Raw genomic sequence first — 63,398 nt, 5'->3', positions numbered from 1 at the left:
TGCCTCCCTAAGCTAACTGCCGACCCACCCCGTGAGGTTAAGTCAGGAGGGAACAGGACTAAATGCCAGAAATGTCAACGTACTGTACCAAATACTTGCTGCTCAACTTTTAAAGAGACACGAGGCGCCCGGGTGGTGAAGGGGGGGAGCGCAGACCTGGGTCGTTCCATGGCGGCTCAGCCCTTGGCTCCATCAGAAGCCAGTGAGGTGGAATTTTCCAGCAACTCCTAGCGACCGGCCAGAGCACCTGTGTGCGAGTGGCCCGGGACCTGAGGGGCAGCGTACACCTCGCTGCTTTCGGTGAAGCTTTTTGCCGGCAGGCGACAAGTCTGGTGACTTGGTCTTCATCAGAGAAAAACACATTTCAGTGCACGGAGCAAGACGGTACTAATCACCGAACAGCATTCCTGGACGTGTGGTGCACTTGCTCAACATGCACTTGCTTACCAGCCGTTAATGAGGAAGGACCGAAAAGTTTTCCGTAATCCCAAACTTGTCTGGTGACCGCTACTTCCCGGTTTCCAGCCAAGCAGCCCAGGTTCGATTCCCGGTATAAGAAGAGGAGGTGGTGCAGTGATGTGCAGGGGCAGACCCGATAGTGTTCCTCACTGGGTTTTACCAGTATACTACATCATCCGCTGGATTTTCGGTGGTCGAGATGAGTGTTTTTAGCCCGGGGATTGTTCCCTGCGGAGAAAAGGTTCCCGGAAGTGCTGCCTGCTGCTTTAAATGCAGACTTGCTTCCTATGTGGTCCATAGTTCGCTCTCCAGTTCGCATCAGTTGTCAAAGCAAAACACGCAGTGACTGAGCTTTCAAATTTATCCGGTATTAACATGTTTCTAGAGGTGGACCAATTAGGTCGATGAGTGAACAGAATGAGGGGAAACTGTCTTTGCTGCACTCTGAGGATGAAGGAAAGGCCTCCTGACAAATCAAGGAAATCCAGAATAAAGCACAATATTTAATCAGCAACAGAAGCGCTCCAGGGGTGAAGACTGCTCCCTCTGGGAGAACACGAGGATCTAGAATATACTTGATCAAGCAACAAGTCCCGGTGCGTGTTCATCAGAAGTAAGGAGGGTCAAGCAGTGGAATGAACCTTTGGACACATATAAAGACATATAACCCCGGGATCAAACGCGAGCATTGTCAGAGGCTCATATGCAAAGTGATGACACTGTGTACAAAGTGATTAAATTCACAATAAAAGGGCAGGAGACCGAGAAGGTCACGCAAACAACACAAGCGTTGCGTTGTCTGAACAACCGACATGATGAAGTGAATTCTCTGGAACATGAGCAATAATTCAAAGATTTTAATTTAAAAAAATGCTTTTTTTTCTTTCTTCTAAATATGACTAATTATGACATAGAAAAAATTTGGCCGTAACCAGACCAGAGGGAGTTTACATGGAAATACAGTGAGAGGATCAACACTGATTTAGCTAAGGCATCAAAACAGAGCAACCTCAGTAGTTTCAGTGCCTTCCTAAAGGACGAACTACGAAACAAAGACTGTGAGAATGAAATCTTTGGTCTTTCTAAGACGGATTATACTGCGTTTCTGACAAAAGCTCCAAATATATCACACGGTGACTCCTGAAGTCCATTTTCCCCGTGGAAACATTTTAGCTGTTGACAGCCACGACACTGATCCTTACCCATAGTGAAACCTGACCGAAGTGCTATCAGTGTGTTTGGGTGTGTCCACACGCCAGCTTGATTATAAAGGGAAGAAGGTGGAGTTGTCCCAGCAAGTGAAAAGTCATGATTATTCCCCCCCCAAACCCCGACACACACACACACACACACACACTCGACACACAAGTGCCAGAGGCCACACCTTTCAGCTCAAATAAGAGTGATAAGAACGTTGGAGTGTGTTTCTTTAACATCTTGCCGGCACCAACGTAGTAAATAAACCACCGAGCACGATCTCGGTGTTGATCTGCTGTACAGTTTCTATCTGAGGGATCTGGACGATAACCGTTCGGAAACCTCCCTTTGAGGCAAGGACATAGCAATGTGGTCGTCTGTTTTGATTCAGCAACAATACATGTAGCTTTCTCTGTGATTTCTAACTACATTTAAAAAAAAAAAAAAACACTCATACATCAAACTACAAAGGGAGCACGGGGGACAAAAATACATAAAGGGTTGGATCAAAGAGGCCATTTTAATATACTTTTTTAATTGTTTGATTATAGCAGGTGCCTGTAAACTACTAACTCTAGGCACCGTGGAGTATAAAACTGGTTCGAGCCACACTTGGCACACTGCAAGCACCATAAAGACCGAGCAAGTCGTAGGTTGCTAAGTTGCTGTGGGGCAAACACACGAACAAAGCTGCTCCAATTCCCGAGCTGTTTCAACCAGCTCTGTACTATTGCAAACTAGAGCCGCAACAGCTGGTCAATGAATCGATTAGTCGATCGACACAAAATGAATCGCCAACTATTTTGATGATCAACTGATCATTTCAGTCATTTTTCAAGCAAAAATGTCAAATTTCTCTGGTTCTGCTTGAATATTTCTGACTCTTAGTCGGACAAAATCAGCAAACTAAAGACCCTGCCATGGCCTCTGGGAAGTTGTAAACACAACGTACTGTTTCACTATTTTTTAACATCATAGACTAAAGAATTCAATCGAGAAAATAATTGTTAGTTGCAGCTGTAAACGCCACATTACAGCACTTCCATTTGCTTTAATGGAGGCTCTTTGGTTTTGATGCGGCACCTCGACCATTAAAGGTTGCAGAACGAAACACAGCATGTCGCCCCTCCTCCACCTAGCAACCCCTCATCTTTCAAGCCAACAAATACAGCCAGATGTTTGGATACTCGACGCAACACACACACAAAAAAACGCACGAGCGGGGTCACACAAATACACGCACGCAGCAAATACGAGACTGACTCCAAGCCGTGCGCAGGCGATAAGAGAGACAAGGAAAAAGTGTTGGGAGGGGTGGGTGCGGCCGACCTGAGAGAGAGGTAGAGACAGAGAGAGAGATATGAGAAAAGACACTGCGCTGGGGAAAGCGAAATAGAAACAGGTGTCCCAACATCACCGGTCGCCTGCGGAGATGTGTCTGCCTGTGGACGTCACCATATACTGAAACATGAAAACCGAGAGGGTGGACCTGAGATTCGGATGGCTTCGGGGGCAGCACAGGTTTTGGGTACAAGGAGCACACGGAGTCTGACACCTGAGCAGTCCCACGGAGTCGGCCAGGTAAGATGAAGAAACAAAACAACAACAACAGAAAACTGTGTGTGTGTGTGTGTGTGTGAGAGAGACTGAAACTTAACAGCAGCCACATTCCTCATATAGGATGGGATTCCCCTACATTTTTGCCAACAGGTTCCTGCTGAAATTTAACTGAGGACAAAATATGAAATGACGCGTTTGTTCAAGTCTGGGGCTCCTATTATTCTCTTCCATGGGAACATGATGGAATTATCACTGTATGACTCTAATATTTGTGGTACTATCCTATGTGGTACGTGCATCCTTGAACAACAAACGTGAGTGTGTGTTTTGTTTTTATGTGCATTTACACGTATGTCTGTGTGTTTTTAAACAGCATATTTCTGGTGTCTGGCTGTCTGGCTGTCCGGGTGTGTGTGTGTGTGTGTGTGTGTGTCTGTGTGTTGATGCGGGAGAGATACCGGTGCGTTGCCGAATGTGAGAGAACAATGCAGACAAACTGGTTCAGTGACGTCCATGCCACCTAAAAAGCGTGAAGGAAGGCGTCTGTGACTTTAGTCTCCAGAAATGCTGACTAAATACCAGCGTGACTTGTAAAGGGTGTGTGTGTATGTTTACCTGTCACACTGAGAGTGCGCTCTATAATAAGACTGCGGGCTGAGCATTACCGGGCGAATCACGAGGCCGCAAACACTCCTCGCACCCGTGCCGTAGCGCGCTGTCGTGGCCGACAAGTGTCTCGGCTCTGATGCTGATGCAGCCCTTTGAATGACAGAAGAGGACAAGGTAGGCTTGAGAACACTTTCCTACGCATTAGTCGACGGACGACCCACAGGCTGCTCGTGAATGCAGGCAAATTTCTGTGAAAGTAGTTAAGTTATGTGTTCACTTTGTTGTACTGCACTGGCACATAAGACTCATTTAAAGGTAGCTCAATGGAAGCTAAATAACCAAATAGTTCAGCGGGACAGTCTGCAGGGCCCAGGGACCATGTCGTTTTGGGAGGTTGCTGCCAGATGAGATAGCCGTGCAGTAATGATTCAATCTGAAACTCAGAAATAACAAGCCTTAAAATGTGCGTACTGGCTCATCGGAAGTCAATATTCAACAAAAATAAGTATTCATGGCGCTAACCGGTTAAATTATAAATGCTCTAAAATTAAAATTACTACCAAAAGAAGACAGCAAACTGACTTTAATGAGGAGGCTGCCTGTCTGTGGTCTATCATTTCACTTACAGCGCTTTGATGTTTACCCGGGTTGATGACATTTATACACGCAGCGCTGGCTCATGACCTGGTTTCTGTTTCTTCGTCACCTGTGACTTGGGACCCTCTCAGTGCTTGGATGACCTTAGGTGACAGGGGGCTTTAACCTGGCGGCTGTCTGTAGCATTACAGTTGGCCCGGTACCGCAACTTCACGCAATCGGTGTTTTGATTCTGCCAGCACGACGGAGGGGCCACAACCGGATGCGTTTGTTAAACAAATTAGACAGACAGGAGGACGACCGTGCGCGTGCTTCTGTTTGGCCACTACAAAGTGGTTTCCGCGGGCATCCCGGAAGTAGCAAATCCTGTCCCCTTATCCTAAACGGGCGTCCATTCCTTTGAAACTCCGGATTTGAATACGTGACCAACTAGTTGTGTAAAATACGACTATCTGAAAAGACCACGGGCGCAAGTTCAAATATATGCTGTCAAATGTGCCCTGAGGATATTTGCATACGAGCACGCAGACACAGGAGTCCTGCTGTTCAGTACCAGCTTTCAGCTCCCTTTAAACTGCATGTTTTCCATCAGTGCGTTTCGATTCCCTCTTCCCTATTGCCTGTGTCCCGCCGCCGAGTTTGCCTTGAAGTTACGGCCTCTCTTCGACCGAGTTGCCGTTCGAAAACTGCTCGGACAGTGTCGGGATTGGAGAGACTGAAATATGCACAACATCGCAGTTTGAGAGACTTTTCCAAAGCTCTACCGCATCGCCACCAATAAAAACTTTTTAAATAAGCAACCAGCCCCTGGTGAGACTGGCGGGGGGGGCAGGCTAGAACCGGCCATTCACATTATTGACAAGAAAACAAAAAAAAATGGCAGGAATATGGCACAACTTGTTTCTCTCTTCGCTTGGAATTTGCAGGGCGAATACGTCTGCAGTTACCATCAAGCTGTCCCGACCAACGCCTTACTGCTGCCGCAGGACCAGCAGAGAAGGAACTGATCCCAGACTCTCTCTGAACAACTGCAGCCTAACGCTACTAACAACCAACAACCAAGTGACCCGCTACTCCTTAAACAGAGGAGGAGGTTTATCGAAAACAACGGGATACTGAAGAGTCAATAAATAAACCAACAGTTCTGGGGAGATGTTGAGAATATTCCGGCATATCATCCGTGTGATCTGAGGAGGCTAACGGGCCGCTGAACGCCGGGTGACCCTTTCAGGGCTTTCATGGATTTTGGGTCACTGCTGAGTGAGGTAACACCGATCTCGGCTTCTCTATTATCCGTGTGACTGATAGCAGGTTAACTATACACGTAGAAAACATTCCTTTCAGTCTTGGCTATGTGAGTCCAGATTTTTTTTTAAAAGGCCACGGTTTACATTTGCTTTGTAAAGCGAGATTAAAAATTTGCCACAGTAAATATCAACACTATTTTCTAGAGGTGGATCTCTAATGGTCTGCATCTCACGGGGCGTCCGCTCTGCTGCCTGCTGAGCTCCACCGAGAGCTCGTTGAGCAGAGTTTAACTCTGAACCAGCTACTTCGTCCAGCTACTATATACAGTTACCGGAGAGGCAGATGCTGCACGACTCTGTGTAAGCTTTGGGGATTTAAGGCAGCTGCTGAGCAGAGGTAATGCTGATCTCTTCCTCCTGCCGATAGTACCGTTGACCTATCAGTGTTCCTCTCTTCCTCTCCAGCATGTCATCCAACTCCACGGCCGATAATCTGTGTGCACCGGACGACACCCTCTGCAGTAAGGATACCGCCATTGATCTCTCATCGCCATCTCCTACCTTTTCTCCCCTTTTCCTTTCCTTCTCTCACCTTCTCACTCCTCCTCTCCTCTGCAAATGAAACGTGCCCTTGTTTCAGTATTTGGCAGCTCATGTTCGATTTACCTGACAGCGGCTGTGGGGAAAATGAACGGGAAAACACTATATAATGTTCATTTTGCCACTTTTGTCTCTCTTCACAACGCACCAGTTGCTTTATCTACTGTCTCTATCGTCCACCTTCCTCCGACTTTGATCCACCTGGCCCTCACGACCAGCATCACGATTGGCCCCCTTTTCTTCACCTCTATTTTCACAACTCTCTCTCCGCCATCAAGCTCTGCTCAACTGTTGCCGGGTTTTCCCTACCTAAATCTTACATATTAGCACTTACTGGGAGAAGTTTTCATCTTTCTTCCCTTTTCAATCTCAAATCATCATCCTCACACTCTCGACACCTACTGTGATTTTCGAGCTTTTGCATTTCGACCCATCTTCTTATTCATCTCATTTTTCAGTTGTCTGCCTACTGTGCATGTTCGTTAAAGCAAATACCAGCAGCTACCTCATTTTGGCTGTAAACCTAGAACATCAGCAGACAACAGACAAATGGGCAACGCTTCAGTTGAGCTCATGCTCACATGAAATCTACAGCTATGTGATTGGTCCTGACAACCAACCAATCAGCAAGTGAAGAGTTTGTTTCAAAGTCCCAGAGGTGACGACGACTGTGAATTAAAACTCTTCAAATCTGATTTAGTGCACCGATGTTTTTTATCTGTTTAATCACAAAACTTCCGGGGGCAGAGTGCAGTCAAGTGGCATCATCCAGGCTCCAGATAAAGTCAGATGAAATACAGAGTACATACAGAGTGATAATATAACTACTGACTCACTGATGCTGCTGGGAAGTCTGCGATCTCAGTTAATTATTATATCTAGATAGGCCTTATAAAAAAACCACACCAGTGTTTTTCGTGTTTTACCTTTACCACAGGTCAGTTTTCTTCTAGCGCTACGTTACTGTTGAGTGTTTCCCTGGAGCCTACCGTAATGTTTAGGATGCCTCAGTGTGTTTTTCCCGTCCCCACTGTCCAGGCAGTAAATGGGTCCCATTGACTTCTTATTCCGTTCCGTTCGTCTGCATCATAACACACTGTTAAGATAGCTACAGATCATACTGAAATTAAAGGCAAATATTTATTGGACTACCAGCGGAACAGGATGGGAGTGCTAGACGTCTTAGTTTAAAGCAACATGAAAAGGAGTGTAAACAAGGTAAAATGCAGAAGTCGCTCGGTGCTTAAGGTTCAAGCTCAAACCAAGTCTGTAATTAGACAGACACGTATGGTTAAATGCCATTCTGCAAATCCCTCACCACGCCTAAGAATGTGCCACAACCAGAACACAATTCATACGCAGACCAGGGGCTTTTGGACTTTCATAAAACACCCGATTCGCTTCTGAATTTCAACAACGGAAGGCGTGTGACATGATGGATTCGATGTTGACACGCCATTGTCGTAGTGTTACGAGAGGGTGTGCGTCAACCCAGCGCGCCGTAATAAAAGGGTTGTCGGTGAAGGGCCAACGTGGTGGGTAGAAACAGCCGATGCGATGAAATGGAAGACATAAATACACGAAAGCACAAAAAATAAATAATAAATACAAAATTGTCCGGGGACGTTCAAGTTAAATAAATTAATAAATGGGTAAAATCTTGTGTAAGAAGGAAAACATTTCTGTATTTCCTGCTCAGCAACGCTCAAATCAATTGAGTCAGAGGTAGTGTGGAAATTCTCACAGCTATCAAAAGCAGTGACTCAACGGGGAAACCCATGTAATCAAAGGGTCAGTTCTGCCTGGATCTATTACTCTCTGAATGTCAGCGCATGACTCACTCTAGTGCGTCCAGGCCAGTCCCGCTGACTTCTTACAGCCCAAGTGTGTCATGTTGACAATGCAGCAACATAATAACATGACGACGACGGGCAATTGTGATTCATGCTGCTCGCATGCCTGGGATCCGTGCAGGCTCGTGTCGACCTGGTAAAAAGCACAGGACAGAGGACGGGGTTACAAAAAGACCCGTTTGTCCAAAACGACTACAACTCATTGAGCATTTTTTTAACTTTCTGCACTGTTTTTGCTTGAAAATGGATCATTACATCACTGACGCATCTGAGGGCACTGACAGTTGCATTCAAATACTCCTATGCTCTTGCAAAGTTACGGTGTGGCCCAGCCGTATATCACCATATCACCGCCGGTGAGAATGGAGGGTGATGTAATGTTAAGATAGAACATCCTGTCAACGCTTCAGAGGCGAAACCATTTTAACAGCCAACGTGCTCATCCTGTCAAAGCGCCCGGGGCAGGACACTGAAACCAAACCTGCACAACCTTAAGCGCAGCGTAATTAGGAAGTTGTTTGTGCGAGCATCCGTCCCAGACCCAAACGCAGACACACGGCTCACAGGAAGGCTGAGGGCCGGAGGAGCAACACTCTGCTGTCCCGTCGGGACATTCCCGCCGGGTGACGGTCGTCCTAATCGGAACAACCTGTCGCTTCACTTCACACTGTCACCCCGGTCCTATACATCATTAAAAAAAGGGATCGCTGCCTTTGGGACCTGACATTTACACAGGAACTCCTCCGTTTCTCTCTCAGTAATAAAGGAGCACGAGCAGGCCGTGATAATCGTCCCCGTGCTGCTCCTCTTCGCCACCCTCGTCACCTTGCTGACCCTGTCCCTGCTGCGGTACTGTCCCGAACGGAAGCAGGCGCGGGTCACAGCGCCTCGAAGCTACAGCAGCTCATCGCACAGATACACACAGAGACGCAGCCGCAGACATGACTTACAGGGCATCGACGGTGAGCAAGCCTGTGGACGTCTCAGGGTCATTTTTCCCACATTATTCTTGTTACATTTTTCAATGCAACTCAATTTTCCAAAGAACCACACCCACAGATTCATGGCTCTGTCTTGTGCCCCCCCTTTTTTTTTTATCTTAATAGCGCCCCCTGGGCTAAACCCACTGGAACACGAGGAGCTGCCAATGTCCGTTCAACAAGTGCAGCAGAATGTCAGGCCCGCTCCGGCCGCACTGCCACAGACGTCCACAGAGAGGCACCACGGCGCCTTCAGCCAGGTCACTGCCCTGCCGCTGTCCTTCTCCGTCAGGCCTCAGCACACAGTCAACCTCTACAGAGCCCGCATGGACAACAGGGATGTCATCCTGAGGGTGCTGAAAGGTAAAATGAGCTGTCCCCAGCCCAACTGCTTCCTGCCTGGGGAATAGCCTGTTACCTGGTTTACAGACACTGAAGTCCTGCACGTTTTATGTGCCCCCCCCTATTCATTTCAGATCTTGCACAGAATCACGGACATCAAATTGAAGAGCTTTTCAGAAACTCTCGGCGTTCAAAAACTATAAATGCTTTGATGACACGGAAGTCGTATTTTTGTGACTTGTCAAATCAAACACGTTTGGTTAAATCCTTATGAGACTAAACCATCAGTTCAGTGAAATGTCTCTGGCTAAATGAAACTTAAGAACATCCTCTGCTGTCCGACCTCTTTCCCAGAAACGGCGAACAGCAGCGAGAAGCAGCACTTTTTGGGCTTTGCCTCCTTCGTCTCTGGACTGGGGCCGCACCCCTTTCTACCTGTGCTGCTGGGTGTCGTTTCGGTGCAGCCCCCCCTGATGATGGTGGTGGAGGAGCTGCAGCACAGAGACCTGCTAGGGTTCCTCTGGAGATGCAGACGGGTACGGTAATCTATTACTCGGGTTAAGATACAGGTTTACACTGTGGTTTGACTGTGGTTACAGTAACTACTGGGTGGGGTGTCACCGGACATAAAATACCTGTCTGGTAGTCTGACTCTACCCTCTGGCTAAAAGGGGAATTACAACAACATTTACGTTTTCCCTTTTCGTCAGGATAACTCGGGTTTCGACGCTTCGTGCGACATGACAGAGAAGAGGGTCTTCTCCATGGCAGGACAAGTGGCCTCTGCTCTGGTGGGTTAAACTGCCGTCTGTCCTTCTGTCGATTCTCTCCCTCGCTGCTTCAGAAAAAAAAAAAAAGACGCTGACTCTGTCTCCTTGCTTATTTCCAACTCTCTCCGTACGCAAATTTGTTATTATTTGGTGGCGATCGAGTGTCTCGTCTTAATTTCTGTCCATCTCTCCTTCCTCTTATTGCCCTGTCTTTATCCGAACGTCTAGGACTATCTGCACAGCCGAGGCTGCATCCACAGCAACGTAGGGGCTCGCAGCGTTCTGGTCGGCGGGGACCTGACGGCGAAGCTGTGGGGGTTGGGCCCGGCCTACTGCCGGAGAACGTGGGCCGGTTCACCGGCGGAAGTGGAGGACACGGAGCTGAGGAAGTGGCAGGCACCCGAGGTGCTGGCCGGGAGAGCCGTCAGTCGGAGCAGTGACGTGTGAGTGTCCCGAGGCCTCCGCGAGGAACGCGAAACAATGCGAGGAAGATGGCTGAGTGTGAAGCGGGTCACTGAAATGTCCCGGCCAGAGTCATCTGGTAGGGAGCTGGATGCTCCAGCTTGATTTGTAGCCCCGCTGGTGCTCTGGATGCTGGATAACTGACCTATTTATTTGCACTGAAAGGCAGGTTTCACAACCACCGTGTTCAACATAACGATAATCACGTCGACAGTTTACGGCCCGCGTCATGAGATCGGCGGGAATTCCTCGTGTGTTCGAAAAAGGATAACGCACACACATCTTAATTCTTTGAAGGGCAGAAGGTCAAAAAATCAAAGCAGGCTGGGTAGTGAAGGCTTAGGTGGCTTTTAACCTGCCACTTCACATAGCGAATACATCTCTATACTGAATTTGTACCCACGTATCTACTTTAATGTGAGACCAAACTTCCTATCCTCTCTATTGACATAGTGCCCTTTTTTTTTTGACAGATGGTCCTTTGGTATCCTGCTCTATGAAATGGTGACATTGGGTGAGTGTTTGTTTGTTTGTTTAAATGCTAGACATACCTCTGAGAGACACTGTTTATTTAACGGGTCACAGAATCGGGCTAACATAACATTTAAGTGTTGGAATTTTAATTACGTTTACCAGCAGAGAATAAATAGCAGCTCCCTTTGAAAGACAGTAAACGCTACAGTAAGAGCCACTGTGGTGGGTTCTAAAAATTCATTGCTATTTATAAGGACAAGATAGATATTATATAACAGATTTTTAATAAACAGTGATGATATTTTCCAAACGCCTGTGACTTCAGCGTAACGTATCAGACTCCCACGTTTTGCAGGCGACCCACCGTTCGCTCAGCTCATGGCGACCGAACTTCTGCAGTATCTGCAAAGAGGGAAGCATCTCGGGCGACCGGCCGCCTGCTCCAACTCACTGTAAGACGAAGGGCAGAAAACAGGTCTTATGAGGCTGTGCGGTGCCAGCCTGGCGTCACGGTCACAGCTCAGGGGGCGGTTTTAAGGTGGATTTCCCACCAGTGAGCGCCAACACTCCGGGGGATTCCTCTTGGCAATTAAAACCAATTCTGTATCTGAATCCGTTTTACAACTATCAAAAACTGTCAGGCACCAGGAGCTGGCACTCAGCTCTTCCAGATTTCTTGGTTCTATTGGTTCACGTTACATTTAAGATTTTCTCTGATCTTTTTCATAGCACACAGAATGCAATTTAGTGCCTGTTTCGGGATCGAGCGGGCCAACGTATGAAAGCATGGTGGAGAGTCAGGAGGGGCAATTTGGCCTAGAAGTCCCACTCTCAGTCTTTTTAGTGCCTAACGTCTCCCAACAGCCCAAAATCTGATACACAAAGATTTTAAGACCAACATTACTGGATATGAAAATTAAGAATTGACTTTTTAATACCTTCTTAAGGACTTTTCTTCTGAAGAAACTGAAATCGATGCTTTTTAAAACCTTTCAAGACCTGCAGATACACTGCATTGGCTGTTGACATGTCCACAATATCCTTCTTCCTCCTAAAAGGCTCTGGGAGTCATACTTATTACCTTAAAAAAAAAAAAGTGGCCATTCTAGGACATAACATAATAATAATAATGTAGAGGATATTTTCTGCCTCGACGGCATCTTCAGTATTAACTAGCAAAGTTAGCTAGAATGACAAAAATGTTGATTTCACTGCTCTTTCCCATCCAGAGCACACTGGACTAGGTCTAAGATCAAAAACCACTTTACCTAGACCTTTCAAATCTGGACTAGATCAACCCAGAGAAGCTACAGACTGTTTAAAGAACACTTTCAGATTTGTGAAACCTTCTTTACAACAAGTCTAAGTATAATGGTTTTTGATCAATACCCGGTCTGACGTGGTCTGGATGGGACAAACGTGAGAGCAGTTTTCACAGACACAGTCCTGGTTGAATCTACTGGCACACCCTGAAATTTAAGGTCAGAATTTAGCATTTCTTCAGTGATAAATGCAAATGAACCATTTCTGTACAATCAGAAACATGTAATAAAATGTCGAAAGTTACTGAGCGACGACAACAAATGCTTTCACACGGTGAAATAAAAAAAATACCAACATAAAATGTACGTTCGACACAAGTATTGGCCCCGTTGATGAATTTAAATTCGTTCCTCAAACCAAACAGAAACAAATAAAACTCACCTGTGCTGAATTTTCAGCGTTCACATGACCCGAATTAGACAATGAATGAAGGTTTTACTGCGTAAAAAAGGGACCGACTGTTTCCTGTTTCTTTTTTACAATGGCGAGGACAAGAGAGCTGTCTGAGAGCATCAGAACTGCTATTATTAAAAACCGTAACAATTCCAAAGGCTATCGAGGCGATCGCCAAAGATCCCGAAGTCCCCGTTTCAACAGTTCGCAACGTTGTCCAGAGGTTTCACGGTCATAAGACTTGTCAAGACGCTGCCGGGACGTGGTGCTGAGGAGAAACTCGATGAGAGAGGTCCGCTGAGGTTAAAAAAAAAACACTAAAGGGCTTGAGGCTGATCTGGATCAGTCCAGAGCGGTGGTCTCAGCCTGTACTATACGCTGCACATCAAACCAAGCAGGGATCCATGGGAGAAGGCCCAGGAGAACACCGCTATGGAAAGAAAGGCACAAAAAGGCAAAACTAGCGTTGGCAGAAACTTTCTTTGACAAGCCGCGGTCTTTCTGGGATCACGTTTTTATAGGCGACGACATGAAGCCCGTGAGGAAACGAGCAGCCTACCTACAGTCAAACATGGCGGAGGTTCTGTCAGGCTGTGGGGCTGCTTTGCTGCCTCTGGTGCTGGAGCCACCGGACGGGTCAAAGGAACGGCGATATCAGAAGATCACCGCGGCGTCAGAGCGCACATCCAGCAGCACAACGGCATGGCTGAGGAGGAGAAGATGGACTGTTTCAAATCCCAATCCCAGAACCTCCGGAGAAAGCGGTTCTAGGCCGTTGCAGGAAGGACTCCTGCAAACGTAAAGAGAGCTTGAACGCACAGCAGCGGAAGAAGTGGCAGGAAGTACCAGCAGACAGGAGCAAGAAGCTCCCAGAGGGCGACAGCAAAGGTTCGGAGGCCGCCATTGTTGCCAGAGGTCCTGCGACCAAACATTCCTGAAGGTGTCCGGGTTACATTTTGTGTTTGGATCATTTCACTATAATGCAAGTTGAGTTTTTGTTTTTTTTTCTAATTTCTTTTATTCAGTAACTCTGGACGTTTTATCAAATGTTTTGATTTTACAAAATTGGTTCATTTGCATTTACTTTTGAAGAGAATTCTAAATTCTGCACTTAAAATTCAGGGGCGCCAATAATTTCAACCAGGGCTGCAGAATAAAGGTTTTACACACCTGAAACTGTCTTTAGCTCCTGTGGGTTGACCTAGTCCAGATTCCCGTATTTGACAAGTCTAAGTATAGTGGGTTTTGATCTAGACCTGGTCCAAGGTAGTCCAGATGTGTCAAAAAAGGTACAGATAGACAGGTAACCAGGTTGTGAGGTCCTGTGGGTTAATCCAGTCCACACCCGACTCCAGTCTATGTCTAACTAGACGAACCACCGCCGACAGGTTGACAGGTAGACAGGTAGACAGGTAGACTGATAGACAGGTAAACAGGTAGACAGGTAAACAGGTAAACAGATAGACAGGTAAACAGGTAAACAGGTAGACAGGTAAACAGGTAGACAGATAGACAGGTAGACAGATAGACAGGTAGACAGGTAAACAGGTAGACAGGTAGACAGGTAAACAGATAGACAGGTAAACAGGTAGACAAGTAAACAGGTAGACAGGTAAACAGATAGACAGGTAGACAGGTAGACAGGTAGACAGGTAGACAGGTAAACAGGTAGACAGGTAGACAGGTAAACAGGTAGACAGGTAGACAGGTAGACAGCAGGTAAACAGGTAGACAAGTAAACAGGTAGACAGATAGACAGGTAGACAGGTAAACAGGTAGACAAGTAAACAGGTAGACAGGTTGACAGGTAGACTAGTAAACAGGTAGACAGGTAAACAGGTAGACAGGTAGACAAGTAAACAGGTAGACAGGTAGACAGGTAGACAGATAGACAGGTAGACAGGTAAACAGGTAGACAGGTAAACAGGTAGACAGGTTGACAGGTAGACAGGTAAACAGGTAGACAGGTAGACAGGTAAACAGATAGACAGGTAGACAGGTAAACAGATAGACAGGTAGACAGGTAGACAGGTAAACAGATAGACAGGTAGACAGGTAGACAGGTAAACAGGTAAACAGATAGACAGGTAGACAGGTAAACAGGTAGACAAGTAAACAGGTAGACAGGTAGACAGGTAAACAGGTAGACAGGTAAACAGGTAGACAGGTTGAGGGGTAAACAGATAGACAGGTAGACAGGTAGACAAGTAAACAGGTAAACAGGTAGACAGGTAAATGAGCTCCCGCGCCTCGTCTCCGATAAACGCATCAGCAAAATGCCGCAATAACCGGCTGCTTCCGCCTCCAAACCAGGCGGAGACGGTAAATGCGTAAACGTATATTTGTCACCGGGCGCAGCACAGGTTTCACGACGCTTTGCCCCGGTCCCGCAGGTACGCCATCATCCGGTCCTGCTGCCACTGGAACCCCGAACACCGGCTCCCCGCGTCGCAGCTGATCGGGAGACTCCAGGCGGGGGAGAAGTCGGCCAATGGCAGGACAGCTCTCAGGGCACCTGACCCGCTCGACATCGAGAGGTACCTGAGGGAGGCGGGATACGGAGAGGCCTACAACTACGCTGTGCTCTGATTGGCCGAGGGTGTCATCAGTCAGGACCGCGCCGGTGGGAGCCGTTTCCTCACGAAACCCGGGTTTTGTTTTGCACCCGCTTGTGCCGTTTGGGACACTGTTCGAAATCACTCTATATATATATATATATATATATGTAGCACACTCACTTTATATGATGAAAGTAATATATGGACTGTAAATATGCCTTTTTCTGTAAACTGTGATTCTGCTCATGTGAAAGACCGATCTGAGAAAACCTGTCACGTCCCCCGCACTTTTTACTCCTAACGAGAGTTTATCTGCACAAAGCAAACACCAGTGGATGAGTTTTAATAATAATATGATAATAACTAGATCCGCCGACTCGATCCGGCCGGAAAGACCCAAAAGTCCGCCGGAGGTGGAGTTTGACAAACCCTGGGACTTCACTGTCGCGCTGGGGACGCCGGGTTTCGTCCACGTCCGCCCGAGATCGAGGTCCAGGCGTCCGGTCCGGAAACGAGCGGGCGTGAGCGCGGCCGGGTCAACGTGCCCGGGAGCGGACACGTTTCTGCGGCCGCCTGACAAGTCGAAAGTTCCTCTGGGGAAATGCAGCGCGTCCGCACACTCCGAGGCGAGGCAGCGCCCACCCGGAAGCCCTCGTCCTGCCGGTCTCGACTGTGCTCGACTGATGCGTGTTCCCGAGCGCATTTTCACTTACGTTGGCACCAACCGGCTGAACGGTTCACAACAGTAGCAGCAGCCCGCGGCGGCGGCCCCCGAGGCCCTGGAGCCGGCCTTGCCCCCGTCGGTCTTCCAGCCCTGGGGGCTCGGAAGACCACCAGCCTGCATTTCCTCACCTGTCAGAGCTGGGGGTGCATACTGGAAAATCAGGAAGTGAAAAAAAAAAAAAGACTCAAAGCCCACACCATCCCTTTGTAGGTTTGTTCTTCTATTTCAAAAATAAAAACACAGGCACCACAGTTTTAAAACAGTTCCTCGATTATTTATTTGCATGAAAGTATTGTCAGCCTCTCCCCACGAAACCCAGTCCCTCCGAGATTTTGCGATTTGTTTTTTTGTTTGAACTGATTATTGCGAGGAAACACATTTTGATTCCGAGGTGGCGTCTTCATAAAAAGGATTTCGTGGAAACCGCTGTCACCTTGTGAGAAAAAGTGCTACTTTTTGGGAGACGTTGCCCTGGTCTGCCTCTTAACAAACGTTACACCGGTGATTTCAGTAGGAAATTGTGGCTCACGTCACTTGTGGTGAACTACAAGTGCTTCTTCTTTTTCTTTTTCTTTTTTTTCCTTCTGGTCTCCACAGTATGCTGAGGGGACCTGCCGATTTCAAGACTCCAAAATCCCGGGGGGCAACTGTGAAATATAAACACGCGGCTGTCAGATGTTGTTTTCCTTTTTGTTGAGAGAGAAGATGCTGTAAATGCCACGGTCACTAACAATAAAGCCAAAGGCAGCCAGCTAGAAAAGGTAAATACTGTCGGTGGTTACACGCTATGTGGCGAAGCTGTGGGGAAGGCGGCGGGTTTCCTCGGTCGAGGCGGCCGCCGGTCGGTCGCGCTTTTCGGGGGAAAAGGCAACGCATGCCGTCGCTCCAAGTAGCAATTGTAAAAAAAGTAAGCACTGATATAAAACAAGGAATGATATGAAAAGCAGTTAAAAAACAGACAGTCCTCATCTACACCTACTGTAGAGACTAAGTGAGAAAGGCCACAAGGTTCACAGAGAGAGAACATGAGAAAACTCCTACAGTAAAAAGCTTAAACAAGGCAGTCCAGCGAACACATGATCATTTAAATATAAAGGCAAATTTTACACTTATTACAGTATAGTTTCGGGTTTGCTCACTCACACACACACTCAGTCAGTCAGTATAACATTTTTTTCATCCTTCAAAAACGTAGGTCCACATGTAGCTACCAGTTCCTAACGGACTTTTCTGGTTTTGTTCAACATTGTAGCTTAAAGATACTTCAGATTAACAGCTTATCGTCTCTTTCGGCTTTTCCTTCGCAACCTTACGTCTAACGCACAAAATCAAGCCCGTGGCGTTAACCCGCCACTCCTATACACACACACACACACACACACACACACACACACACACACACACACACACACACACACACACACACACACACACAGCCGCACGGATCAGGAGCAGCTGGCTGTACCGTTTGCGAATCTCGAAGTTGCCCGACAGAACAAAATAGTCACAGATTTTGCAGATTACAGTCCTTCTTTTTCGGGAGCAGAGTCAACAGTACGTCATCTGTTTAAAAAAAATAAAACTGAGAAAGGTTGGATCTCCTCAAGATACTGAGTGAAAAACTCCTTTTGCGGTAGTGTCTCTGTCTGCCGCTCGTGTGCTCTGTGCGTAACAAAAAACGGCACTTTTGCAGCATTTTTTTTTTTTTTGTCCTTGAAATATAAAATGCTCTCTGAACCTTGAGGGATTTGGGTTTCATCTGGACTCTGGTCCGGCATTTCTGCAGCCAGTGCACCCTGTACTCTCACTATACCCTGTGAGTCATAGAATAGGCCACTTCCAAAATAAAAGCGCCGCCATTTTTACAAATGACGACGCCTGTTTTTAGGGAGTGATAATGATGTTGAAAGTACGAGTTTTTCTATTACATTCATAACATTAGAGAGCAAAGTCACCGGAGTGCTTTCCTTAGAAAATACTTTTTGAAAATGAAAATCAGCCGTGATCTTGAGACACTGACTGAGATCATTAAATCCTACATGTCTTCCTTTACCGCATTTCTGCCCAAATGCGGGGCCGGCTGTGGTTTGAACCAGGCGAAGAGCGTGTTACACTGACGAAAAAAAATCCCCCGTTTGCTCCTTTCGGTATTTTGTTTGTTTAGTTGAGCTCAACTCGGAGTCTGAGATGCCTCGGTCGAGGTCCGCAGAAAGAGCAGCCCTGTCTGTGCGTAACTTGTGAAATGTGAGAGTCCTGTACAAGTGCCGCGGATTTAAGTTTATCCTCATCTGCCCACTGCGCTCAGTATAAGTGATTTCTCTGCATGGAAAAGACATTCCAGACCTTCATCTCCGCGTTTTAAAAGACAGGCTGAAATTGTGCATCTTGGTAAAAACCATTTCTGACCGCGAGTGCCGACTCTGCACAGAAACAGCCCTTCGGGAGACATGTACCTTCAACAAAAGATAGTTTGCAATCTGTAGTATTTTGTGCAACTCGCAGACGTGACAGATTCGTAAGGAACTCGCAATATTCCTGTGCAAATATGACCTTTGCAAATGTGGTCAAGAGCGGACAAACCAGCAACAGATTCAAGTGCTGCAGCCCCAGTTTGGGCTCAAGAGCCGCCGTTTTCAAAACAAACTGTACCTCGTACATTCACCTGCAGGGCCCTGACCGCTCTGGAACCAGTTCCGTATCTGAACCGGATGCAGAGCTAGAGTTTGGGGTAAATGCCCGGGGCTTGACTTTGAACACGGTGGATTTACGGAAACACTGGCATCAGTCTCTCAGATTGTTAATGTGGGCGCAGATCTTGAGGGCGGGACCTAGCTTGATGTTCATGGTGGACATGAGATGCTCCTCCTTCAGCAGCAGCAGGGCCTGTCCGTCGATCTCCTGCGACAGGAACTGGGAGGCGAGCTCCTCACAGCCTGGGGGGGAAGATCAGGGAGATGAATTTAAAAAAAAAAAAAAATTAAAAAAAGGCAGAAATCAAAACGGCGAAGGAGTTAAAAGTAGAAAACAAACAGAAGGAAAACGGTTGGATAGAAATGTGAACAAAGGAGTGAGAAAGATAAGGAAAACAGGAAAGATATTTTAGTAAAGTAATGATTATTTCCATTATCGAGTCATCGGCTTGTTATTCATACATCAAACCTGAATGCAAGCCAATACTGGAGCGCTCGTTTACAAAAAACACTCGTCTAAACATCAATCATTCGACTTGCAACATAAAATAAGCGTTAATAACAGATGCTAATGACACAGCTGGATGAATTTAAGATCTTTGATTCTAAAGTCGTGCAATGTGCACAAAACCACACTGCGAGAAGCTCAAACAGATGCAGCTAGTGTCAGTATTTTGCTGTAAAGTTCTTCCAACCTTGTAGCGAGGATATAAACTGGGACACTTCCTCCACGCTCCACTGGGCGGGGACAGCGGGCAGGCAGCTGGGCGCGGAGCTCTCCGTCGGGCGCGGGGGAGGCGGCTGGTGGCAGGAGGCGGAGGAGGCTGGCGAGAGGGACATGGGGTCGTCCTCGTCCTCCTCTCCACTGGACTCCTCGTCCGAATGGCTGGACTCCGATCGGCACTGCGGGGCGGAGAGGCGGAGGAGCCGGTGAGCAAGGCGTTCACAGCTCCTCCTTCAGGAGAAGCCTGTGGTTGTGTGTGTGTGTGATGGTGTGTGACTACTTCCGATAAATAAAGATCAAGGCTGTACCAAGTAACTGCACCAGTGTAAATGATGAAAATGAAAGGTGCCATCACTGGGGAAAAAAAAGTTTGGCAGCATCACAGAGAGAAGGTGAGAGAATGAACCGAGTTGTGTGCTTTGGTTGGAGAGGCTGCATGTCCCCTTTGTAGCCACTAGGGGGCAGAGAGCTTTAACAGGGAAGACTAGAAGTTGGGTACGGATTCAGAAGTGGCTTTGCACCTCAAAATATGCCCATCCATACTGTCTAACTCTGTGTTACTGTGTTAATTCCTGTTGTGTTTTTATCCCATTTCCAAGTATGGGCACCACCCTGTCCGTGTACTCCAAAATACTTCTGGTGCAGGGCGTTTTTTTCATGGTTTGGGCAGGGCCCCTTAGTTCAGATGAAGGGAAATGTTAATGCTACACAGCATACAATGATATTTTAGACAATAGGTCCTTCCAACCTTGTGGCAGCCGTTTAGGGAAAACCCTTTCCTGTTTCGACAGTACGCCCGTGCACAAAGCCAGCTCAATAAAGAAACGGTTCTCCCAGTCTGTGGAAGAACGAGCCCTGACCTCAACCCCATCCAAAATGGAAGAGTGCTGAAATCTGGTTAAAAGGCCTCCCAGAAAAACGGAGGCCTGTTATAGCAGCACATTAGGACCCATGATGGTGGAATGAGATGTTCAACTATCACGTGGGTTTACTGCATCGAGCACTGAAACGTTCACCAGCTTATCTGGGCTGGTTTTTCCAACCGCCAGACCTTTCGAAACTTAAGAACAACCGTTTAATTTTCCATCCTTTTTTTAGATCCATGTCGGAAACATGAGGCCCCGACTCACCTTAACAGGTATGGGTCTCCCTGCGATCTTGGCGCTGGCTATTTCCGAGCTGGTCCTGCGGGGAACCCTCCGCCTGGCGATTCCTCCCTCCTCGTCCGAGTTGGAGAGGTGACCTTGGCCCCGATCCCGATCCGGAGCGCGATCCTGACCCTGGCCCTGGCCGTGACCCTGCCGCATGCAGAAGTGCTGCCTGAAGCTGACGTTGTACCTGGGGAACCAATACATACTGTATCGTAGACAAAGAGTGACATATACGGTACTGAAGCCAAGACGAGCAACACACAGTTTTTGTCTCTTTGCACCATACGTGGTAGATAATCTATACACACGTAGTGGGCAAAGGGACAAATGCAAAGCAGAAGCAGAGAATTTAAAATCATATGCTGACAGCGTACTGTTAAAAACAATGCAGACAAAGCATTGTTTCTAGAGGCAAACATAGGACATAATAAATACAATGTACATTTTAATATGGAGCAAATTCAAAAAAAGGAAAAACATCCACAAATCTAACTGGGCTGTTTCCGCAATTTGACACGAGAACAGACGTAAGGTTACATGCCATTTTCGTAGATAGAAATGTGCATGAGGTGGCGCTCTCACAGTATTCAAACAGAAAAATCAATCATGAAGAACAGAAAACATACATGCTGACAAATATACAGCTGAAGTCACCTGAGGATTCACACCTAACTGTCACAGCTGGTCTCTTTTCGAGGGACACCGAGGTCACGTCTCCGGAAGTGTTTGGGAGGATTTGGAGGGTTTGACGAGAATCTAGGAGTCCGCGCATATTAGACCTGCCGAGGTTTTAGAAGTTGATTCTGATATTTCTAGACATCTTAAAATTTCACTCATTTTTTCTCATCCAGGATTAAATACCTGCTAGTGAAGTGAGGGGTTTGAAACAAAATTTAAAAATGTAGGGAAATAAAATTTACTAATATACAATTGAACAGTTAAACGAATAAATGAAATGGGATATCTTTTTTTTTTTTAATATTAAATTTGCACTTGATTTCCTAAAGTCTGACTTGTCTGTTTTCTCTTTCATAGACATAAAAAAAACGGCTATCATCGGCACTGCGAAACATTTTGTGTTACATCAATTGGGCATCTCTCTTCAAAGCGTGAGAGGAAAAGGTCGACGGCAGCGCTACAGTGATTTCTCAGATGGCTTCCGCTGTGTACATTATATTTCATGCACGCTGAAGTACCTCTTGGCACAAGACATGGAGCAGAACCTTTTGGTGCCTCTGAACTGGCTGGCAGGAGCAAAGTTTTTACAGTACTCACACTTGAGCACTGAGGGGAAGAACAGAACAAATGTTAAGTGTATAAACTCGACTGTTTTCACATAAATAAATGTGTTGCAGCTACTACAATGTTGCATCAGAAAACTCAGATAAACGAAGCACACTCTAAATGCACCCAAACAGTTTTTAAGTCCTGATTATACGTTTTCACACCACGCTGAGAAAAGAGGACTCTAATGGCATTTCACTGTGCTGTTCTGCTGCCTCGCAGCTATGGTGAGAGGTGGATAATTCCCAGAGCTTGGAGGTTGTGATTAAAACCTATGAACATTCCTGGGGCCCAGCTCGAACAAACAAGGGTCAAACAAGGGTCATTTTGTCGCACATTTTCAAATCCCCTTCTCCGCGTCCATGTCATGTTAATTATGTTTGGCAGGGTCAACCAGCTGATTAGTATGGACAGTTAGCTGCAGGAGCAAATTAACACCTGCCGTTTTGGGAGATTTTGGTCATACGAGGCGATAAATTTCATTTCAGTGCATTTAGAGGATTCCAAATATTTGAAGTACCGTCGTTGGGTTATCACAGTTTACGTCACTGCACTGACACCTCCCCTTACAGATAACCGCATCTCACTTCACGCTCGGAAGTCTAACTCGAGGCATACGCAGCCAATTTCAACCCTCAAACATGTCTGGAAGGCAGCAGTACTTTCGGAGCAGTCGGGCTGTTACCTGTCGCGGTGGTGACAGTCTCCGATTGGTTAGTGTCCGGGCTGTCGTTAGTTAAATCCTCACCAGCCGAGTCCTTCACCGGACCGCATACCTGTCAATAAACAGAGAAGAGGCTCAGTGACCGACGGAACGGCGTCATACGGAGTATGCGACTCCTGCGGGAGTGGGGTATCAGGGACTACAGACCCAGGTACTCACGGGGAAGGGCTCTGCCCCTTCCTGGATGACGAAGCCCTCTATGAGGTGCGTCAGGACATGAGGCTTAACCACGGCTTGAGGTGGGGGGGCTCTCTCCCCCTGACCGCATACCCCACGGGACACCGACAAGACTGGGGAGGGAGAGGGCGGAGCCGGAGGAGAAGCACCAGAGCCTGGCGGGGAGGTGAGGAGAACAGCGAGGAACACTTGGGTTATACTGGGCTTATGTTTTCTCCGTTGGGCAGTTAAATGACAGTTCTTTGAATGATCCCTTGATTTGATTTAAAGCTAAAAATAAAACCCTGCAGTGAACCTGCAAAGGACAAATCATGTTGCATTTGTTACCACAATATTTATCTACTATGTGTCTTGTGTTGCTGTTACCTGCTTCCGTGGGATTGGTCGGAGGCACGGAGGTGTGCTCTCTGACAGGCTGGATCCGTGGAGGGGAGGGGCCGTCCTCATCGTTGGCTGAATTTGAGTCGGATTTCCTTTTCAGTGAGCCAGTCATCTGCTTTCCCTTAAAAAATGTATTATAAATGATGATGCCAAGTGAGAGGAGGTCAAACAGTGGAAGTGTGTCATACTAATGAACGGTTTATTCCAGGTTGTGGTGATTTCAAAAAATAAGACCAGAGAAAATAACGGCTTTAGGAAGAAACTGTATCTTGACAAACAACAGCTGATCCCTTGGCTCGGCGCCTCTGTGCGGCATCTCCGCTGGTTGCCGAGCAACCTCACGGTGATGACAAGACTCCTTGGGAAGTCACTGCTCGCACTTTCAGACAGAGCCAGGCTACTTAAGGTAATCGCCTCGAGGCTCTACCTCCATACTTAAAAGGCGCCCTGTGGAGTTTAGGAGCGAAGAAACAAAAGTTTGTCACCGAAGCAAACCACGGATGTGGAATTAATCTCCTTCCTCATAAAACATTTTATTATTTAAAACCTGAATTGTTTACTTCCATGTTTTTTTGTTGTTTTTTTTGGGGGGGGAGGGTTGAAATCTTCTTCGCTGCTTTTGTTGTTGCATTTTTTTTTTTTTTACTGCGTTACCAGCACCTGACGATCAGCCGAACGGCCCGAATCCCGCGGCAGGACTGTGCATCACATCAACTTGCGTGCCCATACGTGCGCGTGTACGATGCCGTGAGCGTGCGTGATACGAGCCGAACAGGAACCCACACCCACTAAACGCACTGCTCCACAGTGCTACTAACGGTCAGAAACTGGGTACATTTACGGCACATGGAGGCTGAGTGTTACCAATCAATGTCATCGAAAAAGCTAATAAGGTTATTTCCCAAAACGTCATACTATTCTTTAGATACCAACCTATAAGAAAAACTGCTGATATATTAAATTGCTGTGAAATTAAACTGCATCTTATTTGCTGTGAACACGCTGTACCAGTAACGGATCCGTGTTTGAGGACGTCTGAGTTGTACATTTGTTACACAAGTAAACACACAGATTCGAACAGATAAATAAACAGAAAATTCACATCAGTGTAACAGGGAGTGTATGACTGATAAACAGTCATCAGCTGACCTGTGGTGGCTGACTTCCTGAAGAGTCTCCATTGGTGGTCACACCGGCTCTTGCTCCTCTCGCCAGTAGCCAGGGAGGGAGGAGGAGGAACGTGACAGCGAGGAGGGAGGAGAGGAAACGGTGGGGGACTGGGAGGAGGGAGGGGGGGGGGAGGGGGGGTCGTTTCTGGTCTGTCCTGATGCTTGATTGGCCTTTGGATGAGAGAGAGACCCCAAGGGGGGGGGAGCCCCCTGGGGGGGGGGTGTGCCTGGCCCCCCCCCCCCCCCCCCCCCCCCCCCCCCTCGCCTGGAAGCGGAGGCCCAGATGGTGGTGTGCAGGGGCTGCTGGGTGAGGGCGGCGGCGGCGGCTCCCTGGCTGCAGCTGCCCCGGGCCAGAGCCAGAGCCTGGGCGTTTCCCAGCGTGCTCTGCCTAGCCCCCACGATCTGGACCGGGATGTGCGGCGGCTGGGGAGGCTGGGGAGGCTGGGCAGAGCTGCTGGCTGGCGGTGGCGCAGGCAGGATGGGAGGGGGGTTTCTAGAAGGCAGCTGGAGGGGCAGACGTAGCCCCTGCAGAGTCTTAGGCTGGATGGGGATGGGTCCGTTGCCGTGGCCCGATTTCTCGCTGCTGAGCGAGGTCTTCTGCAGAGGCTGCACCACCAGAGTCTGAGCGTTGACCGCCGGCTTGATGGTCGCCGTGCCAACTGGGTAACCGTGGGGCTGAGACGCCGCATTGGACGTTAGGACCAGGGTGTGTGCTGCCGTGGGCGCCGTGGTTCCTGCGGTGAGGGTGCGGGTCCCGTGAAGCAGCAGCTGGGAGAGAGGGATGGAGGACGCGGAGGAAGAGGAGGAGGAGGAGGCACCAGAGGAAGAGGAGGGATGGGCTTTGAGGTTGGTGGGCTGAGGGTAGGTGGGGATTTTGATGTGCGGGGGCTGGGGCTGCGGCTGGCTTGGCTTCGTGGGAGACTGAGCGCTTGACTGGTGGGAGGGCTGGACCAGGGAGTAGGCAGCTGGAAACGAAAAGACAGACCAGAGAAAAACATGCTGATGGAGGAGCAGAAACAAGACAACACTGACATATTAGCACCTCTGAGCAAACATTTGCCCGTTTACACTTCCAGCTAGCACAGCTAGCGTGCAGCGACATTGGCATTCATCTTTAGTCCCGTTTCTGGCCGCCTGATGAGTGTAAGTCCTATAATCACAATCCTTTAAGTTCTGTTTTACTCTCCGCCAACTCCTGAGGGCAAATGTCTGGCTTTTTAGCTGCTCAATGGGCCGTTGTGTTCAGCCGCTGGTCACACACTTTTCCTGTGTACGGTCTGTCACTGAACAACTGGGGCGTCTGAAAATTACACCAATGGGAGCAGTGAGACTTAATCAAAGGGGGAGGTTTCAGGCCAGAAAACCACGACGTGAGTCCGAAAAGGTGCAGAGACACTGTAGGACTGAGGCGAGCTGCAAAATTCAGTGATAATTATCTCTGGGTTTAACAATACAAGTGACCCCTTCGATACTACAAACACAAACCTAATGCTGATGAGAAAGCACTGACTACTACTCTGTCAGGCCGTTAAATCACTTGGTGACCCTCCAACTTTTCGTCTCTCTCCACCATGTGTTCAAATTCCTATTTTGTCCATTACTTTGATTCAAGTATCTGCAAAACCAGCGACATTCCCATCAGCCTCACCCGTACATTGTGTTTTATACTAATTAGCAAACGGTAAAACGTTAGACTAAGATGGTAAGCATCAAACATTGCCCGCTACAGTATCACATTAGCATTGTCTTTGTGAGCTGATGTTAGCATTTAGCTCAACGCACAGCACCCCTGTGCCTCAGTACAGCCACACAGAGCGGCTGGCTTGGCTTTGGACACTTCATCCATCCGTGCGTCACTATTCACAGATCGTAACCAAGCCAGCTCGGACTGTCACGATCGGGGAGCAACAGGACACAGATGCCAGCGGCTGTGGCGCCAAGCAGGATGCCTTCACTACCTGAGTCACTCCTCTCTGGGGCTTCGGTCTTAACACCCACACCTTTGGGACTGGACAAACCCCGCATGGCTAGATTCTGCACCTAGAGAAAGGGACGAAGGGGAAAAAAAATCTGTGTGAGAACAGCGATCTCCTGTAGGGTTGCCAGGTGAGGGATCAGTGTAGTGCAAAGTAAACCGAAAGGACAAAAAGTTAGTACTCCCCTCACACCCTCAACGCATTAACTCCACAAACCTGGTCATTGTCTGACTGGCTGCCGGAAGAGGAAGTTGGAGTCACCTCTTGCTGCTGTTGCTGAGCCTGCGGCTGCTGGGTGACGGTTGCCACGGCAGCGGTTGCCGTGCTGCCGGGCATAAAGATGAGCTGTGAGGAGATGGGGGCCCTCAGGGAGCGGTTGACCTGAAGGGGTTGACGGGACAGTCGTCGAAACACAGACACTAAACCAATTCGGGTGTCAAGTATAAACCGGCTCATCGGCATGAACACGACTGAGGAAATGATCTGACTTGATCCCACCCGGCTTTAAGGAGCTACTGTGACATTGCTACTTGTTCCCAAAATGGCTGAAATTGTATGAAAACAATACTTTCTTGCTCCAGTGTATTTAAAGTGCTTCGTGACATTCTCAGGGTTATCAAGTGCGGTGAAGGCGGAACCCACCCGCAGGTACATTTGTCCCTGTCCTCCCGCCGTCCCGCTCAGAAGTACCGACTGACTGATTGTGGATGTCGCCGAGGCGCCCATAGGACGGCTGCTGGTTGCGGACCCTGCTCCAGACGTTACACTGGCCTGAAAAAAAATGTACTGTTTGAGTTTAATGTGTATAATCTATGTAATTTTTTTTTTTTTGACGATTTACTTAAAAAAGTAGCTGAGTTAGGAGAAAACGTGACAGTGGCAGGGGCTTCGCTGGATTGTAACAGAGAGGGTATATTGTTCTTGTCGCAGGAAGCGTCTTGGATACATAAATCAAACACTGCTGCCCCGTGGACTGAGTGCAGAGGCTTGAAGGGTTAAGTTTAACTTTGATCATTTTTGATTGGATACGTTACGTTGGAAATTATACTGGAATATGTTTTATTGCTTGCCCTTTTGATTGGTTTGATTTGTTCTGATTGAACCGAAATATTGACACAGATGATGGCCTGACTGCTGAGTGATGACCTGTCGTATACATTTTTAAGTGGTTTTCAACCCATTTTTCCTCTTTGAAGCCATAACATGAAACATGAGGCTGTCTGAATGGAGACGGAGTCAATCATCCTCCGTCAAAGGAGTGCAGCAATTTTTGGTTTAGCCAAAGATAAACAAACAAACAAAAAAAAGAACAGAAAATGGTACAAACAGCTGTGGTGCTGGTGGTCTGAGACGAGCTGCTGCTGGAAGGGCTTGACTGACGACTGGCTGCCAGCGTAGCCTGGGAGGAAGAGGGAGAGGAGGAGGAAGAGGAGGTGAAGTGAAGCGAAGGGAAGGGAAGTAAGAAGAGAAGGGAAAAGTTTGAGGTTTCAATCAACGCCAAACAAAATCAAAAGTGACTCTTTTCACAGGCTGCCATGTGTTTACAGCCTGACGTTGCTCTTTGTTTTGGTCACTAACGCACCATTTTGCAAATTTCAGCCAACCAACCACAGCCGTCCACTGTACCTACTACGCCCGTTGGTTTTCTTTTCTCTAGTGGTTTCTAGCGTTTGTTCTCTTATGCAGGTTCGCTGGTTATTTTGAGTCCTTTTCTCTGGTCGTCCTATTTTTTCTGTCACTGTGAAATTACTTGTGACTTGCTTGCGGTAACGGGTACATGAATAAACCAATTTGTAAACAATCTGTGACATAAATTTAGGGACAGTAAAAATACTGAACGACATAACACACATACACGTTTACCTGTTGCACGGCAGCCAGGTTCTGCAGCTGGGCGTTGTTGATCTGCTGTTGCAGCATCAGCTGCTGGAAGTACTGAGCTGCGTTAGGCTGCCTCTGTAACGCCTGGAGGGCCTGGAGGGAGGGGGAGAGGAGAAAAATGAAAGATGAAGGGGCAGTAAACCAACTGGAGAAGGAGGTTAGAGGAAAGCAAAAGAAAGGAGGACATGAATAAGAGAGAGAGAGGAAGTAAGGAGAATGTGCCGAGGGATTGCGATGGATAAGTCGAGAGAGGGAGAGGGAGGAGACGACGGCAAACGATCGGAAGATGTGGAGAGAAAAAGGGGGGATGAAAGAAGTGGGACTGGCGAGACTTGGGAGGACAAATAAAGTATAGTACCATGGAAACTGAGAGAAAAGAGGAGAGGACCGAGAGAAACGAGGGCAGAGAAAGCCGAGAGGGAGGGATGCTGTAGCAGAGTGTTAAGCCTCCTGCCAGCTGCCTGATGTATGAGCTGAGGCTCGTATAGTAATAAGTTGCGAGATGAAAGCGAGCGTGGCGGGCTGGATTAGTGTGTGCAGGGTGACAAAGACAGATGGCTGCGCAGGGTGACAGAAGCCTGAGAACATTACACAGAGCCTCAATCAACCCAGCAAGACTCAGTCTCTTTCTTCACCTCCCTCATTCAGTCACCCACCATCGCGTTCCGTCCGTCAGCTTACACAGAAATCATGAATTATAGAAGGCAAGTAAGCACATCCCTCCTTTCCCTCGCCTATACACAAAACAAGCTGCGTTCACTCTTAAAAAAAAAACAAAAAAACATCCAAATTCAGTTCTCTGTCGAGCGAAGCTCCTGTTTTCCAACAAGGTCATGGGGAAATGAGAAAATGGCAGCATTCAATGAAACACACACCAGTTTTCTCCGGGAAATGACCTGAAACCGTGTTATCCGGAAATAGCAGCGGCCATATTGGAACAAAACTGGATAAAAATGACGAGTGAATCCGGGTTTTGTGGTATTTGCAGGTGTAGTGTTTTCATCGATCCCCAATAAGACACCCAGAGCTGAATAGTCTCACTGCACTCAGAGAAAACAGGAGCAACGAGACTCACGACAACGTCTGCAGGGTCTTGCCTGTTTGTTGGTAAAGCACGCGGCTGACAAAACTACATTAGGTCTGCTTATCTAATTAGCAACACAGATAAACGAGACTTAACGAGCAAAAGCTAATAAACACCATATAAAAACGCAGTAAAATGTATTGCGGCTTGTTAATGACAAGGCCGGATTAACCCGCCAGGCTTGAGGAAATGAACTGCAGGTCCCGCTCATCTTAAATGTCACCGTGCTGACGAGTGAAATCAGTTGCATCACGAAACACCACATGAAACAAATGTCAGCGTCACTGGCAACAGGGCAGATTGGATGAGTCAGTGAAAAAACAAACAAAAACAAAAAATAAATAAATGAACAAAGTTGGTTTTATTATTTTATGCGCTGCACCCTTGTAAACTGATAATACCTTCCTGGATTTAATACATTTATCGTAATTATTGTTTTAGCCGATGAAGTCTATGGAGAGAAGCCTGTAGGAGAAATTACTTGCGTTCCTAATTAGGCCTGCAACTAACAATTGTTTTTGTTATGGATCAATCTGCCGATTATCTTCTTGAATAATCAATTTATAAATCAGAAAATAGTGATAGATTTCGTGAAGCTCAAGGTGATGTCTTCAAATGTGCTGTTTTGTCCGACCGCCAGTCGAAAACCCAAAGATATTCAGTTTAGCGCCGTAGAAGATGAAAGAAAGCATCACATATTCACAAGGGAGTCGGTGAATTTTTGGCATTTTTTGCTTCAATAAAAAAATAAATAAAAATAATGACAAAAATTATTAACTGATTATCAAAATTAATTATCTGTCCATCAGCTGATCGATTAAATCGCTCTGTTCATAATAAATAATCAGGGAGAAGCTCTGATTTAGCCGGAAATCAAAGGATCACAATTCGGCACAAATGTTTTAGAAGCAAATATCACTTTTTTCTCTTTTTTTTTTAAAAACACACCTTTTTGACTGTTGTCAAGAGGAAAAAACAGCATCAATCTGCCTGTAAACTGCCCACACACACACACACACACACACACACACACACACACACACACACACACACACACACACACACACACACACACACACACACACACACAAAAACCCTACCTGCACCGCCTGTCTTTCATACAGAGACATGGAGTTCATGGGAGAGGGGCGGGAGTTTGTCCCGGACGCAGCGCTCCCATTGGTCGAGGCCCCCTGCTGGTTCTGCTCTCCGTCCGTCTCCATGGCTGCTGAGAGGACAGAGGAGACGTCCATCAGTCAAACGGCGACGGGAAGGCGCTCTCTCTGAGGGAGAACCGGCCGATGGGAAACCGGCCGCCACTCTCCCTCAGCGGCGCCGTTGCTCACACGGCTGAGCAATCTCATCAAGATGAGATTGGATATTCCACCGACTGGTTTGCTCACGGTCACACTGGTGTGAACAATCGCAGACTGACGTCGATAACCGATGTTTTTTCTTCAGCTTCACAATCACCCTGTTTTCCTGTAGAAACAGCCCATAAGACACAGTGACGAAAACTCTCCGCTAAGACACAGACCAGTGAGCGTGTACCAGCCTGGTGGCACCTTCCTTCCTTCGGGTTCAGCCGCTGCACGTCTTCATGGGACAGAAAAGGTTTCTGACACAAACACACTGGGGATGAAAAGTATAACTGAACTACTCATTATTAACGGATTATTATTATGTGCAAAGGAAATTCAAACTGCTTCTCTAAGAAGCATTTCTGAACAGTTCTCTGTCAAGACTTGCGTGTGAGCGCGACGAGTTGTTTCGTAAATAGTGCGCGGAAAAGCCGGGCTTTTCCGTAAGCGCCATCGCTCGTTTGTGGAAATTAGTGACACCTGTGTGTGGAAATTCACACGGAACACAAAGGACGCGTCACTAAATCCAGGTGTATGCAGAGTCGGCGCTCTGCAAATACACCCAAGACAACTTCCCAAAAAGCTTGATGAGATAAATGGTGCGAATTTACGATGCAAGTTGGATCTAGCGCTTGATGTTTTTGAATGTTTGGTTGTATTTGTGGAGCAGAGGATGCCGTTGTGATCAATCTGCTGCTACATGGTCGTTTACCTTTTCACAACTTATTGTTGTTGTCATGACAAATGTCGCCAGTGACGAGACTTGCGTCCCTCTACTGTGTCAAAGGTCCAGTAAATTAACTACCGGCATATGTCAGTCAACCACCAGCTGCAGGATTGCGATGATGCCCTGGGTCCACGGTTCACTTTGTGGCACAGAGCAAACCCGACTGAGACATCAGAGGGCTGATACGGCTGAATAAAAAGACAAAAAAAAAGAAAAATCTGTGCGTTCAAATAGGAGCACGCTCCAATCAACCGATCAGGGTTTAGGATTTGAGGTCCAGTGAGGCTGGGTAGTGGCTAGAAGCTCCAACATTCAGTTCAATTCGACTGCAGTTTATCTAACAAGCGCCAAATCATACCAGAGGTTATCCCGGGCCACTTTTGAAACGGAGCAGGGCTAGACCGTATTTTATTTGTTTTTGGTGGGTTTTTTTTGGTTACTTTGACGGAGACCCAACATCTGGCACTTGGAGTCGCATTACATCAGATATACAAACCGAACTCATTCAGAAATACAGCGCTCTCATGCGTCGAGGGTGGGAGTTGAACAGAAACTGGAAACGTACACCGTCGTAGAGCCCAACGGATACTGGGCCTCTGAAGCTGATACTAATAGTTTCAAAAGATTCTCTAATAACATATCAGCTGATATTAGTTTGTTTTGTTTTCTAAATAAACAAACATTTTTCTGATAGGTATCTGTTACATTTGGTTACTAAAGAACTGTGACGACAGATACGTGCTAAGCAGGACATTTTACAATTGAAAAACAGACTTGTCAGGCGTCGGTACACACACACACACACACACACACACACACACACACACACACACACACACACACACACACACACAGTACCAACACTGTGTTTGTAATTTTTGTTGGTTCTTAACTGACATACACACAAATACCGATATTTCTCCTGTACGTTAATATCATATCGTATCATATAAACCAATTTTATCTGCCTTTTTTTTTTCAAAGGTTTTTTTTTTCCAAACTGCACATGAAGGCACCGCGGCAGACATTACAGCCCCTTCACCACTTTGCAGGATTGTGCAGTTACAACCAGAGCGTTTGAAAGCTATAAATAATGAATACATCTTTTTTTTTTTGAGGGGGGGGGGTCACAAGAGTGGACAACCTCAACACAAAAATTGCATGTGTGCAACTGATTCACTACTTTTTCCTTTTCCTTCTTTACTGTACATTTTTTTTATGTCTTTAATTCAATTTTTTTTTTAACCAAATCAGCCTCAAACCCCCCAGACTTGGCCCGGGTCTGGCTCAGAGGTTCCCCAGACTACATGCTTCTCCAACTCTGATCTCTTGTGTATTTTTTGGTTACAGTTTCTCCTGCAGTGAGTCTGGTCTGGCTCTATAACCTTTCCATCCCTAGAGTACACACACACACACACACACACACACACACACACACACACACACACACACACACACACACACACACACACACACACACACACACACACACACACACCCCATCCCGTCCCAGTCTGCGAACCTCAGCCTCCAAACGCTAAAAACGCACGGGGCTAATGTTAGCTAGCTGCCCTCCATGTTTCAGACCAGCTAACACCGGATCCACCGGGGGCTACCCCCTCCTAGCATCCCGCTATGTCGCCGCCGCTGTCTGGCTCGTTGACCGGGCTCTCGGTCCCGTCCTTACCGTCGCCGGTCCGGGTCTTCTGCCTCCTCCTGCACCGGGCTAGCGGCAGGGAAACGACTCCGAGCGACTCAGCGGCCTCCGGAGCTTCTCCTTAACGCGACGCTTGTTGTTGCTCTTTTCTTCTTCTTGGCAGGACGAGCGCGGCGGCGGCGGCGGCGGCGGCGGCACCAGCGGCGGCAGCAGCGGCAGCGGCGGCGGCGGCAGCGGCAGCGGCGCTTTCACTGTTTTGCATAAATTTGCAGCTGATGTGTTGTCGGAGGGCAACGCCTCCTTTTTCTTCCGCTGCTCTGCCTTTTCCGGCGCGGCGGGATGACGGAGCTGCAGGACGGGGCAGCGAGGGGGGACTCTCTGCCCCGACCCGCTCTCATCCAGGACCGGACCGAGCCGGCCTGGGATCAAACCCTTCTCCCCACACATGCGCAGGGAGAAAAGGGTCCAGTGGGAATACGCTCCGCCGCGGTCGGATGATGTTAACAGTGATAACCACAGTTTAATGGCAATTACAACCAATTACAGGAAAACAAATCAGTAAAAGTAAGAGATACCCTCAGTCTCTGCTAAATCATGGGAAATGATCCATGAGACCTAGTTTTGGTTCTAGAGCCGGTAAATTCCCTGAATACGGAGCAACACGCCCAGAACACGTGGTGATTATTAGTAATAATGTTATTGTGATGGGGATGGCGAACACGGTTTACATAGCATCGGACTTCGGGGGTTAAAAAGAGAGAAAGAAGGAAAGACACTGTCCCGGAGTGGACATTTGCATGTTCACCATGTCCCAGGCGGGGACAAGCTTTCCGTCCAGTGTCTGACCTGTGAGAAATGTCCCGAACATCAAGGTACTGATGCTGAATCTGGCACCACCCTCCATTTTCAACGATTTATCCATGTGAACCAACGCCTTTGCTAAGTGTTAGCATCTCATTCGCTAGTCGTGGATTAAAACTTCTGGGCTGCCAGGTTGTGAAAAATCCCTTTAATTGCTTGGATTCTATGGCATCTGACCACCTACCAGAATCGATTTGTTTAGAATTTATTAAGCATTTATTAATGGAATGCCAATATTCATATCAGCATTATTTGCAGCATTAAGAACAAAGTGTGTTCTTATTAATGCCTTACAATTGAGCTATAAAGTAAACGATTCACTGACAATAAAGTCATTAGTTACGACTAATAAACCCTTTATAAAGGATGCCTTATTAGAGTGTTACCTTTAATTCTAATATAACGTTATTACAGTCGGTTTCCCAGGATTCCTGCCGTGCTTTCATTTCTTTAACTCAAATGCGCCCAAAATTCAGAAAAAAGAGATCTTAGAAAGAAAGTCTTGTTACGTGATGAATATTTTATTGAACAACGTCATATCTGGGTATGTACAGTACAAACACAGGTGAGACAAAAAAACAGCTGGGGTGCGTCGCCGGTCCGGCACGTTCGCGCGACCGCGGCGGGCGGCCTGAGCGTTCACGCTCGAAGCCGTCCGCTCGGTCGTTTCCCGTCACATTACAGAAAACCGAGGTTGCAGCTGATCACCCAGAACTCGTCAGCAGCGCCTCCAGATTCCCCCAAAACGTCTTGTGAGTATCATCTGGCTTAGGCCTGTCTTTGTTTTTTGGGCGGCCACTGAAAAAGCAAAGCGTACAGACGAATGGCCGCGTGCCTCCCAGGCCCCCAGGTCACTGCGCTGCATTCACTCTCCGCCATTTCTTTTTTAGTGTCCCAATTCTAGCCGTAAAGCTTATACACTGGCGTGCGTTGCTCCGGGCCGAGAGCCTCGCGGTGCGGCGCCGTCGAAGCAACCCGTGGCGGGAGCGAAGAAGCAAAAGGAAGCTTTCGCAGGGACACGCACATGTCGACCGACGGTCTCTGCGCGCGCGAGGTGCAGAGAGGCACCAGAAGTGGACCTAGAGCACACGTTACCCCAATATACAGTCAGTACATTTATTCACACGGCCATCACACACAGGACCGGACCAAACAAGCCATACAAAAACAAAACAGGCAGAACAAGGATCACGGCAGCGGAAGCGAGCCGACGAGACATTTCCCTTCCACTGACGAGCCTGTGAACTCCGCGTGGTTCATTCATGAGCCGCTGGCTTAATTTACACTAGCTCGGACAGGTTGAAGATTTCTTCAGCGGCTGTATTCGGTCTACGAAGGTGTCGTTCTTAGTCTCTGTTAAAAGACACCGTTCTATAACTGAGTTGCAACTGAATTCTTTGTTGAGTTAAAGGTTCCCCTCTTCTACACAATGAAGGTGCAACCCCCAAAAGAAAACCAAACCAAACACACCACCTATGACCCTGGAGGTCAACATTTAAATAATACTCTCTTAGAAAATTCATATTTATACTATTTGTACATTGAGTGGAAGGTTGTGAGTTTTTACATGAGCATGTGCACGAACTAGGCGGTCTTGCTTAAGAGCAGCGTGCCCCTGGGTCCACGAATGTGTTTTAAAATCCTTTTCACATACTTCGTGATCGGCTGCAGTCAGACGGATGTCTTTTAGGGGGCAGTCACACCAGCCAGTTTGCCTGAACTCTGGATTATTTAGTTCAGTAAGACACGGTGGGAAAAATAAAAAAAGATTCCTAATCCTTTTCTCTGATTTTCATAGAGGCCAAACAACTGAGTAGTCACGGGAGTAATTTTTTGAAAATATCAAATAATGATAATAAAACAATGACATGAACCAGATCAGTTATTTTAACCAACAGGAACAGGAACCGTTCCAGACACTAAAATGCTGTTGACCTGTTTTTTATACAGTATTAGCACTTCCCCTTCAGTCACCGTATTTAGGCCGAAGATTCTACACTGACTGATGATCTACATTTTATACAACTCTTATCTGTTCCAATATGAGCAATCGCTCAAGTAAAACACCAGTCGGTTTGCCTGAACTCTGGATTATTTAATTCAGTCAGACACAGGGAAAATGTTGAATTTTTTCTTTTGACTTGTCCAAACTGCAAAAATATCTTATCTGCTAAAACGGCACGTTGCCAGACCTCTATTGAACAACAAGGTCACAGGTGAGTGGACTAGTTTAATTTGCAATCCCTGACTCACTTTCGAATGGGCAGTTTTGCCCACCGACAAATCATATTATTTTTTTTCCGCGATGATCTGAACCAGAGAAAACAGGTTGTGGGTATGACTGCACCCTAGCCTCGACCGCAGGCCTGCGCCAAAATTCATAACCTCACCTCATCGAAAGCGGGAATTTAAGCTTTCTGTCAAGGTCTTCGGCACTTTTAAACTCCATTTTCAACGCATCTCTCAATGTGTTTTTTCACGTGGAGGTGTCCGAATCGTGATAGAACCAAAATGCAAACCCCACCAGGCGAGCTGAGTGATGGAGGGCGTTCTAAATCCAGACCCAGGCTGGGTAAAGTTCAGCGTCAGCGCCATATTGAAGGAGCAGCGCGGGGCGAAGCCACAGGCAGAGGCCGGATCCGCTCCAGGAGGGGTTGGGTACAACACCGAGCGCTAGCGTGAGAGGAGTGTACCGCACGCCTCCTCCGGCGCAAACACGGTACATCACTATCGCCCACAAATACAGCAATGCACAACGAAGCCTTGGCTCCGACCGTAATCGACGAAATATTCATCTTAACAAGCCCCTTTGCTTCGCGTCAAATCAGCCTAACAGGCTTTTATTTCTCAAAACGAGCGAAAAAATTACAGCGAAGTGACGCGTTTTCGTGTTTTCGGTCGGCGTGTTAAAACGAGGCACGTGCCACTCGGGTCGAACCTTCCACTTAAGTACAAAATACTTCAATCACTTGTCAGGATAAATATTTTTCCAGTGTAGCCAAAATATAAATAATACATAAATAAATAAATAAATAAATATGCTCTTAAAGTGCAGCACGGGTGAAAATCATTTTTTTCCACTACAATAATTCACGACAGAATATAGAAAATATACCGAGTGTCATACATCTATACACCACACACACACACTGTGCAGTGTTTAATACATCGATCTGTGAGGGTACAATGCTACACAACGGCTTAACTTTCAGACAAAGTGTCACGACGTAGACAGCATCTGGACCTGACAAATAAAGCCGGAAACACGACGGGAGCGGCCTGTTCTTCAGAGCCAAACAGACACGAGACTTCCCCATTGGAAGGTACGGTTGGCTAAACCGCTCCAGCGCCAGGTGTTCGGTGGCGTTATATCTAGGAACGACTTCTAGGTTCACCGAGCTGGCGAACGGAGCGGCGGCCGACTCACTCGCTGCAGTGTCGTACTCAGTGCGTTCAGGCTTTAAGAGTCAGGCGACAGATGTGCAAAGCGTTGGGTCACAACAACATGTCAGGTCACTCTGAAACACGTGGGACAAGTTAGTACGTCGCTAAGTTTTTCCAAAGTGTTACATACTTCCATTGACAGAAATGACCTGTTTTTTTTTGTTTTGTTTTTTTAATTTGGTTCAAAAACTATTTCTCTGCACAGCTCTGGAGGCGGCAATAATCATGTTGGGTTACATGAAGTCAATCGAACCCGAGTTCTTTAAGTCACTGGGTGGAACTAAAAACCTTGTGGTGACTGTTCTCTGGTGAGCCACTGAGCGAACTACAGTTACTGAAGCAAGGTAGCTGACTTGGCCATTGGACAATGTTAAGAAATAGATGAGGAAGTTTTTTTTTCTTTCTCTCTTGACCTCCCACGATGTCGGACGAAACGTAGGCTTCCTGGCTACTTTACCTAAGAAGGTACAGGCTGATCTACGGCTAGGCCGGCTGGCTACATACCATAGCATTCATTTGGTAGAAGAATGCCGGGAATTGATCATATCAGCATCTTCTTCCCGTAGGTTTTGTCCTTTCTCACGTGGACAGAAAAGCCAGCATTCCTAAGATTCCCCTTCCGTATAGTCGCTCAACCAACCGGCGTAGTCCTCGCAGAAGTAAAATGTCCGTTAGCTCTAAGGTTCTGCTCAGATTCTGTTCATTCAAATAACCAAATTAAATGTCTGTCCTGAAGAAATGCTGCAATTTAATTTGAAAAGAAAGGTACAGTATTTCCTGGTTTCAAAGATAGTTATCATCTCGTTTTGGAATGACACTCTGCTCTGATTTCACATAATAAAATTTTTTTTTTTAAAAGAAATCATGCTACGTAGATTCCAAATGCCTTTCTCTGATTTTCATAGAGGCCAAACAACTGAGTAGTTACGGCAGTAATTTCTGAAAATATCAAATAATGGTAATAAAACAATGAAATGAACCAGATCCGTTATTTTAACCAACAGGAACAGGAACCGTTCCAGACACTTGGTCCTCCACTAAAATGCTGTTGACCTGTTTTTTATACAGTATTAGCACTTCCCCTTCAGTCATCGTATTTAGGCCTAAGATTCTACACTGACTGATGATCTACATTTTACACAACTCTTATCTGTTCTAATATGAGCAATCGCTCAGGTAAATGTTTTTCAGTTATTATTTGAAAGCCTCTTAATTTGACATAAAGCACGGCTGTGCCCAACGACCTCCATATTACTGATTGTGGCTCTGAGGCTCGCTTGGCCGCGTATCTCGCTAACAAAGTGCGTCTGAAGCGAGAGCAGCCAATGAGATTTACAGCGTCAGACCTTCTCTGTCACCTCGTCTAGATCTCTGAGCCGCCGGTCAAGTGATGTGGGTTCGACTCCACCACCGCAGGCAAAGCTCACCACCAACTTTTCGTACCTCGTTGCCGGTCAGGAAAGCATCATGATTATAAATTTACTTTACCATATATACTTTATACAAAAATCAATTTCTAAAGAATAAATACTTTTCTCTTGAACAAAAACGTATATACATTGCACGTTACCCTACTGTGATCTACTTGTGTAAAACAATTCAGCCAGCGTGCTTTTGTCCACAGACCCCGGTCGTTAGGAGGTCCTAAAATTCATGAAAGCCACTGACGTGATTTTACCAGTTCATTAAAGTTTTTTTTTTTTTTTTTAAACAATTTCTCTGGCGAAGAGGAAATTGTGTTGTTTTGGAATAAACATCGGAACCCAGCACCAACAGAAAAATCCAAGGACAAGGAGGACAACACCACAACAACGAGTGGTTATCACCAGGGGGTGATGCCAAAATCCAACAAAGTAAAGTTAGATACTCGTGGATTACAGATTTAACCACCAAATTGGCTTTCAGAGTTAATAAAACTGAGTACTTTGGCATTTCTGAAAAGCTCTCCAGTTTGTCAGCTTATAATCAACAGCTAAGGCAGAGCATGAATTGAAAAAAAGAAAAAAAAAATCCCTTCTTTGACCTGTGATTTGAGAGCATGACGGGAATGAACAGGTAGAACGTAATTAAATATTACTAGACGAAAATACAGCTACAAAGTCATATTGCACTACAATATCCACAACAACACCTGTCGAAACTTTATAAACAGGAATACGTGAATCTAGAAGGATGTGCACCATCGCTATCCGTGTCACCTCGCTCAGACTACATGGACTTGAACTCAGGAGTTAATGGACTTGTCTGGAAACACCTGTACGCCTGCACAAAGACTGCAACACACTTTGCCTCTAGTCTGTAATGATGGACGTTTCACCTGGACCTCTACCTCGCACCTGTTGGCAACAAGCTCCCGTAACACAGCCTGCGTCGACCGCGCTGGAAAAGCGCGCGGTCCCGACTAGACCCGCAGCTGTCTTGAAAAAGACCCCCCCTCTTTAATGAGTGTAGCTGAATTCCTAGGAACGTACAGTAGAATTAACCTGTGGTGTTGTACATTGACTGCTTCCCTTTCAGAGTTAATGACGGGAGGCTGTAAAAGAAGGAATTGTGGGGAATGTCACAGAAAAGTAAGAAGTCCAAGGAGTGAAAGCAGAAAGCACGACTTTTTAAAGGTCGAAGCCTATACACCGATAACGCTGTTGTTCTCAGTATGTCTATTAGAAAATTATGCACGGTAGTGTCTACTGTTCCAAGGTGTGATAATTACCTACAATTTACAGCATTTCTTGAAATCTCTGTGATTCTTCCTTCATTTATAACCTCCTCCACCCGTTAAAACCACAGCTGCTCTACACACTCTCCTGCACTGTGGAGTGTGATTTATCCTCCAGAGGCGTGGTTTCAGCCGCAGGAGGCGGGGTTGCCGCTGGCGCCTCCACCAGCGGGACCTTCTCCTTCACCGGCGAGGCGGGCAGCGTCACGGCGGCGCTGGCGCTGGCGGGAGGGTCCGCAGGAGACGAGGAGGCGGGAGGCGCGGCGCTGCCGAAGCTGCGGGCGATCTCGTCGAAGGTCTTGCCCTTTGTCTCCGGGACTTTAATGAAGGTGAAGATGAAAAAGATGATGAGGAAGGCGGTGAAGATGAGGAAGACCCACGGCCCGCACAGCTCCTGGGGAGGGAAGAGAAGGTAGTCGGAATTTTTTTAGATGACTGATTTTACATGTTCAGAGTTCTCATGTTATTAATTGTATAAAATCAGTGGTGGACAGTAACCAAATACATCTACTCAAGTCCTGCAACAATTTTATGGTACTTGCACGTTACTTGAGTGTTTCCAACAACAAAATAAGTTGCAGTCAAAGAAGACAAAGTAAAAGAAGAGAAAAAATAAGAATAGAAGTCCAACCTAAACCCAAACCGAGTGTTAACCAGTCCAAACATGGACGATTGCCCACTCCCTTACCACTAGTTTGGGGAAGCTTATTCCAACCAGGAAGTTGGCCGTCCAATTGCAGCAGCCGGCCACAGCCATGGCCGCCGGGCGGGGCCCCTGGGAGAACAGCTCGGCCACAATGAACCATGGGATTGGACCGGGGCCCATCTCAAACATAGCCACGAACAGCATGACAGCCATGATGGCCACGTAGCTCATAGTGGCAATGTCCTTCTGCTCAGGCAGAGGCAGAGACAGACAACAGTGGACAATGGACAGTGAGAGCAGGTTTTGCTAAAAACACAAATCTGACTTTCTGAGGTCATTGATAACCTTTAATCACAACATGCTGTAGTCAAATAATCTGCACGGTGAACTTGAACTAGTAGCACCCTGTGGCAAAGAGACATTACTGCAATGTGTTGCATACAGCATAGGATGTTTTTATGGATTACTTGGTTGGGCAGCAGATCAAAGTGTGTTTTGGCTGTTTTCAGGGACAAGTTCTGACAAACCCACTCCACACTAGCTACCCAGGACCAAGTTAGCGTCTTGCCGGTGAACACAGTGGAGCACGCGGCAGCTATGGAGCTGCGCATTTCCCTCAGGAGTTGGTGGAGACCAAACCGGAGCTAAACACAGCTCCAAATGAATGCAAATGTTGATTTGTGTCTCCTGGATGTGTCAATAGGCAGCCGTTTTCTGACACGTTTACCATATCATCTTTATTAAAAAAAAAATTCTACACTGCATCTTAGTGTGTTTTCAGACATTCTTCTGCAGAATTTGGGCAGACTTTATTTTTTCATTTGGTTTTAATCGTCTTCAGTGTAACATCCCACCTGATGCATTTACTGTATGTTTCTGTCGTTGCAGTTCTCCCACAGTGTCGCCACGGTCATAGATGCTTGATAAGGAAGTTTAAAGCTGAACACAGTTCTGTTGAACTACTATGTTTGTAGTGGAAGTTTATAAATTATTTCATTTGCTTAAAGTACTGTGGAAAAGTTTGAGTTGCTTTAGATGTTTAGATTCTTATCCATCAGAGAGGCGTCTGATCGGTCCCAGATTCATTCTGCAGCAGGACAACGCCACGAGGAACAAGGAGTCCTGCAACAGATGGTCTGGCCCCCACAGAGACCTGATCTCAGCATCGTGGAGTCAGCCTGGGACCACATGAAGGGACAGAAGACACTGGGACAGACTAAGTCCACAGAAGAACCGTGGCAGGTTCTCCAAGATGCTTGGAACAACCTTCCTGCCAAGTACCTGAAAAGCTGCTTGCAGGTGTACTGAGTAGAACCGGTGCTGGTTTAGAGGCAAGGGGGGGGGGCACAGCAAATACTGATCTGATTTAGGTTTTTTTTCTCTTTACTGCACTTTGTATGGAGTCAACTGATAAATAAAAACGGTTCACGGCATTATTTCTGGAAGCATCCTCACTTCATTTTTAGCGCCTAAAACTTTTGCACAGGGCTGTACATCACTGTAGCAAGGTGGCAAAGGTTAAACCACCGGACGTCAACAAAAACAAGCCTTGTGTTGGTTTTGGTTCAATCAAACTCTCTAAAGGGTCTTTTGGGAGCCCACTGAAAATGAGATGATAAAAGGGGGGTTTAGTATGAACGGCAGTGTTGGTGCTTAACTCTTAGTATTAACTGTGATCCTGCACAAATTCTCTTATTCATCAGAAACTGACCGGTATGCTAATTGTTTTATTTAGCTTTAGTTATATTCAAAACTAGCTGAAACAAAATCCTATTTCAGAATACAGGGTATTTGTATATTACGTGCATGTGCATGTGATCACGTGATTTAGACGCCTTGCTCAACGACCGGCCTCTAACGTCAAAGGCTGGCGCCGCCTGCAGGGAGGAGCTGTTTTCAGTCAGTCCCTCTTCAACCCTGTGATAGTGCTGAACTCACCAGCAGGAGGGAGATGGTCATGACCAGAGCGCTGACCGCCATTCCCCCCAACCCCAGGAGGTGCAGAGTCCTTCGCCCTGCCTTCTCCACCAGGAAGAGCTGGAGGACAGACACAGCAGAGACACGGGCAGCGTGATGTGCTGCTGAACGCTCACAAGCACACGCGGGAGCAAAAGCGAACACTGGCGGCACTCACAGAAACAACCGTGAAGATGGTGTTGACGATGCCGGCTCCGATGGTGGCGTAGATGGGCTGCTTCACACCAGCTGAGTTGAAGATCCCCGTCGAGTAGTAGAACACCTGAGGGACGCAGAGAAGACGGAAAAGAAAGAAATGAGGGACCACTTAGCAAATATCTTATTGTAAGAAGCCACACATACACATACTTCAGATGACATTTCCTTGACGAGCTCCAGCTTCCTTATGGATATTTTTTTCTATCGCTTCACAGGGAGTTGTGTAAGTGCTGTGGATTACCCAGCATTCCTTGTTGTTTTCACTAACATCGATCCTCAAGCTTTTCTTGCGGTTGCATTCATTGTAACTCAGTTAATCGGGTACAAAATGACTGTCCGGCGGATGACTGGGGAAATCTTAGGATCCTATTTCATATCGCTCGTCGGTCTGAGAGCACCTACACATACTTATACTGAACCTGAATGTATACGGTTACTGACTACATCAATTATGCAAGTTATTTACACAGGCCCCGTCTCTGGTGCCCTGGCAGGATTCCCTTTAATGCCTCGATTCATTCATGCTAATGACCCTGCCTAGTTAAAAAGTCAGACATCGTATGAGTTGTCTCCTTATTACTTCATGTCAGTTTTATCTTTACTTATACTCTGATGCAAACAACCACCTGGACTTATGTTAATGTCCTTCTTTACTGAATGAAGAAGTTCAGTCTCAACAGGAACATAAACTGTACATCGACCAGAATGATCATAATGTTGAATCTGCATCTCTCTAAAACAGTTTGAGGAGGATTTAATGCAGGACTGTTGTATTGGACTGCATTAGTTTTAGCTGGGTGTACCTAATAAACTGCCATCTAATTGTGCATGATCCAGGAATTACGGCTCCATCATTTTTACACCGATCGACCTATTACTCAGTCCCTCTATGCCCTGACTTATCTGTGTCATAGAGTTATGTATTGAGCCATGTGTCGCTGGAATAGTCCGCCACACTTTGTATCTCATGAATCTGGGAAAAAGAAAGTAGCAGGTTAATCTAGAAGTCAGTCCTGCAAAATACATGAGCAAAAAAAGGAGTCTTTACCTTTTCTTTGCAGTACGAACATTCAAATGTAATGTTTTTGTCTTTAGTGGTCATTTGCATTTCATTTTTGGATGTTACCTTCATAATATATTTGGTTTTCACACTGAGTTTTATGTTCTATGGTGATACTGTCTTAACTTACTTCTTTCACTATAATATGCAGTGAACACAATGATAGAGATATAGATATATATGTGTATATTTGAATATATATATGTATATATGTGTGTGTGTGTATATATATATATATATATATATATATATATATATAAATAGTGTCTGTATTTTTTAATGTGAACCACAAGGCAAGAACTAATGGGGATCCAAACTAACAATAAACACTAAACTCATGAATGTAAAGAAGTGTGTGTGTGTGTGTGTGTGTGTGTGTGTGTGTGTGTGTGTGTGTGTCTGCGTGCGTGCGTGGGGGCACGCTGCCCGTTGCTGACTCACGGCGTTGATCCCGGACAGCTGCTGGGAGAGCTGCAGCATGACGGCGATGAGGAGGGGCTGTCGATACGCCGCCGAGCGGAACAGCTCGGGGATGGTCACCTTCTTCTCCATGGCCATCTTAGCGCTCTCTTCCTTCATCTCCTGCAGGTCTTTACTTACGTCCTCACTGCCGCGCAGACGCACCAGCGCTGCCAACAGAACGGAAACAGAACACGTTATCGACTTCGCCACTCGTCGTTGTCTCCGTCGTTGATAGCAGGTCCAAATATTGTGTTGACCACGTGGGAGCCATCAAAGATCGAGTCCTGGGCGCTGGGATGACGCCTGCAGAATTGTCTCATTTCTCTAGGAACAGAACGTACGCCACAGTAATTTCAAACATGGCGAAATCTCATCCAGGACGGCCTTTAACTCTAGAGCCTGAACCTTGCGTTTGTTTGTTTGTTTGTTTGTGTCAGACGAGAGGTGTGAAGGAGAAGTGGGTCAGTGCCTCAGGGTCGACCCTGACAGGCTGCGTTTTGAACAGATGCCAGAACCTTCTGTCTGTTCAAGAACCCTTCTCTCCAGGCTAAAGCATCACCCTGACTCACCTGATCTCACCCCTCTGTATCTATAACTACCGCCGCTCCTTCTCGCTTTCTCGCTTCGCAATGACCTGTCTCTCTCTCTCTCTTTCTCTCACTACAGAATCTATCCTTCTCTGCCTCTCCCCCCCTTCTCCTCCCTTCTTTTTAATGCAACAGCATTTCCCAAATACGTATACCATACTTGCAGCAAGCAAGTAACCTGCGTAACTGAAGTGGTGCCAGTGGTGGCAGCAGTTGTGGAAATATCGCCAGAATTAGCAGCATTATATGAGGAACAGTGGTAGCAGTAAGAGCAGTAATAGCAGTAGGGGAGGTATCAGCAGAAGTACAATTTGCAGTAGCAGCAGTAGAAGAACTGGCTCTAGCATTGTTATTTGTAGCGGTAAAAGAAGTAGTAGTGTTGGCGGCTGCAGTATACTGGCAGCAGTAGCAGTAGAGGATGTTATAGTGTAGTAATAGCAGCAGCAGGGATTAGAGGCAGTAGTTACAATAGTAGTATAAATGCGTAAAGAGTGGTACTGTAGTAGCACTGGTAGTAAAGGTGCTAGTAGCAGCAGTGGAAGCAGTAGCTGTAGTGGTATTTGTACTTGTAAAGAGTCAGTAGTTGCGGTACTGATAGCTGCAGTAGCAGTACTACAGTAGTAGAACTGATGTTAGTGATGACAGTGAAAGCAGTGGCTGTAGCAGCCTGGGAGGTAACGACAGGAGTTGCAGTAGCAGTGTTGGTCGCTGTGGTAGAGCGGTGGCACTGGCAGCAGAGGAGTCCTATCATTGGTAGACGCAGTTCTACTGTCAGTAGAAGCAGTACTATCATTGGTAGATGCAGTTCTACCGTCAGTAGAAGCAGTACTATCATTGGTAGATGCAGTTCTACCGTCAGTAGAAGCAGTACTATCATTGGTAGATGCAGTTCTACCGTCAGTAGAAGCAGTACTATCATTGGTAGATGCAGTTCTACCGTCAGTAGAAGCAGTACTATCATTGGTAGATGCAGTTCTACCGTCAGTAGAAGCAGTAGCATTGTAGCAGTATCAGTGCGCACCTTTGCGTGCCTGCTCCTCCTGCTTGAGGTTGATGAGCAGGAAGCGGGGGCTCTCGGGACAGAAGGGCAGCAGGATGCACTGCACCACAGCGGGGACCACGGTGAGGGCCAGCAGCAGGGGCCACATCTTGTCAGAGCCCAGCAGAGCCTCCAGACCAAAGATCTAAACACCAGGGACCACAACAGCAGGGTCGGATTTACAACACCACTCACTAATTAGTTAAATACCATAATCAACTCTATCAAAACGCACCATCAGAATACTTGTAATAACGCTTTAATCGCAAAAAATCCCGTTAGCGAGCCTCATACTGACCTGAGCGATCAGGATGCCCACCACCACGCCGAGCTGGTGCAGGGTGCCAAAAGCTCCTCGGAGTGGGGTGGGTGACACCTCGCCCACATACATGGGAGTCAGGCCGGTAAAGAGACCGCAGAACAGGCCGATGACCAGACGTCCGGCGATCACCATCTCATAGGAGGAGCAGATGGTGGAGAAGCCCATGAGGAGGCCACCGATCACCGCCAGAGAGTTCACCAGGAACATGGAGCGACGCCTGAGGAGGAGGAGGGACGAAGACAGGACAGAGGGGACAGCGCAGATTTCGGTTTTGTGAACACAACAGGACCAAAAAAATCAGTAACAAGAGGAAAGGCTGGTGTGGTGACAACGGTCTGTAAAAGGTCGGTCGGCAGACTGAAGGTCGATTCTCCCCCACAGAATTTTTTGAATGACCGCTTTAGATGTTTGGTACCTAGAACCAGAACGTACCTATGAACGTACCTACCAACTATGAACAAAAAGTTTGTTAAAAATTTCTGAAAAAATCAGTTGGAAAAAAAAAACAAAAAACAATAACACTTAATTTTACAGGCACGAAATGTCCTTATAATTTTCTAGGTGGTTTCCTGGATGAAGCTATTTGATTTGGTACCAATTTAAATCAAAATATGACTTTCATTAAAAGAAAAGGTCGATTTAATCCCAAGAAATTGTAAATATCCATCTAAAAATAAACTGCTGCAGAAAAGTCACATGATTATCATGCAGTTGGCTGTGTGAATCACTGGTATACAGACGTCATTATAGTGGCACACTGGGGAGCGCTAGCTGGGAGCGATGGATTAAACAGTATCTCTAAACATACAGTTCAGCAATCGCAGTATATTTCTGTAGATTAGTGATTAGCAACAGGAACACGGGGGGGTTGGTGGTGAGAAGAGCAGCTGAGAGGTTTGTGGTTAAGGAAAATAGAAACTGACAAGTTCATCGATTAACTGAGAAATTAGCCTGAGTGTGTCAGGACCGATTGACCTGCCTGAGTGCCTGCGAAGGTCGGGTGTTTTCCAGGTGTTAGTCCAGTTTCACAGTGCAAACATATGTGTGTTTATGTGTGACTGCACGACCCTGTGTGTCAATGAAATCTATCTTTTCTTTTGTTTTCTCTTTTTACTTTTGTCTGTTGTGCAGAGTTTTGGATTTTATTAGCTGCATGTATTTAAAGGACTACTTCAACATTTTGGGGAAACATGCTCATTCACTCTCTTTCCGAGTGTCAGATGAAAACAGCAATACCAGTCTCACGTCTGTGTGTCGACTGTGGCTTGAGAACAAGGGCGAGACTCAAGGCGAAATGGAGAGAGGAAGGAACAGCTCAGGGGAACATTAGAGCCGAGCAGTGGGCTGAAGATGGACACGCTTCATCAACTCCATTAGGAGTAATGGCTTGTGACGGCGCAGCCGAACCACACAGGAAATAGACAGAGCCATTAGAGGGGGAAAAACAAACAAAAAAACTCCCAGGAAAGAAATACTCTGATGAGGTTGATATGTTTGAAAAAAAAAAAATCTCGTTTGGGAGATGGGAATTAAGACACATGGCGTAACTTCCACCTGTGTTTCACTCGGTCATGAGAGAAGCAAAAGCTTACGTGTCAACTGGTTATATCGTACAACGGGTCCAAAAAAAAAGCCACGTCCTACCTGCCAAATTGGTCCGCCATGACACCCACGCTGAAGGAGCCCACCATGCCGCCCACACTGAAGATGGCGACGGCGACGCTCCAGACGATGGTACAGACCCCCGGGCTGATGGACTCACCATAACGCTCCACCCAGGTGTTGTTGAAGAAAGATCGCAGTTTCTGAACGCAGGGACGGATGGACGGATGGATGGACGGATGGATGGATGAGGAGAAGAGCAGAAAAATCTCAGAAGCAGCAGGAACTCCAACCAAATTCAACTTTGAAGTAGAAATGGGTTGATGACGCTACTGTTTTTTTCTTGCATTTTAATAAATGCATGAAATAATATTTTTAAATAAATAAAAATACATTTATTTGCTTTCTTTCTGAGATTTAGTTGAGAAGATCGCTACCACTCGCATGTCTGCGCTAAGCACAGAGCTGGAGCCAGAAGGTGATTGACTTTAGCTTAGCTAGAGGCTAAGAAGAAGCTGGAAACAGCTGGTGTGGCTTTGTCCTTAGCGTCATCGAGGAAAAGTTACAGCACGTGACTCCCCCCACAAACAGAAATTTGAATTTTCTCGATTCTGTTTGCGAACAGGTCAAACAAACAAGGAAGGAACCGTTAATTAGTGAGCTTCAGAGGTGTAGCAGGCTAGCTGTTGTCCCAGACTTCCAGTCTTTACGCTACTATTGGCTAGCCCCATACTTTGCCAACAGATAGTGTTGATTTCCCAAAATGTATCTAGCATCTGGTATCCAGTATTCCGTCGACTGATGAACCGCATTTTTCGTAATCTTATTTTCTATGACTTTGCCAAAACAGTTTTTTAACCAAGTTAAGTTGGGTCTGAAGAGCTCCACCTGCTTTGCACCTGCACTTGTACTAAAGTCACCCGATTTAAATCTGCCCGGGGTTAAGAAATTTATGTTTAAATCGACTCGTCGACTTGGCACCACACACACGCAATGATGTTACCAACCTGCTCGGGAGCATTGATGACCCCCGTGTTGTAACCAAACTGCAGAGAGCCGATGACGGCGGTGGACAGGGAGAACAGGAGGTAACCTGTTACCTGCTTTTCCTGGAGCGGTGGGGGGAAGAAAGGACAGAGAGAAAGACGGGGTAAAGACGAAGGACGGAGACGGCAGACAGAAAAAATGGGGATGGATGCGGCAAGGTGAGGAGGGGCGGAGTACGGAGACAAGGAGAGAAAAACACAATAAATAAAAATCTGAGCTCATAATGGGATTTTAAATCACCGCCGGTGGCAGACGGATGCAATGAAACTGCGACGCCGAGGCCACACAGATCAGTGACGCAGTGACACACGTACACATAAACAATAATATCAGGTATCAAACAGTGAACTCGTGCTCCGACGACACATGAACACAGCCCACATGATTACTCATCATTTCTTTTTAATAATGAAATCACTGTTACCTGCCCCTGTTGCAGCTCTCGATAATGGCACCCATGTAAATGTTTCTATAAGTTAACAGTGAAGTACAAAAATAAATATCATGTAAAACGACTAAAAAAAACAAAAGAAAACATGGATACACAACATTTTGGAAATGGACTTTATTGGTATCACATCTTGGAGGCCTTGCACACTAAAGCACCAGCCTGGCACAGCAGAGCACCGGCTGCTTCCACGAGACTGTGGGATTTTCTTTCCTGAACATAATCAGCTAAACGTCGAGGAAATTCAATCCTGGAGCAGCCCACCCGCTCCTGCAACTGAGCCGCGCCCCATAAAGCCGTCGATTCGTCTCCGTAATGAAATCAGGGCGGGGTATTACATAGGAGCCGCCGCCGTCGTCATGACGATCAGATGCTATGTCTGTGCCCTCCTGGAGCCGTGGAGGAAGTATTGAGGAGCTCGTGGCATTTTATGAAGTCAGCCGATTACAAGTTGATCGAAGTCTAAACTTCTTTTTCTTTTTTCTTGAATTAACTTAAATGTCCAGTAAAATCTATAAATTGATCCATAGTAAGAAAAGAAAAACTGTAACTTATACTGAGAGATGGTGATTGAAGTCATGTCTATTTTAAATATGATCCCATTTTTAATTGTTTCCCTGTTAATTTCTCCAAGTCCTCCTGCTTGTCATTTAAGTGAACACTAAAAACTGGGGATACTGTCGCCCGACCAAAGCCGGTTCACACAGTCACACAGGGAAGAAACTGACGAAAACCAGGACCAGTCTCTCCACGATCCCCCGGCCGCCCCGGGAGAAAGAAAGCAGAGGAACTTTCTGACTCTTTAAAATAAGGTGATGATACTTCCGTGATCTGCGAGGGAAGGTAGGATGATAAACTGGAAAATGAATATGAGGCAGGGCATTTATAAGAAAGACAGGAACCTTTACCTGGATAAAAAGTTAAATTAAGGTGAATGGAATATATTTATACACCCTATGTGCTTTGCACTTTGCCTCCCTCAGTGAGAGCTGCCGTGCGGTGTGCTGACCCAGTCGCGTCCGGAGCAACTTGGGGGTTCGGCGTCTTGCTCGAGGACACTTCAACAGGTCGGAGCCAGGGGCTGAACCACCAAACCGCCGTGTCTGCTCAAACACACCCGCCCATCAGGGCCAACGGCGCTGAACTAAATGACCATTTATCTGTGTCTGTGTGGGGTTGTTGTTCGTTAAAGGACGCGTTGACAAGGACATGTGGGTCCCACGCTTTCCATTACAAATTATTGAACCAGATTTTGGTAGACTCAATATACACGTTTGTGTATCCTTGTTTTGTGTATCCTTGTTTTCAAACAGCAGACTGATCCGGGTATTTGAAAGTCAAACGCTGTTTAAACCCGATTGGAGTTGCAGAAGAGAGGTTTAGTTTCTCTACCGTGTTCCAGCTACCCGGTCCTTCATTTTTCCGACCTGCTTCTCCCGTTCGGGGTCACGGGGAGCTGGTGTCTACGCCACCATGCAATGGGAGGTACGTGGAGTTCGGAGGGCATCACGGTAACCCCGACCAGGAGACTGCTGGGCAGAAATGAGTCAGTAAAGCTTTATCAAGCGCCTCTTATCTTAACCCATCCCACATAAGAGATTCAGGTCACGCCGGGTCGCAGCAGTAGGCGTTGGGCCCTCGTGTCTTTGTTCCCGCCGATGTTTGTGTACGAGCAATAAGGGGACTCAGTGCTGACGGAGCAGAATGTGTACCGCAGTCACCTGAGACAGTATAGAGACCTGGGCCTCAGGTGATCCGCCGCCCTTGGCACAACAGTAACAGAGGCGCAAGGTCAGATAATATTAGCGCCGCCAGCACTTCTCAGGATTCATTTCAGCCAGAGGGGCGCTGGCCACGCCGGACCAATCAGAGCGGGGGAGAGAAACACGTACGGGAATTGACATAAAGGTCAAAGTGGAATTATTCAAGAGAGTGACCCGAAAGTGCTGCGTCTGCTGAGAAACTCCGGAGGATTTCTTTTACACTCTGTGGTTCATACTTGAAGCTGATGGTCAGAGAATCACAAGGGTTTCAGAGCTCAGATCAGCAACCTGTGGCGACAACATCTGACCCCGTCGCTGCCGGTACGGAGGTCAGATGTTGTGGCCTCGGTGTGTGCTGAAAAGGTTTACTTGAAGCTAGAAATGAAGAAATAAAACTACGCAACGAAGTAGATCGAGGTTAAAGGGAAGTGGGACTTTTCACATCAATTTTCTCCCAGAAAATCCCCATTAAAGCCTTGAACTGAACCTGGATAAACCAGGACACCTTTAAAGTACGTGATAACACGCATCTTTATGTATGAAAACAATGGATGAGGTGGAGGAAGAAACAGCGTTCCTCACCTCCACCAGGCTAGTGTGTTCCTGATGTCTGGCGGGGATCCACCGAGCTTGTGGTCATTATGGCTTGGACTGACCTGCTGGGGGGGGGGGTGTCCAAAGTGCAACATCGCCTGGTCCGAGATTTGCCACGTGGTAATCTGATTACACTCAAATGAGTTTGCAAAGGTGCAACGTGCGAGTCTCGTGACGCCTTTGACCTAGGGAACCTTTTCAAGACAGGGCGGAGAGCGTGACCCCCCCCCCCCCTTAGGGCCCTTGTCATGTCAGTTTACACTCTGCTTCAAAAAATACAGGAAACATGTAAGTGAGTAGAAGGTGTTTTGCCTGAAATAAGAGCAAGATTTGTTGTCACGGCTTAGTTTTCATCAAAATACTTTGTGAAATCGAACCAATGGGCTGTGATGTCTTCGAAGAGGGAGTACCATCAAACTGCCCTATTCCCATCCACCTAGTCAACTTTTTTCTTCTGCGTTTCACGGGGTTCTGTTGTCCTTCAAATGGTTTTTTTTTTTGCTCTAGACTATCAGTCTATCGATGACTCCAACCACCAACCTAGTGTCTATGCTACCAAGCTGATGCCGGCCAGGGAGACTCTCTCCGTCAGTCGCTGGCTGACGTCAGCGTGGCGCCGGTGCAGTCGGAGGAGCTCCCCTCAAAACCGTCGGGTTTTCTGACTGACTTGTGGTTTCTACACCGACGTACCGGGGGAAATAACTTCACAAAAATGCAATATTTCAACCTTGGATGTCTTTGACAAGCAAACATCCATCTGGTCCTGCACCCGTACTGAACAGTGTCCACAAAAAAAACAACAACTCATTTCTTCCAATATGTGAAGTAAAAACCCTTTAAACCGAGATGTTTGCCGTCCTTTGCAGCTTTTGGGGTTAATGAAATTTGCTCTTTGGCCAACAGCCCTGGTTTGCATACATTCCCCCGAGGATTTAGGTCACATTTAAGAGCCATCAATAATCTGGTGAGCCCACGCCGACTGAAAGCCCCCGCATCTCTCTGGGTGTGTCCGCGTAATGGACGGACGGGGATCTGACTGCACTTGTTGTCTTTTTCGGCGCTTCCAACGGAAACCGGAGACAGACTTTTGTCTTTAAAGAGGTTTTCATTTTATCTTTTTTTCTTTTTTAATCACAACACTGCTTTCAAAAGCCAGGAAGTATCTTCCAACGTGCCGGGACCAAATGGTGGCACTCGCATCTGCTAGATCCACTAAATGTTACAGTGAAACTGACTGTGGTGTCTCTCTCTCACACACACCGTCCTGTTATAATTTCCCTGAAGCCCACCTTCCTCTTTCTCTCCATCTCCCTCATTTTTTTTTGTCAAGTCACAGTGACTCAGTAGAAATGATGGGTCCCCCCCCCCCCGAAACGTCTCAGATCAGGGTCAATAACAAGAGTTTGCGGCTCAAACACTGACGCGGCTGCTCCTTAGTTACACTTTGACGTTTAACGATCGAGAGTTTTAGTCCTGTTGAGAACCCGAACCCTGTTGTGGCGCACGTCTGGCTTAGCGCTCGGCTCCCAGTTCAGCAGAGTTTAGCAGAGTTGTAAACTAGTGCTGCACTTTGGTGACAAATCTCATGGGTGGTGGGATGGTTTTTTCTGAATCCTCGTTGCATCATTCAACTCTTTAACTCTCATTTCTCCAGACGTCTTATTTTGTTTACAGGAGAGCAGCGACAAACAAACAAACAAACAAAAATATGGGGGGACACCAGCTGAGAATGTCTCGTTTCGAGTATGACTAACCTGCTGAAAAACACTCTCAATTTCTGAACGCTCTGATTGGACAAAACACGTGGAAGCACCAGAGGAGAGTCAGGTACCTGCAGGTGTTTGTGGTGAAACCATTGTATTTGTGAGCGAGGTGACTGCTCTGACTCCTCTCTCACATCTTATCTTCCAACAACTGCACCTTCCGTCTTCTTGCCTCGCTCCAAAGGAAAATGTGTGCACTTGTCTGCCTGAAGCCAAACGCGTCCGTGTCGCTCCCCCACCCGAAGCCCCGCTTCCTTCCTTCCGTCTCCATGGCAACGGCCCCAGAGGTGACAGTTTTTATCGACGCGGGCCGACAGCAACCGCGGCGCTCCCACGCGACTGCATACGTGCAGCGGGGCCTCGCGAACCCGCGCAGCCCACCTGCTCGTGCTCTACGACAACGCCGCAAGCGGGCGTGGACACGCAAATACGATGACTACGTCTGACCCCCCATCTGCACCGGGCCAGCCGTCTCCCTCGACCCTCGACCTCCGGGTGAAGCCAGGACGAAGGGGAAAGGCGCTGACCTGTTGCGGCGACTAGTTCACTGACGCTACCGGCCGGATTCCAGCGTGTATCGACGGGCCGGTCAACATCTGGCGCAGGCCGCGCGGAGCGGACACCGTGGGCAACGCAAATGTCTGCGCCGCTGAGCTTGTGAAGACACGTCGATAACGGCGAGTGTAAGGTCACGTTGCTGCCGCTTTTCTGAGGCCGGTGCACGACCCTCTGCCTGACGGGTTAACGCACTTGGCTGGTGAAGTCAGCTGAACTGAGCAAACCCGTAACTATGACCCATCGGATCAAACCTTCCCTTTGTGGTTTCGTCTGGAAACGTCCACAGATGATCATCGACACGCCGTCCACTGTAACTGTGGAATCAACTGACGTGTTTTTTTGGTTTGTTGGTTTTAAAAAATGGCCTTTGGCCTTGGGGAAGCCATTATGCATCCCAGGTGTTACATGTATTTTGTAAAAGAAAAAAAAAAAATCACATCATGATGAACTTTTCCGTTGCGCCCGCGTTGCTCCACCCCCCCCCCCCCGTCGCCTAATGATTTCCCTCATCTTCCTACAGGTCCTTCGCGCAAATCCCACGGGAGGACGGGTGCGAACGCGTTGCAGTCACCGGTGGCGGGCAGCTGCTCTATTTTTCTACCTTCTGCCGCCGCAGCAGAAACCGGAAAGCGCCTCGACAAGGACGCACGGTCACTGTGCCTCTCGAGGAGGCGAGGAGCAGAAAATGGATGCTCGTCTTCCGGTGCTCCCGGTGTGAGGATGCCTGGTCCTCACGCATAGACACAGGAGAAACAGGGGTCAAAGGTTGCATATTCACCCCCCCCCCAAACGTTCACTGGCCACCAGGCTTCTGTCGCACACGCGTCTGCAGAGCTCCCGGTGACTCACGCCGCCCCCGCTGCGCCGCGAACACAGAAATCGCAGGTCGGGTGGACTGTGGCAAAGGAGACGTTGTAAGGACGGTCCGGAGCTACGACAACCAGAGCCCCGCCTCTCTTTTTACTCTCATCTCCTCATTCAAATCCCCGGAAAATAAAACCAGAAAAGCACTTGCCTGCGCCTCCATCTTCCGAAGTCAAGCTGGAGGATTTTGTCGCGGCTGCTGCGGTTTCTTCTGTTTCACTCCAGATCAGAGCTGCAGAGCGGGGCTGGGATCTTCAGGTGGCGCAGGTTCCGCCCGCCGGCGCTCTCAGCTGCGGGAAAATGAACAAACCTCAGTGGGCGCTATCCGTGGTACCAGCCGTCTCCGCCGGGCAGGGGGGGCACGGCCACTTCTCCTTCCCTCCCCATCAGAAAAACCAATCACTAATAATCAATGGAGGGGATCTTACGGGGCACATTTGAAGCTACAGAAGAAAAGAAACGGCCTGAGTCGAGGGTATTTTTTGTCGACGAGCCTCGTCCTATGTCCTAACGTCGCTCGAGGGGGGAACAGGCGATAGATTATTCCCACCCCGGCGTGCCCCCCCCCAAAAGATCCCAAATCCCTGCAGCACAGCCCGGACGATAGACTGGCACTTACCTGTCGTGACTACCGGGCCGCACAAAGGACGCGCTCGCCGAGCTGCCGCAGCCGGTTTTCGCAGCGGTGCCTCCCCCTCTTCTCCCTTTTCATTCGTCTCATACGCGAGCTGCGAGCAGAGCCGCACGTAACCGCACGCGGTTGTTTTTACGACTTTTTTTTTTTTTTTCAACCTATGAAAAACTAGGATGCTGGGATGCCGTGACGCGGCCCCGCCCCTCCGCTTTGACTTGCAGAAATCCGTGAGTCCCGCGCGTCACCGCCGCATCCCGGGAGGCGACGCGGCGTCCGCGTCCTATTATGGCCGCTGCCGTTATTCGGTTACTTGGTCAGATCAGTTGACGACAGCGTGGGCGCATGCGCGGAGGAGGGTGCGTGTGGGTCGCGAGGGGATGACTGCGACCCCTCCCTCCCTGGTGTCCTCCTCGCCTTCCCATGATGCCTCTCGCTGGCGACCTTGACAGTAGCCGCCGGGTGAGCGATGCTGCGGCCGATGCTGCGGATGCTGATGCAACGCGGCCCGTTACTGGGGCAACGGGTCACGCGGTGCAGCTCGGGTGATGCTTCACTCGCAGACGCGGTGACTCTTCGAGCCTTTTTCTATCAGAAGCGGTTTGATACCGGTCCGTGTCGATACGAATGGGACCCGGACGTAGCAGATGTTAAATGATGCACAGGCTGCAATTCCCTCCGTCTCGAGATTTGCTCGTGACACTGAGACAGTAAGAAAAGTCAGCTGAGAGGTTTAGTGAAATCATGAAGCAGTGACATTGGGCATATTTCTGTTTTACCTGAATGAGCTTAGAAAAAAACCACGCGACTGCAAAGGTTCGTCTCAACCAGAAATGTTTATACGCAGCAGTTTCCCAGCAGCAAACAGAACTAAACTGCATTCAGTGACCGAAAGCTCCGGAGCAGCTACTAAACGGACCCCGTGCCCGAGACCGTGTTCTCATCCGTTCTTCCCAAGGTCAAGGTCGAACTTTAGCCTTCAGCCCAGAAAAGTAGGCAAACCCCATCTGCCGGTGAAGATCAAGCGATATGATCAAAAGCTCCGAAACGGCGACTAAACGGACCCTGTGCCGAGACGGTTCTCTCGACTCCTGCTCTTGTGCTTTTGTCCTGTTCCTTTTTAAAACTATTTGCTTGACTCCAAATCAATGAAGAAATCGACATTTACTAAATGTTGCCATTCTGTTTCTCGGCGTCCTCCTCTGTCGCTCCTGCTGAGGTTTCTCCTCTTTTGTTTTCCTCTTTAAACTTTTTTTTTCCGCTTTCATAACTGTGTTGTGTGTTGTGTGTTGTACTCACGCCGAGGCCCTCTGAGGCGGATATGTGATTTGGGGGCTATATAAATAAACTGACTTGATTTTTTTTCTGATGATTTTTTTTCTTATGCTGTTTTCCGTGACATATTTTTGGCATGTAACCTGAAAAATGTAGCCCTTACCTTGATCTTGTTACATCATTACAAAGTTTAGCACAAAAAAACAACAACTAATCTCTACGGCATTATATCTAAGACACAAAACCATGAGACAAGCCAAAAAATTAGTGTTAGTCTCGCTTTTTGTGTTTATTTGAATAGAGGGCAATTATCCAACACTTGAATACTTCCAAATTTATGTACTTCAGAATGTTTCCATACCTTTCAGGAACGCTGGTGGCGTTTTCTTGGATCAAAAGATAAATGATTCGGATTCCTCTGCAGTTTCAACCCATCCTGTTTCTTGTGAAAACATCAAATTCGAACGGGACGTTACTGGGATGGCTTAGAACAGGAGAAAAAGTCACTTCGAAGTCAGTGTTTCTTCTCTGAAGAAAAGAAAAAACAGCCAAGAGAAGGGAGAAAACGAAAGCAAGAGAATGTCCACTGGAGGCTTAAACGATCAAATCGATTATCTAAACGGTTGACAATTAATCTGCAGTCGCAATTTCGCAGTTGTTGATCCACTCTTCGTTTCAGCAAACGCGACAACGCGCAACACACGGGTGCAAGAGCACAGAAGCCAAACGCTGTGGTGACGTTTAGGAGGAAAGTGAAGGGGGAGGCGGACGAAGCTGAAGAGCAAAGCAGAGCGACTCCGAGGCAGATGCATCTCTCTTCACCTGCTTTGGCTAAAAGTTCAGGTTGGATCCAGCTCGAGGGGGAAAGCGGCCCAGCATGGCTCTGACTCACGGAAACACACAGATGGATTCTACTTCAGAGGCACGATGAGGCCTGAAGGAGTCTGCGACTGCGACACGGACTCCTCCATTAACCGTCCGGATACGGTTTCAACTTCGAGAGCCACGTACAGTATATGGCAGTGAAGTAAACTGTGTGAGGCGGGTGGTCTTGTTTACCCGGGTAGTTCTGGGAGCGGTCGCGTGTCTGGTTGGTGTCTGGTGATCGGGCGTCGGACGGAGCCGTCCCCTAGTCCTTGCTTTGCACCCGGATCGGATCAGACATCTTCCGCTGCTGGAGATCCGCGGAGGACCGACACCATGCGATCACACTGCGCCAGGGCCGCGAACTAATGATAACTCTCACCTCCATCAATCTGCTGATTATTTTTTCGTTTAATCGATGAATCGTTGCGGTCTATGAAATGTAAATAAATAAATAAATAAAAGACCCGTCGCAGTCAATCAGAGTCCGAGGTGACGTCTTCAAACGTCTCGTTGTTGTTCAATCACAAGTCCTAAGCTCAAAAATGTTCAGTTTAAAGTGTCAGAAAACAGAAAAGCAGCAACGTTTCTCAGTCAAGAAACTGGAGCCAGAGAGTATTTGGCATTTTCCCACTATTGTTGCTCGGAAAATGGCTGAAACGATTGTAACTGATTATCAAAATAGCTGCAGACTGTTTTTCTGTCATGTCGACTAATCGATTAATAGACTCATCGGCTCAGCTCTAAACTACAAACAAGTAGCAAGCGAGTGGATCTGCATCTCAATGCACGCACCATTCACACCGCCCAAAACACCGGGTAACCAGGGACTAAATGTTAAACTTTCCGATTGGCTCAGTTTCAGAAAGGTCTTGATGACTGCGCTCCGTGCCGAATTTACCAGATGACCCTACTGCGCGGTGAGAAACCTCCAACTGCGCTCTCCGAGCCGTGCGTTCAAAGGCAACAGAGGGAACGTTACAAACACGCTGCTTTCCCGAACGGAGTTCGGCGCATCTCGACTGCTCACAACGGATCGTTCTAACGCGACATGAAGCAGGTTTGGCTGGAGAGTCGGTGATGGGCCAAACTTGAACGCTCAGCTGAAAACTCGCCCTTTGTGAGGAATAAAACTAACGCTGGTTCAAAAAAACCTCATATATAACACATGGCCGACAGAGGTCAATCGGTTAAAAACAATCGAAGCAGGGAGCACGGGATTCCTATGAAAAAGCCCTCACGCAGAAATCCCGCTTGATTCTCGAGTCTCGGGCTGCTCCCTCGCAGGGCACGTCGGGGAACAACTACCACGCTACGGGCGACGGTTGAAAAGGTAACACTGTCACCTGCCGGACGCGTGGCGCGGGGAGCAACGTGGTAATTCCCAGAAAAACCAAAGCAACTCCAGCAATGACGTACAAAACTCTACGTATTCACCCTAACACATTGTACATGTAGAGAATAGCCACCGATGTAGAAACGGCGATAGTCCCCCGGGAAAGAATCTATTTTTGCAACCTGATCCATCCCTGACATCTGGCGTTCACTGAGGCCAAGAGGGACGTCTGATCCCAAGCTTCCCACCGTCACGAGGACAGGGATTCCCCCATGGGGTTGGGGAATGGAGGGTGAGGCGGAGGCGAAGCGGGGCGCCTTCCTGGGACGGGCTGTGAACCTCTCTTCCCACGCAATTATGAAATGTTCTGGATTCAGCCTCATCTGCCCCCTTTGCCCACCTTGCACAAGTCTTCCATTAGAGGTCATGAAGGAATAAAAATAGGCACAGTCCACTTTTTTGTTAACTTCTTTTTAGATGCAGCAGAATGCAGGAAATCGCCGTCTAATTTGCAGCGAACATGTGTTTCGTTTTAGGTTTTTACAACATTCACGTGAAGACGCGAAAGTGGACTGTAAATACGCAGAGGTTTGGTGGCGGCTGAGCAGCCGCGGTGGCTGCGCGCACGTTGAGTCAAGAGCGATGAGACGCCATCAGCAGTTATAGTCCACGCTGGCCGCTGCTGAGTCCACGGCGTGAAGTGTCGGGAAAAAAGGGAACTCCCCGTAGAGAAATGTGAGTCAGCAAATGTGGAAAAAAAACCGAAGTAACTAGTGGCAGGTGGAGTAGTGCATGAGCATCAGTGGAGCTGAGACCCTGCTGTGGAAACCAAATATAAAATAAATAAGAAGGATTTTAGAGAGTAGAACGCTTTATTGCACAGTTAAAGCATTTAAATCAAAAGCTATGCAGGCTGTTACGCACACTTCAGACATTTTGTCCATTAGTCAGTTGCTTCCTTTGATTTAATTTGGCTTTCTTTCCTTTCCTTGTATCCTCTCCCCTCCTCTCCTCACCTCTCCTCTCGCCTCCTTTCCTGCCGCCTCGTCTCGTCTCCTGTCGCTTCCTCTCGTCTCTTCTCCTACTTTAACTTCTCACAGATCCTCCTCAGCTGGCTGGAGCATCTGGAGACGAGCCAGCTCCTCCTGTAGTCGCCTCCCGGGGTGAGTCGACCACACAGCTCCCTGCTGTCGCCCGTGGTATCGGGCTCGAGCTGCCAAAACCTGCAGAGATGAAGGAGAGAAAAACAAGACTTTAATCTGTTACCATGGCAAAACACTAGTGCTGCATATGAAAATACAGCACAAAATAAAATAAAAAAAGCCCCTCCAATACTACTAATACTACCTATCTGATTTTGTTGTTTTTTTTATTGGTTTATTGACAGTAGTATAATATATTTATAAAAATACAATATATCAGACTTTGTCGGCGACACAGAGACAAAGTCCTACACTTATTTCCATTTTAAGTGTAGAACCATGTTTGAACGAGGATGAAACTTCTTGATTATTAACCAGAACAGACTCAGTTAATTTAGCTTTTTTTTTAAATCTGCTTTAAATCTTTTTCTTTGCAAAACAAATGTTTCAGTCAGGGGCTGATGTAAACTTTAGTATCTTCACCCGGCGTCACTCGTCATCAAGCGACATGTGACCAAACTCTACTTCCCGCCTGCCTCCATACTCACTGCGGTCTCTTCTCCACCGAGGAGCCATCGCTCCAGTGCCAGCCGCCGTCAGCACCGCTGCTCCTCAGGCCGAGCCAGTACGAGTCTCCCTGGCTCAGACTCTGGGCCTTTTGCCACAGAAAGAGCTGAAAAAATGTGTCAGAAAATGTCACCGTTTTTTTCAAGGAACGTCTTGTGACCCCCCCCATTTCTCAGTCTGGAACACAATCAAGAAAATAAACTGTGGCACGTGTGCAGTAAAACAGTGAAAGAAAAAACCCTCAGATGACCTGAGGCAGCGACTGCTCCTGCAGATGTCTCCATATTTCACAGACGTCTTAAATCTATTCTTAACTTCTCTCTCTGATGATAAAGAAAATGAATCCGAATGTGTTGAATAAATAACACTACAGGGCAGGAACAGAGTGTGCACGCGTTCACCTGCTCGTCCTCTGTCCCGACCGTGGCCACAGCGCCCCCCAGTGCCATGCAGCGGTACTGGCTGCCGATCCAGTCGGCTCTGTCCTGACTGAATGAGAAGCATTTCTCTCCCTGAGGAATCCACCCGGCCGGACACGGTCTGCACTCTCGCTCTGAGAAGCGAGAAAGAGACAGGAGAGGACACGGTGGAAATAATTTATCCTCCGGGTTTGTTTTAATCTGCTTCGAGCTCCAGATGACCTTTTCAGGCAGAAATGTCAACTTTCAGCCCTGATTTGAAATTTTCCTGCTGTGAAGTATCCCAATATGAGTGTTTCTTGCCCTTTTATGCATGAATTATGAAATCATAGAGAACTTTTTTAATCCAAAAGTTTCAAAACTGTCTTAATACATCGAAACGACACCGAAATTATGTCCCAATGTTTATCCAGTAGCTTTGACTTTGACAAGGTTAATTGTGTGTTTGATTAAATTAAACTACTGTATATTACGCATCAATCTGCACATGCAAAATGTTGTTTAAGTATGTGAGTGAAAACTACACCATCGTGTCACTTAAAACTGTATTTGAGGAGTAAAAAGGAAAAACATAGTTGGAGGTAATGCACAATGTTCACTGCATGTATTGGAACGGACCCAGAAGCAGAGAATACCTGATTATCTGAATCCAAAATGCACAGTTCAATCTGATTGGCTCTTAAACTCAACCATCACCACCACCGCCCCCCAAATAAACACCTGGTCCCCCAAAACACAAAGGTTTGGATTAAAATACTTGTGAGGACACTAACTGACATACTGCATTCGTTAAACCAGTGGTCCCCAAACTTTTTGACTCCTCTTAACAGTTGCATATGTCTACCAGGTGAGGTCAGTTCAACCAAACACTTTCCTTCTCCTTTTCTCTTCTGTGAATAATTTTTCCAAAGGTCTGAAAAACTTTGAATGATCCAGAAATTCAAAAAAATAAAATAAAATAAATAATGATCAGAGGAAAATCTGAAAAAAAAAAAAAAAATTCATGAAAACATGATTTTGGGGAGCAGCAATTTGTTTCTGCTTTCTTAACCTGTAAATGATCTTAAGGCCCCCAAAGATTTAACCTGCGAACCCTTTTGGGGCTGCGCCCCTCAGGTTGGGAACCACTGCCTTTGACCGTAACCGGATCCTAACAGTAACCCTAAAACCAGGTATTATCCTCAATCTGCCCTTGGAAATGTCCTCACTGGACAAAATGTGCTCACTCTGAAACTAAAACTGGTCCTCAGGAGATTTAAGTGCCAGAACACACACACAGGACTCACCACCCGTGGTGGCGTTGCTGACGGGGCAGTACTGGTTCAGAGCAGGATACTGGGAGAACAGGAGCTGATACGACCGGTTGAGCTTTCCCAGTCTGTTTGTCAGATCCATCAGTTTGGTTTCCTGCAGGGTCGACTGTGACTGGAACACCAGGTTGATCTGAACCACTGTGGTAAACAGACACACACACATAAAGGATGTGTCGGGTAGAAAACAAAGTGATGAGACCACTCAGAAGAAACATAAAGAGTTAATCCTCCCTGAAAAAAGCTTCACGTAAAGAGATTCATGCTAAAATAAGACGTGAAAAGACTGTTGTCTTCGTTTCTGACACAGTGGCAGCTGCTGGCGTCACAGTGAAGGATATAATGGATTTTTCTTGGGGCCAAAGTCAAGATGTGATCAGTCTCATCCACACTGTGAAGTTTAAGCTTCTGCCAACGAATCCCATGAAAACACCACAACACTCCCCGTTCGAGTAACGTTTGCTAAAAACACTGCGACCAGCTGTTTCGGGAAAATACCGGGCCTTTTTTTAAAAAAAAAGAAACTTGACATTCATAGCCTGTCTCATTTTAAAATTTACGTGTTCAGCCGGGAAACAAATGGACTTCTGGCTGCGGGCCACAGACTCTCCTTTCTTTTCATGGGATTTATTGACCAGACCAGACTTATGGGGAGATACAGGTAGCCTCAGTGATGACTCAAGTACCTCAGATGTTTTTCCATGACTCCCCTTGGTTAACTGCACCTGTTCCCATTAGTAGGACAGTGTCATGAATTACTCACGGCAGA

General features: G+C 47.2%; 4 protein-coding genes across 4 annotated transcripts in view; 1 reads left to right on the top strand and 3 right to left on the bottom strand.

The window, feature by feature from the left end:
- The first annotated feature begins 3,055 nt into the window (after nucleotides 1–3,055).
- Nucleotides 3,056–15,740, top strand: LOC120786684 (tyrosine-protein kinase STYK1-like). Its single transcript, XM_040122231.1, has 10 exons — nucleotides 3,056–3,237; nucleotides 6,135–6,190; nucleotides 8,881–9,084; nucleotides 9,229–9,465; nucleotides 9,799–9,980; nucleotides 10,155–10,235; nucleotides 10,443–10,657; nucleotides 11,150–11,190; nucleotides 11,506–11,602; nucleotides 15,260–15,740. The coding sequence occupies exons 2-10, from the start codon at nucleotides 6,136–6,138 to the stop codon at nucleotides 15,453–15,455; spliced, it is 1,308 nt and encodes a 435-aa protein (XP_039978165.1). The 5' UTR covers nucleotides 3,056–3,237; nucleotide 6,135; the 3' UTR covers nucleotides 15,456–15,740.
- Nucleotides 15,741–16,416: 676 nt separating this feature from the next.
- LOC120786677 (polyhomeotic-like protein 1) lies at nucleotides 16,417–33,289 on the bottom strand. The gene is given in 16 exon segments (XM_040122224.1): nucleotides 16,417–19,081; nucleotides 19,534–19,741; nucleotides 20,693–20,918; nucleotides 21,910–21,997; nucleotides 22,683–22,773; nucleotides 22,881–23,053; nucleotides 23,265–23,400; nucleotides 24,429–24,481; nucleotides 24,484–25,413; nucleotides 26,407–26,488; nucleotides 26,641–26,805; nucleotides 27,067–27,195; nucleotides 27,752–27,823; nucleotides 28,288–28,398; nucleotides 30,490–30,614; nucleotides 33,165–33,289. Coding segments are annotated over 15 exon segments (2,739 nt in total). The 5' UTR covers nucleotides 30,613–30,614; nucleotides 33,165–33,289; the 3' UTR covers nucleotides 16,417–18,929.
- A 6,942-nt stretch (nucleotides 33,290–40,231) lies between these two features.
- slc2a3a (solute carrier family 2 member 3a) lies at nucleotides 40,232–55,248 on the bottom strand. The gene is made up of 11 exons (XM_040121944.1): nucleotides 55,237–55,248; nucleotides 54,823–54,945; nucleotides 49,056–49,157; nucleotides 48,091–48,251; nucleotides 46,423–46,663; nucleotides 46,107–46,269; nucleotides 44,478–44,665; nucleotides 42,936–43,040; nucleotides 42,740–42,838; nucleotides 40,844–41,047; nucleotides 40,232–40,549 (listed from the first exon to the last, which is right to left on the bottom strand). The coding sequence occupies exons 1-11, from the start codon at nucleotides 55,246–55,248 to the stop codon at nucleotides 40,232–40,234; spliced, it is 1,716 nt and encodes a 571-aa protein (XP_039977878.1).
- Nucleotides 55,249–60,228: 4,980 nt separating this feature from the next.
- The window catches only part of LOC120786918 (lactose-binding lectin l-2-like), a 3,814-nt gene continuing 644 nt past the window's right edge, over nucleotides 60,229–63,398 (bottom strand). Inside the window, exons 2-6 of the mRNA XM_040122707.1 lie at nucleotides 63,393–63,398; nucleotides 62,606–62,770; nucleotides 61,302–61,453; nucleotides 60,882–61,006; nucleotides 60,229–60,414 (exon numbers count right to left, since the gene is read on the bottom strand). The exon at nucleotides 63,393–63,398 is cut by the window's right edge and continues 84 nt beyond it. Of these exons, the coding sequence (XP_039978641.1) occupies nucleotides 60,273–60,414; nucleotides 60,882–61,006; nucleotides 61,302–61,453; nucleotides 62,606–62,770; nucleotides 63,393–63,398 (590 nt within the window). The 3' untranslated portion in view covers nucleotides 60,229–60,272. The remainder of the gene's footprint in view (nucleotides 60,415–60,881; nucleotides 61,007–61,301; nucleotides 61,454–62,605; nucleotides 62,771–63,392) is intronic.

Source organism: Xiphias gladius, chromosome 24, assembly GCF_016859285.1.
Source record: "Xiphias gladius isolate SHS-SW01 ecotype Sanya breed wild chromosome 24, ASM1685928v1, whole genome shotgun sequence".
In the NCBI taxonomy this organism is placed as follows: Eukaryota; Metazoa; Chordata; class Actinopteri; order Istiophoriformes; family Xiphiidae; genus Xiphias; species Xiphias gladius.
This window is presented reverse-complemented; position numbering and strand designations above follow the sequence as displayed.

Coding starts and splice junctions, on each gene's coding strand:
- LOC120786684 (XM_040122231.1), top strand. CDS start 6,136: ATGTCATCCAACTCCACGGCCGATAATCTGTGTGCACCGGACGACACC. Junction 9,466..9,798: donor CATCCTGAGGGTGCTGAAAG/GTAAAATGAGCT, acceptor CCTCTTTCCCAG/AAACGGCGAACAGCAGCGAG. Junction 9,981..10,154: donor TCCTCTGGAGATGCAGACGG/GTACGGTAATCT, acceptor CCTTTTCGTCAG/GATAACTCGGGTTTCGACGC.
- slc2a3a (XM_040121944.1), bottom strand. Junction 49,158..54,822: donor TTCTGCTGCGGCGGCAGAAG/GTAGAAAAATAG, acceptor CCACCGCTCCAG/GAAAAGCAGGTAACAGGTTA. Junction 46,664..48,090: donor ATGGCGGACCAATTTGGCAG/GTAGGACGTGGC, acceptor CCTCCTCCTCAG/GCGTCGCTCCATGTTCCTGG.